A 72089-nucleotide genomic window follows, 5' to 3' on the forward strand; every position below is an offset into this window, starting at 1 on the left:
TACTTACGTTCGGATCCTCATCACATCTCTATTCGCAGAATAGCTTCTTCTGCCTCCAAAACTTCACTTGATCGCTGTGGTCGCCGGTTTTCTAGCCGTGGAACTGTATCGCGTACCCTCTGAGCCACCGCGGTAAAAGTTCTCGGGTTTGGAACATGTTTGATAGAAAATTTAGTCCTTTACACAGGTTGTGCTTTTCGCGAACTGCAATCAGCTTTCCCATAACAAAGTAACATATCAAGATACTCTTCATGTGAAAAGGCCATAATCTGAACCACTGACTATAATCTGTAATAATTATTACCGTCTCGTACTTGCACCACTTTTGTTCACGTTACTCACGTTACTGCTAGGGTTAAACTAATTCAGTGCACATCGGTTGCTGGTTAAACTGGTTCGGGGAGGAGAGGGTGGTAGAGGGGAATGCAACGTTGCTACGTACAATACTAATGGTTTAGTTACACGGAACGTACAGATAATGAAATTTGAGCCCTCGTTAGTGAATATGAAAAAAAGACAAAGACATAAACTGTTCATCTTTTTAATATCTATCACGACATTCATAGTAAACTTTTAAAATTTAAAGAGATATGAAAACATTGGCAACGAAATTTTTTATTGGTTGGAGTATGCGTTGTAGAAAAATATTTCATTAGACTTATTGGTTTTATTTCAGACAAAGAACAACGTGTTAAAATTTGTGCACTCATACCACTAACATCCTATAGATATATACTTAGTCTTTCAAACGTGATGGTAAAAAATTTAGGGATGAAAAGTAAAAACGTAGAGAAACAAAAACGTTCCAGTAAACATGGGTCCGAAAAGTAACGTTTACGAGATAATGCTATTTTGTGCTGGTTGGGACCCGCTGAATATTAAGTATTAATTCCAACAAAAGCAGTGACAATTTGATTTAATTTATCAATCACAGGATAGTACAATTCATAATTTTGACTTCAACACCGCATAAATCAGATAAAACATACAAAAAAAGAAACTTTTTGTTTGAACAACAGTAAAGTTTGTGGATAAACAAGGTACAATATAGTATGAATATGTTAACTGAAGAATTTTACAGCAGGTGTTCAAAATGCTGACCATGCACTTGAATGCATCTGTCTAGTCTTCTCCGCAAAGACCCAAGAATGCGCTCGAGCAATCCTGGGTTATTCTTCATTTTCTGGAAGGCATCTACAATCCGATTCTGTAATTATTCAGGTGTATTGCTGGTGGTAAGGTCTGTTGTGTAAAGTAGGCTTTTTGTATAATCCCATACACAACAATCCAAAGGATTTAAATCCGGTGATCTAGGTTATAAGTCCATATCGTCTCTTAGAAGAAATTGGGACAGAGATAGTGCGGCATACATACGAAGGATGAATGTTGCCGCTTTACCGTATCCAGGCTGGCGGTCGCCCTCCCCCCCCCCCCAAAAAAAACTTTATCTAGTAAACGGTTACTTTGCGAACCATGTTTACTGGAAACTTTTTGCTTCTTTTCGCTTTTACTTTTCATTCCTAAATTTTGTGACCATCACTTTTGAAACACCTTGTATATAGACACATGTAGCTATGTCCTTTACGGAGCTTATTTCCGAAGACGGTCTGAGCAAAAATGTCATATAAGCATGGGTCCTATTCTCAATATTTACAGAATTACGTTTCGTTATTGGAACGCATTGCTGTGAACGCGTCATCTTGGTCAGCGTGCAGTCAGCAGCCAGCGCGTGTCCTACGGAAATCAAAGATAGCCGTATGCAGTTACGTAGAGCGACGAGTGCCGTTCACAAGTGTGCGGCCAAGTGTACTCAAGCGGACGGCGACATTTTAAAAAATGTGTTGTAAACTCTCCAAGACTGTAAATTAGGATGCAAAGTTGAACTGCAAATAATTAAGTCGGTGGAAGTGTTGTGATTTGTAATAATTGTTGTGATAAATACATAAGAATAATGTAATTTTCTAGTTAAAATAGAAAAAGTTGTCTGTACGAAGCAACTAAGGAGTTCACAGGACATGTTTAGCTTCATAATATTTGCGAATTAAAGAAATGATACGTATGAGTGGTTCATTCTTTATTTGTATTAGTATTTTTCCTTCAAACTAAAGAAAAAAACGTATTTTACAAACAACTTTAAATTAGTGTAACTCTGAAAATATTGGGAATAGGAACTATGTTCATATGACATATTTTGCTCAAAATGTCTTCAGAAATAAGCTCCGTAAAGGACGGTACATCCTCGTGAATCACCTTGTTTAAACAGGCTGGGGTTCAAAACTTATTTTATAGAAGAATATGGTAGATAGAATCATGAAGATACTAAAACAAACATTTATTGGTGAGTAATGTGTGTTCTATCTCGAACCAGTACGGCGCTAGATTTGTTTTAGTATTGGACAGGCAATAATATTAATGAGGGCCAGTGACGTGCATTTCCAAATTATTCAAAATGACGTTTCCCTTGTTCTACAAAAAACTGGCATCGTCAAAGCATTGACTGCGGCACTCGTTCCAGGATGCCACATATAATATGAATGGTGTTACAGGCTGCGACAATCGTGGAATAAGATCACTGACATGGTCTATTGGTGTGGCGTGCGCGAGGATTCTTATGTCTACATATCCTCAAAATAAGAAGTAAACTGGATTAAGGTCCAGTGGTCTTGAGGCCATAGGACAGGAACGCGATCCGATAACCCAGCCATCACCAAATATTGCTCTATTATCTGTTCCAATGTTGACTCTCTGATGAGTGAGTTTTGAATTAATGTACGTGAACTATATAATAAATTCATTTCTCAGTACCCTGATTTAGAAAATATACTAAGTACGACGAAACTTAAACTTAAATTAAAGAAAATATTAAAGAAAATTAACATAAGGTTACATAATTAATTGCCAAGTATTAAACTAATTGGGATTTCCCGGTCTCTGATCGGGTCAAAAACCTTTACAGAATTGATATTTAACTCTTGCGGTGAATTTCGGTGAACTCTGGAAGGCCCAATTAGACAAATCCACTCTCCTCACCTTCACGCTGGGGCCCACTGGGATCATTTAAGATGCGAAAGAGAGGATGGTGTGCGGAAAGGAACGGGAAGCTACTGCATTTATCCTTTCCAAGGAAAACTGCAAATATGGCATGATGAGTCTTTCCACGGTAAAAGATTCCGGACGTAAACTATTCCCCATTCGGAGTCCGGGAGAGGGATGCTGGGGAAGGACACGTTATGAAGCAACCTATCAGAGAAAAGAAAAAAGATTGAGGATTGCAACGTGCAAGGACTCTTTTCCAAGCATGTAAGTTGGAAAACTTGAAGGAAGAAATGAGAAGAAACAGAGTGGATGTGATGGAAATATCAGAAATGAGGTGGGAAAAGAGTGGTAAGTTTGTGAGTGATGAATTTATTTTTTTATATATTTTTTTATTTTTTTATTATTTTTTTTATTTTATTTTTTTTTCAAATGGTGAGTGCAAAGGAAGTCATGATGTTGATGTAGCATTGGGACCTCGTGTGAAAGATGAAGTGATATCAGTGCGTTATGTAGATGACCGGATGATAATAGTGAGACTACTAGGGAAGAAAATAGACTTGGTGCTAGTGCAAATTTACATGGCACATAGTGGATTAGCAGACGAAGAAGTTAAAGAGAACTATGACAAGATAGAAGAGATAGTGAGAAGGAGAAGAAGGAAGCATGTGTAGTCTTAAAGGGCGACTGGAATGCAGTTGTAGGAGAAGGACAATATGGAATAACAGTTGGAAAATATGGATTGGGAAAAAGAAATGACAGGAGAGAATCTTGGGTGAATTTCTGCAAAAGAAGTTCAATGATTGTTGGAAATACATAATTCCAACAACATAAACGAAGAAGATATACACGGATATGTCCAAGGGGCTAAAATAGATATCAGATGGACTAGAGTGAATCGGGGGGAGATAACTATCGGGGGAAAATTCTTATTTCTTTGTAGTTTTACATTCTTCCAAGAGAGAACGCCACGCGCATGTCTTCATGATCACTGAGATAGTTGAATGTATGTAGAGTGGAAGCTAACTTATTTTGCCACGTGTTCTTGTTGTGAGAAGAAGAAAAGCAAGAAAACAGCTCATTCTACTGCTATAAAATAATTGGAAATGTATGTTAAAATTTTAATACATCCTTCAATTCGTAATAACTGTCAAACCTTTGTAATGGATATTGTAGTGAAGGTTCTAAAGTTTGTATTGTTAACAACCAACGACCTTGTTCCGTCATCTTAGGTTGCGTCACAGCACTAGGCATCTTACCTCGATACTTGTGGAAGATGATCACTTTTTTCAGGGTAAGATGTCAACTTGTTGCAAGAGTTTTATTTTTTGTTTTCTTGCAGGGAATGTGTAAACATTACGTAAGATCCTCTGATAGAAGTCAGTGGATTGAGGACAGTCTTCAACTTGCGATGGAACAGAGGGTATGAACTGTTTTAGAGCATCGCAAATATACGGGATTCCTTACCGTACCCTTAAACGCCGCCTAAAAAAGAATGATGATAAAAAATGTACTGGATTGAATTCATTGTGTGCAAGAAGTGATTTCACGAGTCTTGCACACGGCAATAAAATATGTGCAATGACTATGTTGCTAAGTATTGACAAACGATTGAGAAAGTGTCCATGAGCTTTAGATTAAGTCAATTTTGTTATATACAGGAATCAAACCAAGTTCAGGTAAAATACATATATCAGTAAATGTATTATTGCATTTGCCATCTTACCCGAATATCGGGGAAAGATGCCTACAGTGTAGGCAAGAAGAAAACCTGTATCTATAAACAAGGTAATTAATGTTTTCTGTTTTGTACCAAAAATATAGTTTCGAAATACCTTCCAGACTTCGATATTTCAATATGAAATTCAAAACTAAATGAACAGTACCTTAAATTTTCAATCAAAGAAAAAGTCAGGCATCTTCCCCCGATCCACACTCTATACTGGCACAGGAAATATTTCGAAATTGCTTTAAAAATGCGAAGACTCTACCAGAAGCTGATATTAACTCAGATCATGTTCTGCTGATAGGCAAGGTAGACATTCGTCTGAAGAAAATAACAGGAAGACAGGTGACGAAGAAATTTGACATGGAAAAAGGGAAGAACGAAGAGAAAAGAACATTTGAAACAAATTTTCAAGAGAAAGCCGCTACATTAGAATCCACACTTGAGAATAATAATGAGAATTTTAAAAGAAGGTGAACTAGCGCTTAGACAAATGGAGAATGGGAAAGTAACAGGAGTTGATGGAATCCCCACTGAGTTAGTAAAAAGCTTAGGTGAAGACAAGAAGGAAATTCTATCATTATGCAACGAAATATATGAGAAAGGCAAATGGACTGAAGATTTTACAAAGAAGGTATTGCTTCCAATATCGAAGAAAAATAATGCCAAGAAATGCAAGGAGTTCAGGACTTTCAGTCTGATATCGTACTTAGCGAAAATTCTCCTGCAAATAAGCTACTGAATCGACGTTTATATTCTAAGATGGAAGAACAGTTAGAAGAAGAGCAATTTGGCTTCAGGAAAGAAATAGATACAAAGCATGCAAATGGACTACTATAAACAATCGGCGAAAAGTACCTAGAGAATAATAAAGAAGTGTATATAGTATTTGTGAACTTAGAAAAGGCGTTTGACAGAGTGAATTGGAGGAACAAACTGCTGGACATCCTGAAGAAAATAGATGTGAATTGGAAAGACAGAATGCTGTTCAGTAACCTTTATATGAAACAAGGAGTCAAAGTCAGGAAGGAAAATAAATGTCTGAAGGAAGTGAAATAGGGAGAGGAGTATTACAAGTATACCTTTTATCATCTATCCTGTTCAACATTTACTTGGAGGATTTGGTGAAAAACTGTTTTCAGAACATGGGAGGGGTGAAAGTAGGAGGAAGAAGAATAAAGTGCATAAGGCGACGGAGCACTGAAATTTGTATTTTCCATAGTTTTTAACCAAATGATTTGAAATTTTTACTTCATAATTCATTTTGTAAGTGAAACACCTGTACCAAGTTTCATTAGATTATCTCGATTAGGTTTTGAGATATTAATTATTACATTAATTTATTCATTAAGGTATAAAAATTGCTATTTAAAAAAAAGTTTTTGGAGAAAATCAATAAAATTATTTTTGTATACTCCTAAGAGTTGCACTAACAAAGTGACATATGCTTTTTGTTTTATCATGTTTATTTCTTCTAAAAAAAAATATTATTTTTCATATTTAAGAAAAATAATGAATTTTATTATAATTATTATTTTCTTTTAATGATAGCACAGCTCCTGCATGCAGATTGGAAAAAAGCATATGTCACTATTTTTATTACACTTTCGTTTATATGTGTGGCAAATTTCAACTCTATTGAGTCACAACTTCTTTTGTAATAGGCATTTGAAGTTGTCAGTATATTAAAAATTTTAAATGGGAGAAAAATAACGTTGAAATAAAACATGCTTCTAACATGATATGTTACCTTAGAATTGCCCAGCTCCATATGTGGTTCCCTCTGCTCTCTTTTTCTGGTGTTGAGAAGCCATTTTAGAGAACTTCAACCTTTTCCTGATTGAACGGTGTCCAGTATTGTGTGTTACTTCACTCTGATTAATTCTTCGCTTGTCGCGTTGCACACTTAGTTTCACTCCACTCTCACTCATGTCCAAGCCAGTTGCAGATTCTTTTAGTTTTTCACTAACCTCACAACCCATGTTAAAAACACTAACAGCTGAAGTAACAGCAATGTCCACTTTCTTTTTTTGCCACAAAAACAGTCTTAGGGCAATAGTTCCATATGACACTATGTAGACATTCATTGGTGTTTTGTGTCTTGCCTTGCTTGCACCTTTCAAGAAGTTCATTACTGGCAAGCTTTTGGTACACAGGTATTATTTTAGCTACTACTGAGGAATCCAGTACTGTTGTCATCGTGGTCTTGTCATGTTTTGGTGGTATTTCACCTCTGGCTGTAGCACGATTGTAGAAGCACCATGATGATGCTCCGCCGGGACACTTTAAGTGTTGAGGCTCTTCATCTGTAGACATTGCATGGTACAGAGTGGCATATATTGCAGTCTTCATGTGTTGCACATTTGGAATATTGTTTTTAATTGCCTGCTGATAATACAGCTGCAGCTTTAGGATTGTTTCCTTTGTCAGTCTGCCTGTTTTAGTACCACCGACTGTCACACGCTTTGCTCTCCACTCACTCACTATATTGTTCAATCCTGTCACCAGTCTTTTAGATACATGATTGATACATTCATCTTTCTGTAACTTTACTTCGTTTCCATACACGTTCAGGGACTGTAGATGGTTGAAGGCTTTAGAGTCACCATCGGAGAGCATAGTAACATATCGCATGCCACATACATTTACTGAACGTTTCCACAGAACTTCAGCTATTGCCACCTCCATCGACCCTGCAGACCCACTATAATTAGCCTCACATTCACCACTTTCTTTATGGTTTTGCATCCATTCTTTATATGCCTCACTGTCTTTATTGAGAGTTTTTACCTTGTTACTGCATGTGGCACAATATGTGGAAAGTACCTCAAAATCTATGACAAGACCAGTCAGTACATCAATAACTATGCCTACACCATAGTGTGACATATGGCCTCTTTTGTGCCAGCTTCCATCATAAGACACAGTTATGTCTACAACATTTTCAGGACCCTGATCTTGATTCAGGCCTGTATATGCTTTTCGAACAGCATTATGTGCCATATCTAAAACATTATGACGCAATATTTTGTCATCTTCTGCCCTATCTTGTAAATGTGAATTGTAAGTTGACTTGCTCATGACATGCATCCCCATTGACATGCAAAATTTTTCAATGGCTGCATACCCCCTAGCAAAGTCTGAAAAAGCAGACACTACCCTTTTGTTTACCTCAAATGGTGGTCTAGATGATGATTCACAGGAGACACGAGGGCTTGTATATGTCTGTGCACAGCATGTCTGGCAGGCAGGACATTTCACAGTTACATTAGCAGCAAAACCTTGAAAATCTTCTACCACTGTATTCAGACCTGTGGCACCACACTTGACACATATCAAACTTTGAAATAAATTTTCCAACATACTTGTATGGAATAACACATAATTATTTGTCCTTTTACTCTCACTTATAAGAAGGCCTAAATTATCTTGCTCTACATTGAATGTTGATAATTTTCTCGAACTTGCTGAAGGACGTGAATCAGCTGTAGCTATAGGAATAACAGTAGGCCTATTTTCTTCAACTAAAGTAGAAGGCTGGGGTTCAATGTCTGGTGTAGGCCTATCATTCTTATTCCACCTCTTGTGCACCAATAATCTTGTTTTTAATTTCTTTTTTGACATTCTACCCATTTTAAATTATAATATATCACTCGAAATAAACCTAAGCTATGTAAAAATCTAATGAACACTATATAGAAAAAATTTCTAACCTACACGTGATTTTGTAAATTATATAACTTTATAACTTCACTATATACACTACTAAAATAACTGTAAAAACGAGTTCATATCAGAAACAAGCAAACAAAAATACTATAAACACTCTACAATCTAATATAACGACCAAATTAACCTGGAACAATGAAGGTACTGTGAAACACGTGTGAAAGTACGATCAACAACAAACAGCGTTTCTTTTTTATACAAAAACAAACTTGGAAGCTCTGCTCTTGCAGTGCTGACTCTCACAGAAATATCCCTCATTCTTGCAGGTTTACCACACACATTGTCACCTGACCTTTTTGCGGGAAACATGAATTAATAACAAACAAATTACATTACTTTCATGCTTCTCGCTTGGCAAGTAGCAGGGAGATGACACGCCCACGCCTGTGTTACGCACCAAGGCATTTAAACGGCCATTTAAAGGCCTTTAAATGGTCGGAGGGCAGAAGTGAAACCATTTTTAGAAAGCTGAAACATCAAGGTAATTTTATATGCATAAAACAAAAAATGCATTTTTTGGCCATTTTTTCACAAATCTGAGTACTCCCTCGCCATAAGATTTGCTGATGATATGGCATTGTTAGCAGAAGAGGAGGCGGTACTAAGGCATATGCTACTGGAACTAAATGACAGCTGTGAGTAGTATGGATTGAAGATAAATACAAAGAAGACGAAGATCATGGTCGTCGGAAGAAAAATAAAGAATGTAAACTTGCGAATTCTAAATGAGGCAATAGATCAGGTGGACGGCTTCAAATACTTGGGATGTACTATAAGCAGCAACATGAGCTGCAGCCAGGAAGTGAAAAGGAGGATAGCAATGGCAAAAGAAGCTTTTAATAGAAAAAGGATTATGTTCTGCGGATTTCTGCAAAAAGAAATAAGGAAGAGCCTAGTACAGTGCTTTGTGTGGAGTGTGGCATTGTATGGGGGCAGGAACATGGACATTACGACGAAGTGAAGAGAAGCGAGTAGAAGCATTTGAAATGTGGATATGGAGAATGGACCTTGTGAAATGTAGAGACAGAATAAGAAATGAAGGTGTGTTGGAAAGAATGAGTGAAGAAAGAATGATTCTGAAACTGATCAGAAAGAGAAAAAGAAATTGGCTAGGTCACTGGCTGAGAAGAAACTGGAAGGATGCACTGGAAGGAATGGTGAACGGGAGAAGAGTTCAGGGCAGAAGAAGATATCAAATGATAGACGACATTTAGGTATATGGATCATATGCAGAGATTAAGAGGAAGGCAGAAAATGGGAAAGATTTGGAGAATCCTGGGTTTGCAGTGAAAGATCTGCCCTTGGGCAGAACATTTATGTATGTATGTATGTATGTATGTATGTATGTATGTATGTATGTATGTATGTATGTATGTATGTATGCATGTACGTACGTATGTATGTATGTATGTATGTATGTATGTATGTATGTATGTACTTATGTATTAATCTTATTTACTTTGAATATTAGTTATAAACATTTTAAATTTAATTACTTGTTTTATCATATAGGCTATTCTTTGTAATCTATGCTATTTTTATTACTTAAATTTAGTGTTTATTTTCTTTTTATTCTTTCTGCATATCTACAGCGCAATATTGAATCGGAGACCACGGGTATTGCTCATATGGGAGTTAATTAACTTAATTTAATATTCTGTTTAATATTTAATATGTTCATTATTGTTTTAATGTATGTAATCATTTTTAAAGTATTTTAATATATTTAAAATGCATTTTTGTAATAAACTATAGACCAGTTGTTATCTCGTGAAACCAATCTGTGAGTTAGGGGTAGAAGAAAGTGGACTGAGAAGCTTCCCTCCCTCGCCACGCTTTTACTGGTTACTAGAGAGCTCACTTACCTCCACCATTAGGTTCTTACTATATGCTAAGGCGCAAACAAGCATTCGGTTCCACGAGATAACAAATGACCGATATATTGACTAATAATAATAATAATAATAATAATAATAATAATAATAATAATAATAATAATAATAATAATGATAATAATAACAATAACTTATTACTATTATTATTATTATTATTATTATTATTATTATTATTATTATTATTATTATTATTATTATTATTCTGACAGGTCAAGGAATTTTGTCAGTAATGATAAATAAACATTTTATTAAATTGTCCTATTCTGATGTATTTTTCGTCATTTATTTGCATCTAATGATAAATGATTAAAATCTCCTTTTTCATTATCATTATTATCAGGGAACGGATTTATATGGACTAAAAATATATGAAATATGTAAATATATATGTAGTTATTTTTACCAAAATATGGAATTAAATATGGATTTTTACCAAAATATGGAATTAAATATGGACTTAAAATTATAAAAAAATGACTATGTACGTTAAATATTGGTACATTTTAATCAAACTAAACAAAAAATATAATGGACGTACCTTATCTTCCAATGTAGTTTCAACAAAACACAATTTTTATTGTCTGTTACCATAACAATAGGTTACAAACATTTCTTTCAAGTGCTGAAAAGTGAATCTTCTTCTATTGTCTCTGAGGATAGATTTATACTGACTAAAAGAGCGTTCGACGTCACAAGAAGTAACTGGTACATAATTCAATTTCACAATGTCTGCTGGGGATAAGTCCAAGTTAATCTTCACTGTTGATTCACCACTCATCACAGCAACAACCTTTTGTAGTTCTTCATATCCAGGGTTTTTTGAAAGTACAGTGTCCACCTTAGCTCTTACTGCATCTGCAACTTTACCTCTACCACGATTCAGTTGTTCCACAGTACTATTTATAATTTCAAAACTTTCAGATAGTGAAAGGTGCCTATTTTGGAGACTTTTGAGCGTTTTTATGATGCATGAAAATGTATGCTGAATGTGAGCTAAGTCATTCTTCACACTTATGTCACAGGTAACTGTTTTCGCAGTATCAATTGAGACTGCATCTTCAGAGTCCAATGCAAGGAGAACATTGTTAATAGAGTCTATATGTTCGGCATAATATTCAACTGCTTCTAGCCATGTACCCCATCTAGTTAAAATTGGCTTTGGTGGCAATGGAATTTCAGGGTACATTTCTTTCAACACGTTAACTCTACTGGGAGCTTTGAGAAATACTTTTTTCACTGATGAAATCAACAAATCTACTTTAGGGAAATTGTCTCTGACCACTTCTGCCACACGATGAAATGCATGCGCCACACAAGTAAAATGAGTCAATTTAGGATATACAACAGATAATGCTTGTCCAGCTTTGACCATATAAGGGGCAGCATCGCTAATAAAGAATAACACATTATCGTACATAATACCCTTTGGCCACAGGATACCCATAGCTTCGTTGAACAGTTTAACTATAGTTTTGTTATTGCACTTTTCTAGAACATCACAATGTAAAAGAATTCGTTCAGAATATTGTTCACTTAACAAACCGATAACTACATTACCAACAAGTCTACCTTCTTTGTCGGGAGTCTCATCAATGGAAACCCAAATTGAACTATCTTTAATTTCATCTCTTATCTTCTGTATTTTCTCATCGTAGATGGATGGAGCATACGTCTTCCTAAGTGTTGACTCATCCGGGATTGTATGTTGAGTATATTTTTCAAGGAATTCCCTGAAGACCTTATTCTTTAGTTTGTAGAGAGGAATATCAGCAGAGATGAGAGAACGGCACAGGTCGATGTTAAACTCAGATCTTACATTCGATGTTGTTGGTTGTGTTAAAAACAATTGTCTCTGCTTGGAATTTAGTTGTTTGTTGGCCTGATGTTTACTAGTTGTAATGTGTTGTTGCACCAGGAACTTTTGTGTAGATGATACTGCACACTGACACAAATTACAAAATAATATTTTATTGTCAGTTGATAAACCATCTTCTTTAAATTCTGAAATGTAACTTGTTAGTTTTGATTTTAAATTGACTGAATGACGTACTTTTGGCATATTTACCGTCTTTATAGTATGATTTACAAAACTGAACCTATGTGTACTCTGACTGGCATTTAACTGTTGAGCTGCACAACTGAAGTCTGTTAAAAATTTTAAATTAAATTAATACAGTTTTGTAACTTACTTTCCCATTGTTGATAGGACTGCTAATTTTCAAATAACTCTGATGTTAAAGGGATTACTGAACATGTGTTTAAATCTCTATTGTTGAAATGTATTTTTAAAAGTTAATGGAATTTTGTTTTGTTTTATTGTTAAACCTAATATAATATGGACTGTTTTATATGAAATATGGAAAATATATGGAAATTAACGAAAATATGTACTAAACTCTAAAATATGGAAAAATATGGAAAATAAAAGTAGGATTTTTCAACCCTACACATTGTGCATAAAGATAATGCAAAATATAAATTATATTAGCTTTATAAGTAAATATGTATTTACATATAAATCCTTTCCCTGATTATTATCAATAGTAATCTCACTAGAGGAATTAGAAACATTAAGTCCAGACGTCTGATATGGGGAGGACATGTAGCAAATATGGGGGAATCCAGAAATGCATATAGAGTGTTAGTTCGAAGGTCGGAGGAAATAAGATCTTTGGGGAGACCGAGACGTAGATGGGAGAATAATACTCAACTGGATTTGAAGGAAGTGGGATATGATGATAGAGACTGGATTAATCTTGCACAGGATAGGGAGCGATGGCAGACTTATGTGAGGGCGGCAATGAACCTCCGGGTTATTTAAGCCATAAGTAAGTAAGTAATTAAGTAAGTAAGTAAATGAATCTCACTAGAGATTTTGATTTATCTAGAGAAAATAGAAACTCTAGTGGAATTTAACTGACTATTACACGATTAGAAGAAAGTATACAAAGATTAAAAGAAATGAAGTACTCTAATACAATAAAATATTTATTGACCTACTAAAATTTTATTTCACTAATATTAGCTTCACCAAATCGTTTGAATGGAGCCGCCATTTCCAGTTGACTATCTATGCTGTAAACAAATGACGATCGCAAAGCATGTTTTATAGTTCCGTAAAGAATTTGCAGTTTGAAATGTTGACAAACAAAAAACAAATGGTAGCGAGATGACAAAGACAGGAGAAAGTATATAAAGAGTAGAAGAAATAAAGTACTGTAATGCAATAAAATAGGTATTAACTGACTTACTGTAATTCTATTTCACTAATGTTACCTTCACCAAAACCTTTAAACGGAACTGACATTTGCACATGACTATCTATGCAGGAAACAAATGACGGTCGCAAAGCACTTTTTATAATACCCTAGATCAGTGGTTCCCAAACTTTTTCAGCCACGGAGCCCTTTTTGAAGCAAAAGTTTGTCTTGGAGCCCCAAGAAATGTTTAGTGTTTAGTTCTATCTGTATATGTTGTATGAAGCATAATACACATGATATGTATACGAAAGTATGAATAATAATAATAATAATAATAATAATAATAATAATAATAATAATAATAATAATAATAATAATATAAAGGAAATAATAGTAAAAAATAACTGGAGACAATATTATTCAAATGTACAAAATGATAATTATAAGTAGTACCGGTAGTTAAGATATGTAAAAAATGTTAAAATGTTACATTTACACCCGAATTAATGTGAAGAATGTGCCTGTTTCTTGCGACAGAGTTTGTCAATGTCCGATCTCACAGTTAGTTGGAGACGCATATCGTCTTCTGCACCCAAACGAGTTCGATATTATGTTTTTGTAGCCGTGTACTTCGAAAAGGCCGTTTCAGAGAGGTTTGTAGTACCAAAAGGCAGTAAAATCAATTTAGCTTTTGATCTTAATATCGAAAGATCCTCCCCTAACTGAACCCAAAATTCGGGAAGTGGTTTGCTTTTAAATTATGCCTGACAGGCTATTCGAAACCATGTCTATAAGGACCTCATATTCTGTCGCAGTGAGGGCTGATGGTTTTGACTTCACTGAAAATGGATCTACAATCCACTCATATTTGTTTCGAATCGATTCCTGAGTTTCACTTGGAAAGTATGAATTCATATTTTGAAGAAAATTTTCAAGTGCTCTTTTATTATTGCTATGAATGAGTTATTCATTGTTATGTTATTTTCTTCTGTAAAGTTTGAAGTCAATGAGAAACATGTCAAATTCTTATTCTAGACTCTTTCCATGTAGAACGTTATTTTATTCTTCAGTGCGGCAATTTTATCATTAGCATTGAATATAGTTTTCTATTTCCCGTGTATGGATGTGCTGAATTCGTTATTATTTTTTTTTTTACAAAATGTGTGCTAAGTAACATAATTTGCCCAACGATTCCTGATCATTCAAATAATCTGCTTGCAAACTCTTTTGGTCATTCAAAACTAAAGACAACGCTTATCAAAAACAACCATGTGTAATAAATAATTAATAACAATGACTTGTGTATACTTCCCTATCTTCACACAGAATTTTGAGTAGCCTACACTGCAAAGGTCGTGCCTTAACAAAGTTGATAATTTAGACGACGTTGTCTAGTAATGCCTTAATAACGCTGATATTTTTTTTCCTTGCGAGGACGTGTCGGTGTAGTACACAATAACTACTTGTGCAGTTTTTTAAACTTTCTTGATCCTTGTAGCACCGCCAGCAACAGGACCTACCATGGGCTTTGCACCATCTGTGCGTACAGTTACCCTTAAAAGGAATGAGACGACTCTTGGTCGTCGGAAGTTAAAGTTCTACAGCGCGGTTCACTCGATATCGACGTAACTCCAGGTGGCCCGGGTTCGAATCCCGGTCGGGACAAGTTATCTTGTTGAGGTTTTTTCCGGGGTTTTCCCTCAACCCAATACGAGCAAATGCTGGTTAACTTTCGGTGCTGGACCCCGGACTCATTTCACCGGCATTATCACCTTCATTTCATTCAAACGCTAAATAACCTAGATGTTGATACAGCGTCGTAAAATAACCCAATAAAATAAAATAAAATCGACGTAACTATAAGTATCATGACAAATATAACAAGAATTGTTACAAGGACCAGAATAAGTATCACGAAGAAGATAGCCATTTAAGGCCACGATTTCACAACATAGCTCGAGTCACAAAATATCATTGCGTCTCTGTACCGAATGGTAAATGCCTGCTATGGGATCTACATTCTGGACTGCTGCTGTCACTGTCTTATCTCGGTAGCTCATATAGTAGCGTGTCGGTTCCACTGTGTGAAAACGTCTCGTGTTCGATCCCAGGTAAAACTTTTTTTTTATTGAGGTGTAATTAATTTCTTCATAGTTCCTCGACTGTCTAATTTGTCGAAAAATATGGAATAATTTATGCCCAACTTCTTATCTGAACATGATAAACAAATCCTAAGTGTTTCCAGTGTCACTGAACAATTTCAAAATATTAATTTAAAATCTAAAAAAGGCCGTAAATGCTGTATCTAGTGATTATTTACATTTATGTCTATAAAATGAATCTTGGAAAAACGAATATGATACTGGTACTACTGATATTAAGAGTAAATGTATTGTATTTTTCACTTAATTTCAGAATCACTTCAGTGGATGTTCTCCACTCAATGTTGTGAAAAATTCAAAAGTAAGGAAATGTAGATAACGCAGGGACTTAAAAATCTCATGTATTAAAAAGAAGAATGTATATGTAATGAGTTGCAACGTAATGATCCTCATGTTCCTAAATACTACAAGAAGTACAGTGTAATTTATCAAAAATTATGAAAGAGGGAAATAGAATATATTTGAATAGAAAAGCACAAAATTCAAATAATGCAATTAAAGCTATTCCGAATATTATTAAAGTTAAACTTGTAGATATCCTAAGAAAGAAAATATTTTTTCATTAAAACCAGTGATTATAAAGTAGAGGATCCCAAATCTATTGCAAATTCTTTTAACGTCTTATAGTATATAGTACAGAAATATTATTGTGACAACTTAAACATTCAAGATTTTGCAAAAGATAAAGCAATTGGTTACTTAACAGACGCATTTAATGATTAGTATTAATATAATGTAATTAGTCAATAACTGCAACAGTGATTTTTCATTCAATCATAACATGAATAAAATTGAATGCACATTAAATTAAAGACTATTGCAAACACGTAGATAAAATAGTTAAAATCAACTGAAGGGATGAGAATGAAATAATCCAAAGCCACACTTTTAACAAAATTTGTTTTGTGCGAGTGCATTTCTTACACATATGGGAAAGCTACTAATAAAATATTGTAATAATTACTCAGCAAATGACATAACCTAAGGACTCTAAACCTTTGTAAAAGTTTGTCTGTGTGGCTTAGGAATATTTTTTAATTTAATTTTAATTGTTAGTTTTTAATATATATGTATTTACATTGTGTGTGTGTGTGTGTGTGTATAAATGCATTCATTAGATTAACGTTTATAATATTATAACTTGTAATTTTGTATCGTCTCTGATCATTAACACTTAATCCGAGGAATTTGTAAAACTCTATTTCAACGTTACTTAGCTATTTCAACGTTATTTAGACAAAAAAATCGTTAATGTAGACTAAGAATCGAATTCGCTCTCTTCTACACAACACGCAGAAGTCTTAGCGTCTGAGCTATTGCAACGACACGAAAGCTTTCCTTTCTGTGCGGAGTGTCGATCTAGTCATGAAGGTCCATTGTCGATTTAACTACACGATTTATGTATATATTTATCTTTTATTTACATAATATTATAATATTTTTTGGAGTTTTTGAAGTTAATTTCGGAACGATGCTAGTAACAAACCAAATAGCCTGAATTTAAGTAACTTAATATTCGTTATCTTGTGTATCAGTGCTCTGGTCTCCGATCATGCGCAGTGTCTTACATTTGAGCCTTAGGAAACTGTACATTAATGCAATTGCTCCATGGTATCGATGAAGGATGGATAGAACAGAGAAAAATTCTCTTCGGCACCAGGACTCGAACCCGGGTATTCAGCTCTATGTGCTGACACTTTATCCACTAAGCCACACCGGATTCCAGTTCCGATGCAAGATCGAATCCCCTCAGTATAAGTTCTATCTTTCATTTTTCCCTTTGGTGGCCTACCCTCATGTACTGTGTCACAATGTCCAATGCACTATGTACAGACGTGCACTCATTACGAGTGACTAAGTGGCCGGGATCCGACGGTATGAGCGCCGTCTTGAATCACTAGGTGATTACTTACGCATATTATAATATTATTATGATATACTTCGGTACATCGTAATAATACCATGGTACCGGAATCGAGTTTTCAATGAAGACATCTAACAGGGAAAAAAAAATTCAGAACCTCTTGTGGAGGATGGCAATGGCTTGCAGAACAAAATATCTTCATGAAAGGAATCTGAAAATTCGTACTGCACAAACGTCATTAGCACAGCTAATCCGGCAACGTCCGTGGATTCGTCAAGTTGTAGCAAAAATTTCGTTTCACTGATACGGGAAATTATGGTATTTTTAACATCATTTGATAGATCCTGGATCCCATTACGCACAGTGTTATTTGATAAGGGCACACTGGAGATCAAGTTTGCAGTTCTTTCGTCCACCATTCACTTCACTACCTTCACTAATAGTGGTTTTATAAGAATTACGGCAAGGGTGTGAGGTTTACCAGTAAAACCCTGGTCATGGCTAACCAAGTACGACGTTCCCAGTGTTTTATAGTTATTTGTCTTTACACGAGATAATTTTTTTTTCTAAACTGCATGGAGTTCGTCATATTATTCTCTTTTGATGTAGTCTGCAGTTTTATTTGTGAAGTCAGGATGAGATTCGAAATGCTGCCTAAGCTTGGCAGGGAACATAGAACTATTGGGCAAAACTTTGTTACATATCACACACTGTGGACGTCCATCAGCAAACTCAGTGAATCCCATATTCAAATATGAATCACAATATTTTCGTTTTTTACTTCCTTTTCTGTACTTCTACACTAGGCATCGTAAACTCTGAAGCAGGATCATGTGTAGTATATTCTGTATTCAATCCCAAAGAATTCGCACTATTTTCTTCAAAAGTAAGGTTACAGTTGTTATTATCCCCCTTTGACTGAGCACTGGTTGATGACTAATGGCTATAGTAGAACTATTATTATTTCTGCTTCTATCTAGCAAGAAGAAATCAAACTAATTTCTGAGAAAGTACTTTTCGCTTGATGGAAGTAGTTTACGTTTTTCGCACTAGAGGCTAGATGGAAGCAGAAATTCTTGTCATCCGCGGTCGGAGCCCCTGAGACTTACTTGCGGAGCCCCAAGGGCTCCGCGGAGCACACTTTGGGAACCGCTGCCCTAGATCATATATACCCAGATTGCTCGGCCTTACAGGCTTTGACGGTAACAAGTTTTGTCAGGTTTACTACGCTGCCATCTAGTTATTACATAAGGACTCACGTCATAACTCCCATTTGAATTGCATTAGCGACTGTATTGCCATCTCGTGTTCGTTTACGGCGGACAGGTGGCGATCCTGGCGGTTGTTCTCTTCAAAGTGCTGCCGATTTTAACATAGGGATGAGCAATCTGTTACATATATGATCTAGGATAATACCGTAAAGAATTTGCAGTTTGAAATGTTGGCCAAAAAAAAAGAAACAAATACTAGGGAAGTGATAAAAACAAACAAATGCTAGGGAAGAGATCAAAACAAACAAATGCTAGGGGAATTATAAAATTGTAGTGATAAACAGCCATGATTAGTCTAAACACGTCCTTTCGTACCGTTTTATTGGTCAAAAGTAGTATGACGTAGTAAAAGTGTAATAGTTATTATAATCACTAAAGAACAAGTTATTGTAAGTTTTGTTTACAGAGAGAAAGAGAGGGCGAAGAAAGTTTATAATCACTAAAGAACAAGTTATTTTAAGTTTTGTTTACAGAGAGAAAGAGAGGACGAAGAAAGTTTATAATCACTAAAGAACAAGTTATTGTAAGTTTTGTTTACAGAGAAAAAGAGAGGGCGAAGAAAGTTTAGAGCATGTCATTAGGGATGAAGTATCATGTTAATCCATGTAATAGTCAAATCAATACAAATACAAGACACACAATATATATATAAATTTATGAGGGAACAAAAACAACTAATGTTGATCATAACATTAAAATCCATAAACTTACATATTTCCACACCCTGAAAGCATTTTTAATTGTATTGCAACACTCATACTAATCATTTAAAACTACTTGCGTGACAAAAAATACTTCAAATACTTGAATCCAATTATGTCACATGTTTTGAATGGTACTTAAATAGCCTACTTGCGGAAAAATTCATGGATACCTAGTTTAACCTTGCCCTTTATGTAAAAATAGCGTCAACATTAAATCAGGTACTTTGATTATATTTACTGTTGAAGTTCTTCCCACCAATTAGTAATGCAAAACAAACAAGGATTGAAATTTTCAGATAAATAATAAAGTAAAACAGGTTTGTACCTAAGAATTCATGGCATAATCATCACCATCATCATCATCATCATCATCATCTTCATAAGAATTATGTATAAATAATGTTAATATTAATGATACATTATCAATGTATTTCAATAGGTTAATTGTCTTTTGCTGCGGTGGTCTCAGATTGAGTCCAATTCATTTATGTAAGTGAGTTTGATATGCAGAGCATAAGAATAAGCATATACAGTAAATAGGTAAGAAAGTATAATCATGACATGTACGCGGAATTAGATGTTCAAAAATGTAATTATAATCTCTCAAACATTTCAAACTCCTTTACGTTCATAAATGTTCACGTTTTCTGCACCACGTGACGGCCGTTTCATATTTCATCCAAGTCTGGCTTCACGTCTCTCAATATTGAAGGTGATTCTTATCCCCTTTGTGCAACACATCTTACATTCCTGTACAATGGGCCTCTGGCCCACTTGCTTGCAAGAATCCAATCTCCTGCCACTTACGTGTCTCCTTCGATTTAATGGAGCGCTTTGCCCAAGCGACACCCATCGTTTCTCTCCTTATTAGTTCAGTGCAGTCCAGTCGTATCTCAGTAAGCTGAAAACATTTCACAAAAAGAGGTCCGGGATTCGATATCGGGAAGATTCTATTCACATAATTTTATAAAACGGAAGCGGATGAGAGGCGATTTTTTTTTCGAAGCACTTGGTTACCGTCATCACAATAATCATCATAATCGTTACCATTTATGTCATTATCACATTCTTCTAAGCCACCAGTGTCGCGTTGACGATAGGCACGAGTGCCTGCTGATCCGAAGCTGCTGTTAGGCCCGTTACACAGTCATCCGTATGCTACGCGCTACGGACTACGGATCCGTAGCAAAATACCTTACATATATGGGAGCTTACACAGTTCTGCATACTGTACGCATCCGTAGGATCCATACGGACGTCCCGCTACGCGCTACGGACTACGGAGAAGAGATGAATACCTTGGACAAGTGTGGGCTTACACAGTCATGCGTACTACGCATAACGTAGCGGCATAATAAGCAGTAAAATTCATGTTTGAAAGCTTTATGATTTTGGATGCGCAGCTGTTATCAGTCAATTAGGTAGGAGACAATGTTTCTGGGATCCTTTTTGAGAATAATACAAAAATAGAGGCATCAGGTAGAAGTTGTGGTGTGATATGTGTGACATTATATTGAAAAATTTGGCAGAAATGGACAATAACACACAATGAAATGCAGGTGAGTGATGAAGATGAGAGAAGACATGGTAGAAGTTCCAGAAAAAAAAATCTTCCGTTAATTTAGTTAGCTGTTAGGACATTTTTCAGAAGTAGAAACTACTTTAATGTATGGAAACACAGTCTTGCGAATACAAAACATGAACCACCCCCTTTTATTACGTCCTTCCCATTCACATCACTTACTTAGTCTGTTCATTTGCCATTTTTCGGTGGGCTAATAGTCAGAAAAATCGTACATCAGAATACACAAATGTCAGTTCACATTGTCACACTGGAAACATTTCCCAAACAGAACAATAGTCTTCCTTGATGTCAATTCTCCAATCTCCATCAACCTCCAAAGATACTCTTTCACTCACAGGAATTTACCTATTATGGGCAACACACTACTGTATATAATATATCTATATAAAACCTCTTATCTACAAAATAAGTTAAGGAATATTTAATTAGTCAATATAAATATTCCCTCAGTGTATTTAAAACAGATTTAATCTAAATCAATGATTCTCAACCGGGAAGGGGGGCTGTAGCCCTGAGGGTGACCGACCAACTGGTAGTGGGAAAAAAAAAAGAAAAAAAAATAATATAACAATACAACAGTTTTAAAAGTTGCTCTTTGAAAATTTTATTATCTGACAATTTTATATTAAATTAAAATAAGCTAATTAAGTTTTTTCTTTTTGAATTGATACCAAATTTCATATTACTACTTTGTATGTTCTACATTCTACTCTACACCTCAGGCCAGGGAGCCCCACTAAAGTAATGTGAGGAAAAAAGGAGCCTCAAAATAAAAATGTTGAATAACACTACAGTAGTCCACAGCTGTGGAGTAATGGTCAGCACGTCTGGCTATGAAACGAGCGGGCCCGGGTTCAAATTCTGGTTGGGAAAATTTATCTGGTTGGGGTTTTTGCGGGGTTTTCCCCCAACAAATTGAAGCAGAATTGCTAGGTACCGGTAACTTTCAGCGTTGGATCTCGGACTCATTTCGCCATTATTAATTCACATATCATCATCATCCATACACGGTGCAGCGTGCTGTACTTGTACAAGAGCGCGGCAGTTCGGCTACCCAATCATTCACAAGAATAGGGTGGTAAGCTCAATAAGCCTCAGGCTGCAGTGCAAGCCTTCGGGTCCCTCCCCCGTACAAGAGAAAGGAAAAACATTACAGTACATTCTACACAATCTACACCTTAGATTCGATTCCCGGTCGGGACAAGTTACCTGGTTGAGGTTTTTACCGGGGTTTTCCCTCAACCCAATATGAGCAAATGCTGGGTAACTTTCGGTGTTGGACCCCGGACTCATTTCACCGGCATTATCTCATTCAGACGCTAAATAACCTAAGATGTTGATACAGCGTCGTAAAATAACCTACTAAAAAAATACACCTTAGACTTAGAGGCCCACACTAAAATAAAGTGAGGAAATGAGAAAGGATGAGAAACTCTGATCTATATAGACCATAACAAAAATAACTGATGGTTTTGCAATTTGTTATAATGAACAAGAAATAATAAAATGTCGATTACAAATAATTTATTCATCTGAGTAAATTTATCACCTTATGTTAACAGCAAAGCGCTCGGTAGGACATAATTACTGTATGTAGATCCAGTTGAAGCTGCATTTATTGTAATTTTTCCAATTGTTCATCAAACGATTGAATAAACATGCGAAATTAGTTAAAGGAACTTTCTTTCGGTCTCGCGCAAGTCACTATGTAGATTTATAAAAGCTTCCTTTAGGATTTTTAGAATTAGTAGCAGGTGAACACAATATTGTCTATTATGCACTCTTTTTAATACAAATAATGTACAGCCAAAAGCTTTCCTTGAAACACGCTCATTTTGAAACAAACAAGCCAACTGATATAATTAATCTGCTACGGATTTGCTACGCGTGACTGTGAAAGCAAACTGCCTACGGATCCGTAGTGCGTACTGCGTAGCATATAGATGACTGTGTAACGGGCCTTAGGCGCTGAGTTCGATTTCGCTTGAGTTAATTATCTGGTTGAATTTTTCAGAGATTTTCCCAACCGTAAGGCGAATTTCAGGTTATCGATGCTGAATCCTCAGCCTCATCTCGCCAAATACCCTCTCGCTATCACCAATTCCATCGACGCTAAATAATCTAGTAATTGATACAGCGTCGTTAAAAAGCAGTTTAAAACATCTTAACCAACATTTCTACATCACCTACATCAATATCAACATCATCTTTATAATCGTTATAATCGTCATCAGCTATTATTAAATCATGTGGAAAAGGACAAAGATTAAAAGGGTATTAAAATATAGCAGTATAAAATAAAGCCAGAACACACTGCAGACCTTGCGAAATTGTAAGTAATAGAGAAGAAGAAAAAAGAAGCCTAATTATGTTCAATATATTTATCAATCTGCTATGGTATCCAACTTTTTCGTTTTTTCTGTCTCCTTATTGTCAAGACTTCGATGGGGGTAGACGTGGGTAAATTTTCGGGGTTGAGGGGACAGCTAGAATGTGTCTCGCCCGATTTTTGTTCTTTATACATACGAATGTCCATCGCCTCCTTTTTACATTGTCACTTTTTTATACTGTGTTAAGGGGTTAGGTACAGCTTAGAGCAGTAAAATTTTGGAAATATTCAATATTTTTTTCCTCCATTACTGTATCTTGTACAATAATAAAAATTGGTATGTGTAAAACACTGTCCTTCTGCTATATGAAAAAATATATATATATATATTTTTACGAATAAAAAATTATTTACCTTTTGTTTTCAAAATTAATTTTACTGTGAAGTGATGATGCATTTCCCACATAACTTAAAAACTATCCAACATTCTGTAATGAAATTTTTGTGTGTATTTATGCATGTTATATCTACAATATGATGCAATGTCACTTCCCTACGTTTGATAGATTGTCTGTTAAAAATAAATGTACCTATTTAAAAATAGTCAAGTATCAGTACTTTCTTCTAACACAAAAAAAATATTTATTAAGGAATAGAGTTAAAAGAGCATGATATTGTAAACATGAGTTTCAGTAAATAAATAAAAGGGAGAGAACATGAAAAAGTTAAAAGTTTATGAATTATGAGGGAAACGCTTCATCATTAGTGAACTGCCACCATTTTGAATATGTAGAAAAAAATATATATATAACTATTTTTTTTAAATCGTAAAAATATTTTTTTAATATAGGCCCAGCAGAAGAACAGTGCTTTACACATACCAATTTTCATTATCGTAATGCAGGAAAAAATGTTGAATATTTCCAAAATTTTACTGCTGTAATCTGTATCTAACCCCTTAAGTAAAAGGAGGCAGTTTTAATGTTGCTGCAAGGATTTCAGATTTTTATCGAAAAAAATAATTTTGGTATATTTACCTCTCTATCCGTCAGTTCGTGTACAGCGATTTTTTTTCAATAATTTTAGACTCTTTTTCATATTCAGTATAAAATAATGAATTTTTTCGGGAATGATACACATGAGATATAGTTAATCTTGTCTAGTAAGCAATGAACATGGCTTTACTTACTTACTTACTTACTTACTGGCTTTTAAGGAACACGGAGGTTCATTGCCGCCCTCACATAAGCCCGCCATTGGTCCCTATCCTGAGCAAGACCAATCCAGTCTCTACCATCATATCCCACCTCCCTCAAATCCATTTTAATATTATCCTCCCACCTACGTCTCGGCCTCCCCAAAGGTCTTTTTCCCTCCGGCCTCCCAACTAACACTCTATATGCATATCTGGATTCGCCCATACGTGCTACATGTCCTGCCCATCTCAAACGTCTGGATTTTATGTTCCTAATTATGTCAGGTGAAGAATACAATGCGTGCAGTTCTGCGTTGTGTAACTTTCTCCATTCTCCTGTAACTTCATTCCTCTTAGCCCCAAATATTTTCCTAAGAACCTTATTCTCAAACACCCTAAATCTCTGTTCCTCTCTCAAAGTGAGAGTCCAAGTTTCACAACCATACAGAACAACCGGTAATATAACTGTTTTATAAATTCTAACTTTCAGATTTTTTGACAGCAGACTGGATGATAAAACCTTCTCAACCGAATAATAACACGCATTTCCCATATTTATTCTGCGTTTAATTTCCTCCCGAATGTCATTTATATTTGTTACTGTTGCTGCAAGATATTTGAATTTTTCCACCTCTTCGAAAGATAAATCTCCAATTTGTATAGTTCCATTTCGTACAATATTCTGGTCACGAGACATAATCATATACTTAGTCTTTTCGGGATTTAATTCCAACCCTATCGCTTTACTTGCTTCAACTAGAATTTCCGCGTTTTCCCTAAACGTTTGTGGATTTTCTTGTAGCATATTCACGTCATCCGCATAGACAAGAAGCTGATGTAACCCATTCAACTCCAAACCCTGTCTATTATCCTGAACTTTCCTAATGGCATATTCTAGAGCGAAGTTAAAAAGTAAAGGTGATAGTGCATCTCCCTGCTTTAGCCAGCAGTGAATTGGAAAAGCATCAGATAGAAACTGGCCTATACGGACTCTGCTGTAAGTTTCACTAAGGCACATTTTAATTAATCGAACTAGTTTCTTGGGAATACCAAATTCAATAAGAATATTATATAAAACTTCTCTCTTAACCGAGTCATACGCCTTCTTGAAATCTATGAATAATTGATGTACTGTACCCTTATACTCCCATTTTTTCTCCAATATGTGTCGAATACAAAAAATCTGATCAATAGTCGATTTATTACGCCTAAAACCACACTGATGATCCCCAATAATTTCATCTATATATGGAGTAAATCTTCTCAAAAGGATATTCGACAAAATTTGTACGACGTCAAGAAAGGGATATTTCTCGAAAGTTATTACAGTTAGTCTTGTCCCCCTTCTTAAAAATAGGTACGATTATGGACTCCTTTCATTGTTCTGGTACAATTTCCTTTTCCCAAATTGCAAGTACAAGTTTATAAATTTCGCTAGATAATGCCCTTCCACCCTCTTGTATTAATTCTGCTGGAATTTGATCAATACCTGGAGACTTGTAATTTTTCAGATTTTCTATCGCAATTTGGACTTCAGAAAGTGTAGGTTCCGGTATGAATGGCTCAGCAGTTTGTATTTGAATTTCGTCCTGATCATTTCTATTTGGCCTATGTATATTTAGTAGTTGCACAAAATAGTTTTTCCATCTGTTCAGGATTGAATAAGAGTCTGCAAGTAAGTCACCATTCCCATCCTTGATCACATTTACCCTTGGCTGATATCCGTTCTTAAATTCCTTTATACCCTTATATAAATCTCGAACGTTTTTATTCTTACTATTTGTTTCTACCTCACTCAGTGTTTCTTCAAGTAATCTCTCTTTTTAATCCTAAGTGTACGACTTGCTTCCCGTCTTTCATTGAAATAATTATCTCTATTCTCCACAATTGGTTCCTGTAAGAATTTCAATTTTGCCTTCTATCTACTACATTGGAACATTCTTCATCAAACCATGGTTTCTTTTTCTTAGTTTCATGATAACTAGACATCGGATTTTTAGGCACTAAAAATTGCAGTTTTAGGCGCCTAAAATAAGCTCAAAATTTTAAAATTAGGCTCTATTTTAATGAAAATAGGCATTTTAGGCACATCAAGGTATCATACTTATTTCTTTCACTGAAATTTTTAGTTATACACTAAACTACGCACAAAAAAGTATGTTTAAACATAAAAAAGAATACTATATTGTATTTATAAACAGAGCTGCACAAATTTAATATATTGAAACTAATGAGATAATGATTATTGATATCAAGATTACTCATTTTAAGTTATTGAAATTCAGTTCCATGCTCAGACTTTATTATAATTATCTGCACAGTACACCACCAGAATTTTTTCTAAATTCTCCACAGTTAACCTTTGCCTTTTGTTACTGAGAATCATTTTGAAAGCAGAAAAACTTCTTTCAACCGAAACTGATGTGAGAGGCGCAAATTTTAAATTAGGTACAATAGAAACATCAATACTTACTGGAACATTTACACTTTCCCCCGATATCACTCTTGATACTTTTTCCAACAATGAAAATCCTACATTCTTATTTAATACGTTGTCCCACTTATTTTTAACTTTTTTCCCAGTTTCGCCCAAAGCAGAATGTATGTTCACTTGAGCTTCCTTTACTATTGATATTTGGCTACAAAGAGATTGTTTTTCACGTTCTAATTGTTCAATGCTTGCAGGTATGAAAGAAAAGTTTGATGTTATGTAGGCAATATCGTTTTTCACTCGTGAGTCATTCAGACAATCTTTCACTGCTTTCACACACGCTGCACTATCAGTTTCAGGTAATTAATCAATAACTGTGACCACTTCTTTAAAATACTTAGAATAACACACCACTGACTGAATCCAGGTTCCCCATCGTGTAACAACCGGCTGAGGTGGGAGTGGGATATCTGGAAAGTTCTCTCTGAATATTGAAATCCTGGATGGGGCTTTACAAAAACATTTTTTTGTGTTAGAAATAAACGAATTGACAAGAGGAACTTCATTCCGGATTGTTTCAGAAACCCTGTGAAGGCCATGTGCTAGACAGGTTACATGCGTGAGGTTAGGATAAAATGTTTTAAGAAGTGGAGCTGCAGCAACCATGTATGAGGCAGCATCAGTACAAAACAACAGAACTTTAGAAACGTCTATATTACCTGAGTATAAAGACTGTAGGCCTTTATTTACAAAATAAGCAATGGCTTGGCTATTCACTTTCGAAAGTTCCTTAACACATACGAGGTGTGGAATCGAAGGTCCATCAGGACTAAGTTTTCCTACTACCATATTTGCTATATACCTATTCATAGGATCTGAGGTTTCATTTACAGAGACCCATATGTAAGAATCACCTATATCCTCCCGAATGGAAGCTAAAGTTTCATTGTATATTCTGTCTAAGTAATTTTTTCTTAGGGTCGACTCAGATGGGATATTTTGTTTGCAGTATTTTTGTAAAAACTGTCTTAAAACCGGATTTTCAATTGCATTCCCTTAAATCAGCATAGAAATTGCTGCTGAGATTGGATGAAGTAGGCTGTGTTAGTAAAGTTTGTTGCAGTTGATTTTTCTGCTGAGCTTTAGCCTTATGAGCCGCTCCTTGCACATGCTGCTTTAGGTGGCACTTCTTTTCTTGCGAAATCTAAAAATGTAAAGTAAACTGAATTAAAATAAAATCCTAATTGTTGTATTGCCGTATTTCTATCACAAAGTTAGTGGGTTCGAACAATCAAAATTTTAATGACCTGCAAATACTGTAACTATCGGAATTTAAAAGGTTAAAGTGTAGTGGTCTTAAAAAGAATTATACCTCAGGATAGCTCAGTCAATGTATAAATATTATAGGCCTACTCATTAAAATTAATAGAATTTATATATTTCAACTATTGTTACATACCTGTTTGCTACAAATCTTGCAGAATGTTATTTTTCCATCATAAGTGAATTCTGAATATTCTGTTAGCCATTGCCGGATCAATGTAGATTTTGCACTTATATTTTTCGGCATTATCGCGTTAAACTTCACAGGAAAACGTCCTACCGCTCAAAACTTCTCAACACAAATAAGGTGAGGGAAAGGGCAACTGTTAACGAGCATTCAAATGAACCGTTGTTATTGAGATTCAATTGGACAAAAATACAAAGTTCCACTTATTGTTGCATTTCCTGGTAGTGTTAACACTAGGAGGGCCATTCGTTTAAATATTTTGTAACGGTTTACCCTACTAATTCGCAGTTTTACGACTTTTCATAAATATTTCAAAAACACTCTTTCTCCAAAAATTGTGATTTTATGACACTCTGAAGGGCAGTACAGCTAATCGGTTTCAGACCGAAAACAGTCATTTTTATAGTATAGTATATCTCTGAATCGGTAGCAGCACATGTTGTGATTGTTGCCTGCTTCAAACCTAAGGTTGGTTCTTTGTCGGCATTTATGCCTCCAAACATGTTAAATTCGGTGAAATCTATTGCGAGTGTCGTGAGATTCAAAACATTTTGTTTCCTTTATCAATGGTTTCATGGCCGGTGTGAAGCAAACTTTCCACTTTTTAAATGCCTTAAATTTCGCAGTGAATGCATGTATAAATTATAAAAAGTAAGAGTAAAATGCGAAACTTTACAGTGAGTTAGGCATTTTTAGGCGAATATTAACAAATAGGCTCTAATAACCGTTTTAGGGCATTTTAGGGCACTATAAAACTCTTTGAATACCTTTCAATTTCCATAAAACACAAATATTAATAATTATTTTTACTTTTCTCCTAAAGAAAAAAAATAGGCATTTGCCTTAGAATCCGATGTCTGATGATAACCTATGCTCTGCTCAGCTGCAATTTTGATATTATCTCGGATATTGTCCCACACTCTATTAACATCTAACTCTTCCTCAGCTTCGTCATCAGTTGCTAAAGCAGGAAACCTATTTGACATTTCAACCTGATAACGTTGCTTAGTTTCCTTGTCCTTTAATTTCAAAATATTGAATCTACTAATATTAGCTTGTTGCTCTACTCGCTTTGCTACTGATAGTCTTTCTCTTAATTCTCCAATTACCAAATAATGGTCAGAATTACAGGTTGCCCCCCTGAAAGTTCGAATGCCTACTATACTAGTGTGCCTTCTTTTATCTATCAAGATGTGATCTATCTGGTTATGTGTCATTCCGTCTGGAGAAGTCCACGTATATTTATGTATATCCTTATGGGGGAATGTTGTACTCTTGACAATTAAATTTTTTGATGTGCCAAAGTTGACTAACCTAACTCCATTGTCATTACTACTTACGTGTAGGCTCTCTTTTCCAATTGTTGGTTTAAAAATATCCTCCCGTCCTACTTTAGCATTGAAATACCCCAATAAAACTTTCATGTGATATCTAGGTAACTGATCAAAAATGTGTTCCAATTCCTCATAGAAGCTATCCTTTATATGGTCATCTTTCTCTTCTGTAGGGGCGTGAGCATTTATAACTACGATATCGCACCATCTACCCTTAAGTACTAAATACGATAACCTGTCACTGATAAATTCGACCTTTTTCACTGCTGATTTTATTCTTTTATGTACAAAGAATCCTGTTCCTAATTGGTCGCCTACTTGTGATATGCCATTCCCATCTAACCTAACCTCTTGTACTTCCACAAAGTCTATTCTATATCTAGCTAGTTCTTTTGCTACTAATGTTACCCCTCCTGTTCTATAAAGACTAGTTACGTTCCATGTACCAAATCTCAAAACCTTATTTCTTTGCTGTGGTCGTGCCAGAGAATCAGTCCCATTCCGAGGCTTATTTGAAGGATTCGTAACAAGCTGTTTTTTACGGTGATGGGTTGTTAGCCCTTCGCCAAACCCCAAGCTGGAGGACCACCCCTTATCGGCTGTCCACGACTGCTTATTCAATATATTCGCAGCTACCCTCCATATCTGGAGGCCGTCTCCTCTATCCGCAACCTGAGGACGCGCCATGCCCTGGTGATAGGGACCCATAATACATGGAACATGGTTTTACTTAAAATTAATAATAGAGAATGGCGATTAAATCGAAATGTATTGAATTTGTTTCCTTCTTGAATTTCTTCTCCTCACATAATGCCAGATGAAGTGGTGTCACGATGTAGCCTGTGTCAGCAGAAATCTTTGTTTCGGAATTATGATTACTTATAAAATTATTTCCCCTACTAGATAGGTTTCTTAATCCTTGGTTGCAGTCCGTACTCCGTAGTTGGAAGCCCTTGTTGAATTTTGAGGTGTGTTATGGATCTCTGCCGTAGGGGTTTAAGGTTGTAGATAATTCAGGCAATGGATATTTGACACTTCGGAAAAGAAAGGCATGTGTACTGATGTGAACGTGAATAAACTGACAGCTCTTCATTTAATAACAGTGATAATTATGAAACCTTCATGAGATTTATAATCGAAAAATAGAATATAAAGTTATTCCTGTTCCTGTACGGTATCTCTTGAATTTAAATCTATTTAGTATTGCGAATTATATATTACATAATTGCATTGCAGTTGTAATTTTAATTTTAGTTCCTATTTTATTTTAATTTCTATATTCCTCTTATATTAATATATTATATTACATAATTTCACTGTAGCTATAATTTTAATTTCAGTTCCTATTTTATTTTATTTTGTATATTCTCTTATAGGCCTATCAATAATATAGCTGAACACCGACCGAACACGAGCGCAGCTCATTCGGTTCTCATATTTTGTTATATTACTGTATCTTCTTTTTCATATTGAGTGTATTATTTTATTTCTATTTCTATTGTTTTAATTATATTCTGTATTCTGTATATTTAAATTTAAATGCTAAATAATAAAATAATAACATTTATTATTGTTATTTTAATAGGTAGTTGGTTCTTGGCTGGTAGGGAGGCAGCACTGCTTTCAATGTCGGTTGGTGTCAAGAATGGGGGCATATGACCGACAACACACAGGGCAGACAATGAGACAAAAAATGCACGCGTTCCAGGAATAATTTAATAAGGTCCGTATCGTAAGGTAAAAAATCCCTGACTCGAATAAGCCTACATTTGCTTCAGGCAGTGTTAAATGCAGTCCGCGAACTTGCTTTGTTAGCAGTTCCTAAATGAAGTGTCGCGCGTAAAAGTACTGTTTTATGATTAATTTGCGACTAATCGACGTTCACACGCCAGAAATGTTTCCTCTTCTATTAAGATCATCGCAAGCGTGAGTTAAACAGAAACTTACCGCACGGTCATGCTCCAGAATATGGCAAGAAGGACGTGGAGTCGTTTGGATTTCTGTGCACAGCATGATTGCGAACACAGAAACCAATTTATAAGTTGTAATTAAAAATCTTTGGTCGGCGGAAAAAGGTACATATGTAAAAAAATAATAATTCTTCAGGAAAGACTTTCTTTTTAATTTACTCTTAACTGAATATAATAATGAAATTCATGTATGTTAAAGTAAGATCCTTTTCAATTTAAAATACAAGAAAATTTATTATTTAAAAAATTAAAAAAAATATTGGACTTACGTGATTAGGTACAACAGAAAAATCGAGTTTTTTTATTTATGTGCCTTTTCCCGCCGACCAAAGAAATAATATTATCAATAATTTATTATTGCATAAATATAAGGAATACGAGAATTTCTCGGGTATTCAGTACAGTTCAAGTATCCCCAATACGATAAAGTAATTTTGTAAATGTCTTCTGCCTTTCTGTTCACGTGTAAACAGCAATTTCTCCCGAAGTGTTGGTCGAATTTAATCTATGTTCAGTCTTGTTGTTGTTTAGTCAACTGTCTGAAGACAGGTCTGAACCTCATAGGTAACATCAATAAAGCATCACTCATAAGCCAACTAATTCAGGAGATGCAAATTTAGTTTTCAGATAAAGCTCCTTGTGAATCCTATTTGAATAATTTCAAGGAAAAATTATTCCGGGGCCAGGAATCGATCCTGGGACCCTTCGTTACGAACGCTCTTACCAACTGAGCTGCCCAGGAACTCTACCCGTTACCGACCCAATTTCTCCCTTTATATCCACAGACCTCAAAGTGGGCTGATAACCGTCAAGCAACCAACAATGATTGCACACAAACTCTCTGTGACTTACATTGAGGCTTTCTGTTAACGAACAGTGACGTGTATTATGCAAATCTAGCTTCCAGGTAAAGCTCCATGTGAAGATGATTAGAATAATTTCAAGGGAAAAATTGTTCCAGGGCCGAGCGAGATGGGGCGAAGGATTCGCCATAGATTACCTAACATTCGCTTTATGGTTGGGGAAAACCTCGGAAAAAAATAAACAGGGAATGGGCCCAAGAGGGAATTGAATCCGCGCCCGAATGCAACACCGGATCGGCAGGTCAGTGTCTTAGCCGACTGATCTACGTCGGTTACTGCTTGAATTTTAATATTGTGTAGAATACTCGTAAGTTTACAAATGAGACGAATAGGTTAGATCTACAGAAAAAGGTCTTGCTGGTAAAAATTAATTGATAGTTACATAACTTCGACTTTTCGTTGCGTATGTAGTCGAAGTAATGAGGTCGAAAGCTAAAACACAGCAGGACGTAGGCTTAGTATAGTCACAGTCTAGTATACAGTCACGAAGCTCACTACATAGGGAATATGCATTCATAGATAGTTGCTAACCACTAGGATCGCTACTATCGTCTCATTACAGACAATGCGGGACAGTCTATTGTTCCTACTACCCTCAACAACTCAAGCTTCGTGACTTTATATACTAGACTGTGGTATAGTGGTGAACAGAGTAGAGCGAGCTCAATGTCAAGAATAACATGAAATTTTGCAACCTCTTTGGAAACCATTTGTTATGCGTGGGTGAACAGTGAAGGAAAGTTTTGAAGATTGGAATTAAAAGTAAGGAGTCCCAATATGCCACTCTAATTTTGTTTACATGATGAGATAAAGCAGTACAGTATTTTGTAGTATTTACAGGGCGGAAATACGATTTGAAGTAGGTCTACTTTAATTTTGAGTCGCGTTGTATGACGTAGACATCAAACGATTCTTGGTTTATGAAAGAATTTCAAGTTAATATTGTAATTGAGATACTGTTATAGTTTGCATTTTATATACATACAAGTTTTGTCTTCCATTTTTATGAAGTTTACTTTTGACGAAATTCATGGCAATTTTCCTCCCATCATCTTTCGTAATAAGTCTAATCTAACCAACATCTGGATTTTCCCAACCCCATCTTTAAAACCTTCGGATACCAAAAGTTGCACGATGTATAGGGTATAATACATTTATATTACCACTATAGATAGAAATTAATAAGCTTGTCGCTTAATGATAAGATATAATTTCATCAATAATTGAGTTAGACCATACGTTTATCTGATATGTCTTACCTAAGTAGTAGATCTAATAATTTCAGTAGGCCTACTTAATTCTCATCATTATGTTTTACCTGAAAACTCAGATGATGAAGGATCCGTGACGCAGAGAAAAATTCTCTTCGGCACCGGGATTCGAACACGGGTTTTCAGCTCTACGTGCTGACGCTCTATCCACTAAGCCACACCAGATTCCAATTTCGATGCCGGATTGAATCCTCTTAGTTTAAGCTCCAACTCTTAGTTTCCCTTTGGTGGCCAATCCACATGCCCTGCGTCACAGTTGTGGCACAATGTCCAAGACACTAATGTGCAGAGGTGCACTCATTACGAGTGACTAAGTGGCCGTCTTAAATCACTAAGTGATTATATACGCATATCACATTATTGCGATGTACCGAAATACATATGATATTTCCGTGCAGGAATTCTGCGTTATCATATGATGAAGGATCGGGTTCGAATCCCGGTGCCGGAGAGAATTTTTCTCCGCTCCACCGATTCTTCATCATGATAACGCACGGAAATATCATGTACTTCGGTACATCGCAATAATATGAAAACTCAGAGCCAACTGCAATACATTTTACGACGGCTTACTACTTATAAGGCGTACCGCTGCTAGTCGGAGGGTCGCTGGTTCGAATCCTGATGGAGTTATGAATTTTCTCTATTGCCCTAACCCTTCCAGCCGCACTATGGTCCTTGGATTTACTCAGACTCTGACAGAAATGAGTACCAGGGGCATTTCCTTGGGGGTAAAGGCGGCTAGCACGTAGGACAGACATCTCTACTACCATTAGTGCCAATAAATTGTCTATACCAGTGGAAGTCCCTCCCTCTATCCTGTGGGTCTTCATGGCCTGTTCTGTGGTTGACTTTTTGTACTGCTTGAAACATTCGTCTTTTGAAATTAATTGAGACTGTCACTTGAGAAAGTGATACAGGATCACAATATACTGTTACTGCTATTTAGTGACGAGATGAGAGTGAATTGCGGAGGAACGGTGGAATAATAACAGGGGCAACGGGAATGTCCCGAGAAAATACTGCTAACACCGTCTATGTCTAGTAATGATCCCACTTGGACTTCCGACGATTTCAGTCGGAATCTCTGAGTTGTTTAAAGTTATACCACATTATAAGTTATTGTGTAACATTCAGCAGGGTAGCTCAGTTGGTAGAGGAACTGGCTACGATCTCCTTTTTTTTTATATAACTTCCAGAACGGCTACTTGGTCTACACAGTCTCCTGTCAGATTGAGTTTTGTCTTTTCCGCTCGTTAAAAGGCGGTGAGAGGTGAATACCGAAGTCAAGAAACCATGGACCTCTATCACTCTTCTGCTTTCATGCCACATAAATAGGTCTATTATACATCTTTAGATTATGATTATATTGTATTATATTATTTTACATCATGCTATGTTACACCACACCACACCACATATCATATCATATCATATCATATCATATCATATCATATCATATCATATCATATCATATCATATCATATCATATCATATCATATCATATCATATCATATGTATTACATTATACTATACCATAACGAAGGTATCATACTGGAAGGGCGTATCAGCAAAAGTGTAAATTTACACAAGTTTACATTAAAACCATATAAATATGGAATGATTTTTCCTATCCTTGTCTACAAAACAAGGTAGGCTACTTTTCTTGATTCTTTCTCGTGCCCATTGTAACTCTCAAATGATTGATTTCCAACAAAAATGGATTCCACTAAAATATTTCAATAACACTACATTTGTTAATACGCCGTTCTGGCATGATGTCCTCGATATGTTACATACTGATACTATACGATATGATAATATGGTAGGCCTATACCGTATGATGTGATATTATATTGCATTATGTAATAGGCATAATAATAATAATAATAATAATAATAATAATAATAATAATAAATAATAATAATAATACTTTAAATCATTCCATTGTTAAATAAAATGCAACAGATTAGTTTACTCTGAGTCATTAGATAACGAATTATGTACAAACACGACCTACTTGTTCCAATGGCATTTTTTGGTGTTGACATAATTACAGTCCATGTGTTGTAGCTAGATTGTACGCTCCACACAAGTTAACTCAGCGACCTTGACTTTTTTGATCTTGTATTGAAAGAGAAATCGGTGCTGAACTAAATTTGTTTTATTGTCTTAATGATATTTTTAACGTAACCTCAACCTAACACGTGTTCTTAACCATGCTTTAAAAAAATCTGCCTCTCAAATTCCCGAATTTCCTATAGGCTTATAGTTATATTTTCCAGAAATCGGTAATTCGGAATTCTCGATGAAAAAAGTCACCGTTACTTGTTTTATATTTTCATTGTTTGAATTTTCAAATGTAAACTTTCAATTGCCGGCCGGCCATAATAGATTCAATGGTAAGGGCGCAATGTTGAAGTTGCGTGAAGGTTGTGGTCATGGATATTGTTCATTGTCAACGTGATGTTCTCTTGAAAACTTTGAGAGGAGATAATCTCATGGTCCTAAGTGCCGCTATGTATGCTCAGAGCGTAATTAAAATCGCCTAAAACGATGACAAGAATAAAAGTCTAAGAGTAAAGCAGTATAATATTTTAAATATACATTCGATTTCCAATCCGATTATACTGTTGAAATTTCTTTACAAACTGCACTCTCAAGACATTTAAAATATACTATTTTATTAAACCAATATTATAAAAATCTCAGAGAAATTTTATTTTTATTAACTCATTTTCAATTAAATACGGTTCCTTTAAAGCATGAAAGTAGGCCAATATGTAGTGAACATATTCTTTTCTTCAAATGTATCAGATTACAGACTCATGAAAAGTTTAGATTTCTTAACCCGTATAGTATCAAAATGCCCTTCTCGAATTTTAAAAAGAAAAAAAATTGGTTCTACATCGAGCGAATTTTTTAAAATTTATTTCAGAGATTCCATTTTTCCGAAATTCTCTACTCAAAATAATGTTACTTACTTCTTATACTAAATTTCTCTACCCAGAATTATGTTCTATTCGTAGAAACTATCGTCAGAAATTTTATTCCTCTCCATAGCATATCTTTATTTATCTGGAAGAGAAATACCACATACCCGTTTGTCGCTGGGAAGTAATTGGCTTGCTCTTTGGTGCAAGGGAAACTATTTCCAGATTTTGTGTCAATTTCTTTCATCGCTTCATCGACTATATACATTGTTGGGGCTCCTGTCACAACTCCAGCTACTCTGCTTTTGGGCTCCTGTCCTTGGGGATGAAAAGGCTGTACTTGCCCCCTTCCCCGCTTTCTGGTCGGTGGGGCTTGAACCCTTTCCTTTACCATGTTCGTAGTCTGCCTGTCCACTACATTCATAGTGCGTGGCATCAGAACCGTCCAGCTCAGTCAATAGATCTATTGTTTCCCCGAAGTCTCTGGGCCCTGCTACGATCAGATTATATCTGATGTTCTCTGGATACTGCGAAATCACAGTTTGGATCAGCTCTGAATCCGGTATTGGCGGATTGAGGCTTTTCCCTTTCTTAACCAGTTCAAGAAAATAATCTATCATAGAGATGCCTCTTCCCGCGTCAAACCTGCTCTGATTAATTTCCTTCCTAATTCTTTGTTGTTGTCTTTGTCCCCAGTATCTCTCCGAAAATTTTTCTCTGAATTCCTCATATGTGACATTATCCCCTAGGGCCACTAGCGCCCAGTTGAGTGGTCGGCTCTTTAGGCTCTTTCGTACAACAGTCATTTTTAGGTCATCCGGCACCCCTCTTACTCTAAAGTAGACTACGTTTCCAGCTCACTTATGTAATTATGTGGGTTTGAAAATTCAACCTCGTCAAAAATAGGGTAACCAATCTCATTCATAATGTGGGTGGGGTACTGAGGACGGCCTATATATGCCTTGTCGTTTACATTTATCAACTCACTATGCACATCATTCTGTGAGGTCTGACATTCCTCACCAACACTATTGTTGACATGTCTTACATTTATGTTACTACCTGATGCCGGGCTCTCACTTGTGCCCTCTTGTCTAGAAACTGCACGGTCCGAGCTGCTATGTCCGCTTAAATTTGCGGGACTACCCCCATTTAGTACGTAGTTTATTGAGTTTAATTTACTTCTTAATTCTTCCAAACATTCGTTATCCGCCCTTTCTTTATTCTTTATGGCTCGCTTTGAGACCGTCCACTTCCTGATCCATCTCGCCTATCTTCTCTTCCACCGAATTCTGAATTTCCCGAACCTTCTCCACTATCGTTTCCTCAACAGCTGATTTTAGATCGCTATTCTCTTTCATAGCGCTATCTCTAACTCTGACTTCTAAATCCTTCATACTTTCTGACATCCTATCCATAGCTATCTTCAATTGGTTCTCAATTCCGATCCCATTCTCGGCTAATTTCCCCTCTAGCTTCTCTATTTTATCTTCCATCTTGTTTCCTCTTTCCGCTAATTTTGCAATATGATCTCTAATCTCTCTCGAACTTTCCCCCAATCTGTTTTCCATTTGTTTTATTTGTTCTCTACTTTCCCTCTCAATCTGCTGTCTACTTTCCCTTTAGTTATTTTCTAATTTAGTTTCCATTTGTTTTATTTGATCTCTACTTTCTCTTGAGTTGTTGTCTAATTTAGTTTCCATTTGTTTTATTTGTTCTCTACTTTCCCTTGAATTGTTGTCTAATTTATTTTCCATTTGCTTTATTTGTTCTTTACTTTCCCTCAGAATCTGCTCTCTACTTTCCCTAGAGTTATTTTCCATGAATTGTCTCATCTGCTCCCATAACTGTCCTAGCGTCATTTCCCCTTTGCCACTTTCTCTCCTCCGTTCGCTCTCCCTCCAATTCCTGTCCTACGTTATTCTCGACCTCCTCCCTGATTTCCATAATTTCCTCGTCCTTCCTTTGCTCCATGGTTTCCTTGTTTCTATTTCCTCTTCTTTCTCGTATTTTCCTAACTACCTTGCTCCTATGGCTACGTAGTATCATCTATATGCTACTCTGTCATCTATCCGACGCTTGCTTTCCCAATAATAGTCTAACTAGGCAGGTATTTACACTCTACTCACTTCCAACAAATTACGCAATACACTTATTTCACTCTTTCCCCCAAAATATCACACACAATAGTATAATATATATATATATATATATATATATATATATATATATATATATATATATATATATATACCCAAAATATCACACCAGAAATTGAAACATATACACTTTATACTTGTTCCCCCAAAATATTATATACATATATACACTTTCATACATCCTCCCTTCATACTTGCCACCGCCTCTCCGAGTTGCCTTCTCTGGTGGTCTCCGTGTTGCCTTCTCTGGTGTTGTCGTGATGTCGCGATGGCCTGGTTCTATTCCCGCCTTCCAGCGTCGTTCCTCGGCTATTCAGGGCTGAACTGCTCCGTCCGGTCCTCCGCGTTGTTTGGTGCTGTGTTCGCACCCGGGGACGGTCACTGGAACAGCTGTCTTCCTTCGAGCCCCACGTTGGGCGCCATTTGCGGGTGGTTTGTTATTGAGGCCCCACGTTGGAGACCATTTGTGGGTGGTTCGTCTCGGTTGTGGTCCTCGATCACTCAATCGATGCGATGGATGATGCCCTCGCTCGCATCAGCCTGCTGGTCCACGGCTGTCAGCACTCGTACTTCGAGAAGCGCAAATAGGGTAGGCGAATTTATTATTGTTCTAAGTAGTGGGCGCCAGCCCACCCTATTTCGACGCTCGGTGTGGCGTGAGGTCCACTCAGGGTAGCCGAGGTACAGTTGTGGTGTAGGATGATGTCGGGAATAATACCAAGCCGGCTACTTATATAAAAGACAGTGTTTATTCCAAAACTATAAGTTTATTGTCGTATTCACTTGGTAAACCCTTGAGTATGTATTTCCGGCTGAACTTGTAATTCAATCGTTGGTCGAACTTCGGTATCGACTCTATGGAAGCGCTGAATATGCTCTGTCCAATGCTATAACTTCAATCCTTTGATCAATACACTACGATCGAAGCTCCTAAACGTTGACGAGTAGTCTCGTCGATGACAAAGTTCTATCTATCGAGTCTTCGCCGGAAGAAAGACTATTAAGTTGGGCCGCCGACACCAAAAAGCTCAGTGTGTGGGGCCGTCGACACGATAAGAAGTAGTTGTCGTCCCGTCGACACGAAAAGAAGTCGTTGTTGTGCCCTGTATGTAGGGCCGTCGACACGATAAGAAGTAGTGATGCTCTCCGCGCCCCGTCACCCTTATTTATAAAAACCTATCCTACGCTAAAACTAACTATCCTATTGGTTAAAAACTACGTCATTTAACCTGCCTAAAATCTATTCTCTATTGGTCCAAAGTGACCTCATAAGCTGAACCAAGATCTCTTCTCATTGGGCGCGAAATACGTCATCTCTAAATTTAGACTTTGGACTTCCCACAACATCAAATTAGTTAGTAGATCTTTCGAGAATCCCCGTCCTTTTGGAAAATCTGGGCTTTGCAATAGCTTTCCCACGGGTCCAGTCCGACTTTAGGATTTTACGCCTCAACGAGTCTCTGTGCAAAACCCTACCTAAGGTGGCCGTAAATCTGTCCGATTCTGACAAGTGACTGAAGGAGATGAAACCTGCGTGGGAAACTAATTATAACCAAGTCACCAGAACATCCCCGCGAATACAAGTAACTAAAATATGGAGATATCACTTCGCTATTAAATCGGTCTCTCCCTCTCCTAATTATTGCTTGATATTCTACCAAATGGAATTATAAAAATTGGAGATTTATTTTTCGAAGAGGTGGAAAAATTCAAATATTTTGGTGCAACAGCAAAAAATATAAATGATACTCGGGAGGATATTAAACTGAGAATAAATATGGGAAATGCTTATTATTATTCAGTTGAGAAGTTTTTTTGTCATCTAATCTTCTGTCAAACAATCTGAAAGTTAGAATTTATAAAACAGTTATATTACCGGTTGTTCTGTATGGTTGTGAAACTTGGACTCTCACTTTGAGAGAGGAGCAGAGATTAAGGGTGTTTGAGAATAAGGTTCTTAGGAAAATATTTGGGGCTAAAAGGGATGAAGTTACAGGAGTATTGAGTAAGTTACACAACGCAGAACTGCACACATTGTATTCTTCACCTGACATAATTAGGAACATTAAATCCAGACGTTTGAGATGAGCAGGACATGTAGCACGTATGGGCGAATCCAGAAATGCATATAGAGTGTTAGTTGGGAGGCCGGAGGGAAAAAGACCTTTAGGGAGGCCGAGACGTAGATGGGAGGATAATATTAAAATGGATTTGAGGGAGGTGGGATAAGATGGTAGGGACTGGATTAATCTTACACACAATAGGGACCGATAGCGGGCTTATGTGAGGGCGGCAATGAACCTGCGGGTCCTTCAAAGCCATTTGTAAGTAAGTTGTATTATTATTATTATTATTATTATTATTATTATTATTATTAAATACATTATTCCATTGCTTTCTGTTGCTATGTATTCTTATACTGGTTGAGTGAAAGAGAAGGCCTTATGGTCTTAACTCTGCCACTACCAGTAAAAATAAATGAAACAAATACATGAACGAATAGCTTAAATTATACTGTAGGAAAAGTCATGGTAGTATCAATCTTTATCATTGAAATACATTTTCAACGGTCTTCGAGGTCTAGTTTTGAATCATGAATAGAAGGTCAGTTGCAGCACAAACAAGATGCAAGTGTTCCCTCACTGTACCTGTGCCACGTGTCAAATAATGACATCACGCAAATATAGTCTATGAACAACTAACCTTATCTCCGTGAGGCAAGGGAAAGAATACGGTCCCTAGTGATAAGAAAACTAATGTTTCGTAGCTTCACTTCTCACTTTATCAAGGACGAATGGTGTTCCAGAACTTTTCTACTAAACTTTCCTACGAACAAAGATCTTCCGGAACTTTTCTACTAACTTGGTGTAGGAATAATGATATTCTAGAACTATTCTATTGAACTTTCGTACGAAATTCCAAAGAAGTGTATTAGATGTTGATCTACATTGAATGATGTTCTGTATCGTAGTTTTAGAAATTTTTGTTACTAGGATACTGTGTCATGACTCATGAATTATTTTTTATTTCAAAATGTCTCTACGTAAACCAGTGATGTCAAAGCAAGCGCATTTTTCTGACCTTGACGTCGTGCACGGGCATCAAGCGCTAGGTATGGAAGGAGGAAAGCAGCCTGTTGGATTAAGAAAACAATGGTCCACAAACTTCAAACGGAACGTGAAATTTTATATCGTTATTTTTATATGGCGTCTTTCTGTTTGATATGATCTATATTGTCTGTAAAATAAAAGAACTAACACCAATTTCTTAATATTGCAATTGTGTTTTAATCGTTAATAACATAATAAAGAGTTAAGAAGAAATATTCACATAAATTCCATAGTAGTACAACTGTACTGTACTAAGTGGATGAAACACATCATTCATAAAGAAAGTGATAGGCCTATCCCAAAGAAAGAGATTGAGTATGATATGATAAGTTGGATTTGATATTGATGGTATCTTTAGCTTTATAAAAGTAATCAATGAACTAATCAAAACAATATTATAGTGCAAAGCAAAATTACCTAGGTACTGTATATGTTGTAAGTGTAACTAATATTCCGTAACAAAACTCTTATCGCATTATGCTTTTAAAGTGATATTGGTGAGCAATTTCCTATCATCAGAATATTAAATTATTTTCTCGAAACCTGCTAAAGCTTTAGGCTAGAGCTGACATTTTGCGAAATATGGGCACATAGGTTTTGTTTATGATGTAACAATAGTTGCTTTTTTACTTCATTTCCTTACAAACATTTTCCATGCGAATATTTTCAAAATTTGTAATACACTATCTTCAGTAATACGTATTTACGGTATATTAGATTTACGAAAACATTGTTTCAGTACCTGTGAGGCTACTAAATAAATAGGCCTATACCTGTAAATTTCACTTTTATATAAAAAAAAATTGGAAAAATATTCCTTTTGAATAAAAAAAACTAACTTGTGAAAAATGAGCATTAAAATTAAAACTTACATTCTTATAATGCACTTCCAGAATAGTATACTGGAAAATCTTACCTGAAATTATTTCATCCATAATGATGTTCCATAATTATAATCGATTTTGTAATAGATATAGTGGGCGTAGAACGGGTAAGCTCTGGAAGTATCATACTATGGAAACAGTCCTTACGGGGTTAAATCAGACATTGTGTGAAGATGCAATCGGTTGGTCCGGTCGTGTATCCGCTGTAATAAGAGCGATGAAGCGCGGCACGAACCCGCAGATTCGTGTTGCAGCTGTCTCCATTTATTTATGCTCATCGCGGCGAAGTATTAATTACATCCACGCAAGGTGAAGGGATCCATAACACGTCCGTTACAAACTCGATTTCTATAGAAGGTGACAGGCACGAGTAAAATTAGCCACTTTTGACTTTCAAAAACAAATATTTGTAATTTTTTATTCCAAGTGTTTTAATTTCGATTGTGCCTTTACTAAATCTACTAAATCAGTATTTTTGTGTACATTTAGATCTAAATAACTTACCTTTTTGTGTATAGTGACTTCATGGACTGAATTAAATAAATTTTAAGTGTGTCTGAAGCAGGACAATTTTTAATACAAATCTGAGACAAGTGGAGAATGATTGAAACTACTTATAGCTGACTGTATTAGTTGCTTTAAAACTACATCCAAAAAACTAATTTTTTTCATATCGGCAAATAATTATTATATCTCTACGTATTCATGAAAAAATGGTAATTTTTATGACCTTTTAGTACAATTTAGTATTTATTTTTTATCTAGCCACCGGCGTAGCTCAGTCTGCAGGTGACATTCGCTTGCTGATATGGAGTTGAGCGTGACTTTGATTTTCGCTTAGGCTATTGGTTGCCTTCTTTCCGAGGGTTTCTCTAACAGAAAGGTGAAAGTCAGGTAATCTATGGCGAATCCTCGACCTCATCTCGTGAAATATTGTCACCTATTCCGTAGACGCTAAATAACTTAGTAGCTGATACAGCGTCGTAAATAACCAACTAAGAAAAACTCTAAATTGAACAGAATTTCCTACGTATACCTACCTGTCCAGAAACTCTATCGAACAAGTCAATATTTTGTTGGAAAAGATGTTTTTTAAATACGAATATTTTGGTCTGATTGGAAATGCACAAAATCTCAGCAATTTCCACTTACACAAAATCCCACTTACAAAAAATCACAATAAGACTCAGACTGCAGTGTACTGTAAGCCTTCGGATCCCTCCTCCGTCAAAAAATGTATTAAAGAACTATTTGCAACATTTATTAAACACATCCTGCTCGTTAACTGAATTAGTAGTTTTCTTAGACCTATATATTCAGAAAATTTCCAATTTCTATATTTTCATTTCGAACTATGTTCTGGTCACTAGTCATAATCATACAGGTTCTGCTTTGCTTTGACAAAATTTACTTCCAAAGCTATCTCATTACTTACTTCAAGTAAAATTTCTATGTTTTCCTTAATAATTTGTGGATTTTCTTCTAACATATTCACGCCATCCGCATAAACAAGCAGTTGCTGTAACCCGTTCAATTCTAAACCCTTTCAGTTTTCCTGAACTTTCCTAATGGAATATTCTATACAGCAAAATTAGAAAGTAAAAGTGATAATGCATCTCCTTGCTTTAGCCGAAGTGAATTGGAAAAGCTTTAGACAGAACTGGCATACGGACTCTGCTGTACGTTTCACTGAGACATATTTTAATTAATCGAACTAGTTTCTCGGGAATACCAAATTCAATAAGAATATTATATAAAACTTTTCTCTTAACCGAGTCATATGCCTTTTTGAAATCTATGAATAACTGATGTACTGTGCCCTTATACTTCCATTTTACTCCAATATCTGTCGAATACAAAAATCTGATGAATAATCGATCTCTTACGCCTAAAACCACACTGATGATCCCCAATAATTTCATCTACATATGGAGTTAATCTTCTCAAAAGAATATTGGACAAAATTTTGTATGAAGTTACTACAGTTAGTCTTTTCCCCTTGTTAAAGATAGGTATAATTATGGACTCCTTGCATTGTTCTGGTACAATTTCCTTTTCCCAAATAGCAAGTACAATTTCACTAGATAATGCATTTCCACCTTCTTGTATTAATTCTGCTGGAATTTGATCGATACCTGGAGACTTGTACTTTTCAGCTTTCTATCATAATTGAAGACCTGCCTCGAAAAAGAGTGTAACATCAAATTAATTAAATATGTGACTTTGGTGTAAAAAGTAATTTTGAAGCATTCATTTATGACAGTAAATGAATGTATACAATAGCTGAATAAACTTGTATCCTTGATTAATCAAATGGTTCTGCTAGTAAATAGAGGCCTAATTAAATATGCCCCTGAAATTATTTTCTTTTGTCCTGAAGCATGTATTATACTCGTAGCTTTGTTGGATACGCCCTTATTCGAGGAAAGTTTTCAATTTCAATGCAGAAAGCGTGGCTTCAGGCATAAATGACACAGAAGGTTGCATTTCAATATCGTTCCAATCATTTCTATTTGTCGCATGTAGAGTTAGTAGTTGTCCAAAATAGTTTTCCTATCTGTTCAAGTTGGAATGAGAGTCTGCAAGCAAGTCACCATTCTCATCCATGGTTGCGTTTACCCTTGCCTGATATCCTTTCTTAAATTTCTTTTTATCCTTATATAAATCTATAATTTTTTTTCAAGAATAAGGTGCTTAGGAAAATATTTGATGCTAAGAAGGATTAAGTTACATGAGAATGGAGAAAGTTATACAAAGCAGAACTGCATGCATTGTATTCTTCACCTGACATAAATAGAAACATTAAATCCAGACGTTTGAGATGGGCAGGGCATGTAGCACGTAGGCCTGAATCCAGAAATGGAGATAGAATGTTAGTTGGAGGATCTGGGGGGAAAAAGACTTTTGGGGAGGCCAAGGCGTAAATGGGAGGATGATATAAAAATGGATTTGAGGGAGGTGGAATATGAATCTAGGAACTGGATTAATCTTGCTCCGTATAGGGACCGATGGCGGGGATTATATGAGGACGGAAATAAACCTCTGGGTTTTTTAAAAGCCATTTTGAAGTAAGTAAATATTCAGGAAATAAATAATTCTTATTTAAAATTTAAAAATCTTTTACTTCACTGTTTTACGAAACGATATCGAAGGAATCAATCTTTTAATAAAGTCAGTCATTTTTATTCTATTTCATAAAATTCATGGTTTAAGAAAAATATACTTTGTGTAAATTGCAAAAATGTTATTAAAACTGATATATCTATATGTAAACATGATGACGCCACATAACTTTTTCGCTTCAAATGACGGACTTGTGAATTTTCAAGATGATAAAAATACGGAGCTTTTGTGCTTACGACGGTAGACACGGATAGAGTAGCTATAAGAATTAGTGTTCTATTTTGTGAATTTCGTAATCTTGAGGATAATTAAATTATGAACGGATAAACAGCTAATTTCACATTGCGTGGAAAATAAAATCCAGTATCATCCAAGTACGATTCTGAAGTATTCAAAAACGACAACTGCACGCAAGTTTTAAATCATCATTGGCGAGAATATAATGTAAATTCCATTCAACAAAATTTCAACAAATCCACAGTTCCTCAATAAATGTTGATGTAATTTGGTTGGTCTCTTATAATAGTTTTTACTAAAAATGGTATTTTATCTTGCAAGTTGGAATGTTTGTAGAAAAGGGGCCGTAGGCCGAGTTTAGTAAATCTACGAATAAAATAAAATTATTAACATATATTGTATACTTTTTAGACAGTCCTTCGTCCTTGCTAGTAGAGAGAAAATTCTCCCGACTTCTCCACTGTTTTATTCCCTCTCATTGTAATAGTGAATCTTTGTCACAGTAGGCGGTGGTAGAGCAATCGACTGTAGACCGAGAGATCCACGATTCAAACTCATTTGCCCTCTATTTTTTTATAATTAGGCCTACTCTTAATTCTTTAATACAGTCATCACTCAGTAGAGTAGTTGCGGAAACAAATTATTTAATCCTTGTAAATTTCTTAACCGAAGGTAGTCAGTTTTAAAAGTAGGCCTGGCATAGTTTGAACCGCTTTATTGATAAGTTTGCATTGTTGTCTTGTGACATTTGGTAGGTAACAATTCACAATCGGCAGAAACACTTGACAGTGTTAAAATACGTTTCGCAATTCGCACTCTACCGTAAAACACTCCAATTTTAACACACTTGTCTAACGTTAAAACATCTACTTGAGGAATTACTGTCTAAAATAGTTATATTGAAACTTTACAAAGCTAAACCACAGTCTAGTATATACAGTCACGAAGCTCAATACGTAGGGAATATATTATATCCATATATAGTTGCTAACCACTAGGATCGCTACTATCGCCTCATCACAGACAATGCGAAATAGTACCGGCACAGTCTATTGTTCAACAACTCAAGCTTCGTGACTGTATATACTGGACTGTGGCTAAACTGGAGCTGAGTCGTCGAGATTATGACTCTGACAATTTTCTGAACCTAGGGGAAACCATCGGAATGTTAAAAATTGAATTGGTACAATAATTGTCGTTAATATTTCTATTTCAACTTCTAATATTCCACAAGAGTGGAAAGATAAAATGTGATCACTGTAGTATTGCTGCATTTTTAAATTTGAAAGTTTTACGCTCTACAGAAATTTGAAGTTCTTGTATTGATCATATATGTTATTAATTATATTTTCACTTAGGTTAAAATTTATCTGTCAGCTTTCTGTGGTCTGTTGGGTCCTTAAGTTTTCGAATGTTTTATAAGACAGGACTCTGTTAAACTTAGCCTGGAGTCATTCCTTACGCTCTTTCCAATAGTTTCATATTTTACCATGATTTCTGTGGTATTTTTACATTATTTTGTTTATATTTTTGCTTATTTGATGATTTAGAACTTTTTGTGTGAGTGAGAGAGAGAGAGAGAGCGGGGGAGAAGGAGTGGGAGGGACTTATATAAGAATGAGTCAATGTTAATATTATTTTTATTATTCTTCTTATTAAGTGTTACAAGTGCTTAGCTTCTGAAAATTGTTGCCAAGTCTCATTATAAACCGTAAGTAGCAGATCTCATTTTCCATCCTATCAGCATGATTCAAGGTTACAGTTTAGGACAGAGCATTTAGTGCACTATAACCTTATCTGCTTTAAATGCATGATAAAATGCACTGAATACTGCTGAAATTTTGGTTTCGTTTTCATTCTATAGATAGAAGGCAGACACTTATGGATACCGTTAAATTAGTAGGCTAGCATGGAGGCACCAACATTTCAAGACATTGAATGAGCAGAGAATTTCAGGCTACCGATATAGATTCTTTATTTGAAAGAAACATTGTATGTTACACACGACATTGCCAGAAAGGGTTGGGGTGATAGAGTTGCTCGTGTTGTCTTGGTGCACCTGCGTCACGCGGGAAAAGAATAATGAAATTGCACGCCGGCGGACGTGAAGGATGGGTTCTTTGTACAGGATGATCCATATAAACTTTTACCACCTTAATGAGTTATAATTTCTCTTTGAGAGTTTTTTTTCTCTTGTAAGGAGGAGGGACCCGACGGTTACACATGGCTTATTGTGCTTACCACTCTTATTCTTGTGAATGACTAGGTAGCCGATCGGCCGCGCTCTTGTATAAGTACAGCACGCTGCACCGTGAACTTCACCCGGACTATTGTATGGATGATGATGATATGTGAATTAATGATGGCGAAATGAGTCCGAAGTCCAGCGCCGAAAGTTATCCAGCAATTCTGCTTCAATTGGTTGAGGGAAAACCTCGGAAAAAACCCCAACCAGGTAACTTGTCCCAAGCAGGATTTGAACCGGGGCCCGCTCGTTTCATAGCCAGACGTGCTGACCATTACTCCACAGCGGTGGACTTGAGAGTTAGTATAATCTTAAAATTGAATATTATGATTTCTGTGATTTTGGGAGAATTTATATTGGTACCCCGACATGATTGTCGTCCACAGTTGGTATTAATATAACTATTATTGCAGAAAGTATATACAGTAGAGCATCGATTATCCAAATACCGATCAACCTAAACATCGGTTAACCGAAAGCTTTCCAGTCGGCAAATTCAAATTTGCGCGCGCGCCATTTAGAAGTTTTGCTAGCGCTATTTGCGAGTCTCAGCCCTGAAAAAAAAAGGTTTTTTTTTTCCCTAAACTGTAGGCCTACTTTCATGATCATTTTGAACTTGTCAAAGTAGGCTAGTCAGTTCTCTTTGTTATTTATAAGACGTGTGATACAAAATATGTACTGTATGAACAGTTTTTTTTTATTTAAGTAGGTTATTTTACGACGCTGTACCAACATCTTGGGTTATTTAGCGTCTGAATGAGGGAAGGTGATAATGCCGGTGGAATGAGTCCGGGGTCCAGCACCAAAAGTTACCCAGCATTTGCTCATATGTATGTATGTATGTATGTATGTATGTATGTATGTATGTATGTATGTATGTATGTATGTATGTATGTATGTATGTATGTATGTATGTATGTATGTATGTATGTATGTACAGTAAAACCCCTATTATCCGTCACTCTATTAACCGATTGGTGGATTATCCGACTGTCTTTCTCGCCCGCAGAAAAAAAAAACATGAAGTATTGTACATTATATTAGTACGAATTTTTTCTACAGAGTGTTTCTTACAAACCTTTACCCTTACGTATTATGGCCTACACTTCGAGTGGTCGTACTGTTTAACTCCTATGCAAAATATCTTCTACAAGTGGCATGAGAAAACATGTTGTGCAAGTAAATTGAGTGGTTTGGGAAAAGAGAAAATGTGGTTCATCTCACATGACAATACGAGATAAGAATTACAACTGTACGCGATTTAGGCTAATGAAAAATAAAATATAAACTGTATAAAATTTGTAAATCTACAACATGAGACCTCTAGTATTCCTATCTTTCCACAGACAGTCGTCATAAGGAGTTTCCTTGGCCATTAAAAACCCGTCGTTGAAAACCAGACTTAAGTACAATAAATAATGTTTTAATAACTGACTTATCGGAAAATCAAACATGAATAATTGTAAAAAAAAAACAGACATACATTATTGAAATTCTGATCACTACCTATCGTATTAAAAGAAAATCCCATGGAGGAAATTACGAAAATATTATGTACTTAGTTTATGAAAACTTTTTATGGATTATCCGATTTTTTCGATTAACCGTTCACTCCACCCCCTTCATTACCACGGATAATAGAGGTTCTACTGTATGTATGTATGTCTGTATGTAGTCCACACCTGTGGAGTAACGATTAACGCGTCTGTCCGCGAAACCAGGTGGCCCGAGTTCGATTCCCGGTCGGGACAAGTTACCTGGTTGAAGTTTTTTGCGGGGTTTTCCCTCAACCCAATAAGAGCAAGTGCTGGGTAACTATTGGTGCTAGACTCCGAACTCATTTCACCGACATTATCACCTTCATCACCTTCAACCTTAGATCTTGATAAAACGTCGTAAAATAACCTACTAAAATGTATGTATGTATGTAACTTATATAGAATTGAAGCTAGATGGTGACGATGATGATGGTGGTTGTGGTGGTGATGGACGGAATGGACATAAGTAGCTCATGTTAAGCATAGAAAAAAATATATAGTCATTATTTCTGATGTGATTTTCGCTTTTCCCCTTTTGATGGAATAGTCATATCTATGCTATTTATTGCTAAGTAATGGACTCAATCGTTTAAGCCACATTTTTATACTATGAACAAAAATTAAACGCTACCTTTATCTACCTTTTTTTAATAATTTTATCTACATCTACAATCCTTCAACATGCCATAAAAGTAACCCGCATAGCTTAGTCGGTAGTGCATTTGCCTGCTTATCTGGAGTTGCGCTCGGTTGTGGGTTCGATTGCTGCTTGGACTACATGGTTTTGTTCAATCCGAAGTTTCCTCAACTCTAGAGCGAATGTCAGATAATCCTATGACGAATCCTCTGTACAATCTCGTCAAATACCATCTCGCTATCACCAATTCTATCGACGCTAAATAAGTTAGTGCTTGATACAGCATCGTTAAATAACCGCCGAAAAAATATAAGTCATGAAAAGGAACTTTGAAGTGTAAACAGAGGCCTATTTAGGCCTAGGCAGACTAGGCAGCAGCTAGGGCGGCAGATTTGTTGAGGGGGCGGTTTTTAAGCTATTACTGTCAATTTTTATATTTTTTAAATTTTATTCATAACTCTTTAAAAGAGTACATGAACTTTAACGCACAATGAATATGAGTAACACTGGCAACAATTAGTTGAAATTTAATCAACGGTCTGCCAACTTTTGAGTAATAATGTCACAACGCGACATTAACACTTTTTTCAATGTTATGCCCTCTCACCGTGTGAGTCTCACGTGATAACATTAAAGACTTACTGGTATTATATTACGGTACGTTAGGAAGTCAAATCTCGTTACTCGCAATCATAAGCTTTGTGATGAGAGACGCCGCTATCCCTATCATAAGGGTATCTCTTTCATAATAATGCCAATTCAGACTTCAATTAAAAAAAAAAATACCGCCAGCCATTGTAGCAGCCGGACGCTTGGCAGTTCAGTTTAATTCGAATCGGTAAAGAGTGCAGTTGTTTTGTACCTAGGTGATTTATATTTTAATATGCATTACAATGAGTGACAGTCGGAAAAAGCTAAGTAGTTATCAATACCGGAAATACCTCTGATTGAGGTTCTGGCTGATATGTAAAACTATTATCAGTCAGTACATCTCATTTGACAATATGTGTCCGAGGAAGAACAATTGTTTGTGTGCATCTGATGTCTGATTAGTGGAATATATAGTTAGTCAGCGATGTATGCAAAGAAAGAGGAAAGAAACTGGACATCCTACCCCATTATCTCCTGGCCTAGTTGCCTCATTAGTGATGATTTGTTGGTGTGAGGTCCAGACCTATCTTTGGACAATTGACTAAACAACAATACCGGAAACTCGCGAAAGACAAGGCAATAAAAAAAGAGGAAATGTGAGAAAAATGCAAAAATAGATGTGCTATTTAAAAAACCAAACACAGCCAGCTTGTTCCAGCTCGAGTCCAGATACATCAGAGTGTAATATAATGTGGCGAACAGTACCGAAAAAAAGTTGAGTGTGTAGTTTATCTGAATCAGGCATTTCCGATATTAGAAACAGTAATAATGATGCGGAATCAGTTATTTGAGTTGATCCAAATGATGCACATGGGGCGAAATAAGGGGCGGAAATATTTTTCTCTGCCTAGAGTTGCCAAGTAGCTAGATTCGCCCCTGAATGTACACTTACATATAATAGGCCTACTTACCTTTCTGGATAGGCATAGTTCAGTCAAGCTAGAAGCGTCTCGTTAGTTGGCGGCATCTAATAACTGGTAGTCCTTATGTTATTAGTGACAGAAAAATGGGTTTTATATCAGATTTTCCCACAATTATAATTCCACGATTATCATACTATTAATTCACTGTTAATCGAGTGTAAGTTGTCCATACTAAATGCCCCAAATACGTCCTACAAAATGTGTAGTGAAGCTGATGTGGGGGGGGGGGGCAGGTTTCCTCGAGTTCTTTCTTTCTAGTGCCGTCATTGGAGCTCGTCTCTATTTTCCGAAATCATGTTGATCACCAGTGCAGTTGTATTGTACAGTATATTTCTAAGATCACTTCCTTTCGACTTCGACGGCGAACATATTAGCTACTGAACAAATCAGCACTTGAATTTCTGAAGTTGGCACCAGCGAGAGGATTTTAGAGATATAAGCATCATCATCATCATCATCATCATCATCATCATCATCATCATCATCATCATCATCATCGCGGTATAACCTCTGTATTTTAAAATGGACGTTATAGCCTACATTAATTAAAAATGTGTTTGAATTAAAGATATGTGGAAAGAATTTAATTTTTAAGTTACAATTGTCAGTTTTATTAACCAACTAGTTAAACCAAGACCGACTAATACAATTATGCAAATGCATTCTTTATGAATGGAGACAGAAAACAGAAAAAACTAACGCTTTAAATTTAATTCCGAGTAGCCTACTACATGACTTTTCATATCGTATTTGCATGGTCTTCAAGTAATCATGTGTAAAAATTATGACAGTTTAATTATAAAGGGTTTCATATAATTTTAAATAAGCTTATGTGAATGTTTAATTAGTATCTCAAGATTCATATTATAACAACAGTTATATGCAGTGATATGTAAATCGCAAGCAAGAAAATATAAAACTGTGTAGTAGAATAAATACGTAGTCAATATGTCCTTTGTTTTTACTGATACGAACTTCCAGTCCTTGATTATGTAATATTCAAAATAATGACGCAGAAAATATGTTCGTCTGTTGACAACATGAGCTTCGCGTGGCTCTCGAGACAAGTGTTTATTTGTTTTCGGCAATATCTTACGCAATAACTAGCAAGCAGCAAGCAAGCAGGAAAACAGTGCTTCATGTGTGTAATGCTAATATTCTTTAATTAGTTTGAAATTTAAAATGTCACCGTCCCATCCATATTTCAGAATGGTTTCTAATATTCAAATCTGACATCTTCTTGTTACTTCAATAACATGAATTCCTGTACTTTTGGTTTTTTAAAATTGAATTTACAGTTGAACTTGGTTGTAGCGATCGCGGTTAGTGCGACACCTCGGCTATAGCAACAGTCACTAAATGGTGCGACTTTTATTTGTAGTAAATTGATTTATTATTTCGTAACGACATATTTGTATAGGCAGCTTATTTACAGCGTCATTTAGCAACAATGTAAATTCTTTATTATTTTTACGTGCATTAAACAGAGACTTTAACTGAGAGAAAATCGCAGATAATCGGTAATAATACAGTTTACCACTTAGGGCTGATCCACAATAAACCGGGAACGGAAATGAAACTGGAAATATTGTTAAAATAAATTTATTTAAATGTGATCATTCACAATTAACGAGAAACTTGCCGGAGCCCGGGAACAGGAACGTGAAGGTTGGCCAAGTTTAACTTTGCTTTTCTCGTTTCCGATCACAACCTACTAGATTTATTCTGTTGCCATCAAAAAGCTAATTGGTCGTCGTATATTTTGTAGCAAGGAGATTGTCACATAATTTCTTATTCATGTATAGCTTGTAACTAACCCAGAAATTCAGTAGAATCACTTTCAATATGTGCTACATATATGTGATCAGACTATCACCTGAATTGAATTTTTAAATATATAATGCTATAAATTTTGAAGTTGTTTAACCTGTGTTCCTGTTGGCTGGCTTGTACTCATGAGAGAACGTCATTGGTCAAGTATACACAAATGGCATCAGAATGCGTAATATCGACTTTATAATGACTAGACATCGGATTTTTAGGCACTAAAAATTGCAGTTTTAGGCGCCTAAAATAAGCTCAAAATTTGTAAAATTAGGCTCTATTTTAATGAAAATAGGCATTTTAGGCACATCAAGGTATCATACTTATTTCTTTCACTGAAATTTTTAGTTATACACTAAAATACGCACAAAAAAGTATGTTTAAACATTAAAAAAGAATACTATATTATATTTATAAACAGAGCTGCACAAATTTAATATATTGAAACTAATGAAATAATGATTATTGATATCAAGATTACTCATTTTATGTTATTGAAATTCAGTTCCATGCTCAGACTTTATTATAATTATCTGCACAGTACACCACCAGAATTTTTTCTAAATTCTCCACAGTTAACCTTTGCCTTTTGTCACTGAGAATCATTTTGAAAGCAGAAAAACTTCTTTCAACCGAAACTGATGTGAGAGGCGCAAATTTTAAATTAGGTACAATAGAAACATCAATACTTACTGGAACATTTACACTTTCCCCCGATATCACTCTTGATACTTTTTCCAACAATGAAAATCCTACATTCTTATTTAATACGTTGTCCCACTTATTTTTAACTTTTTTTCCCAGTTTCGCCCAAAGCAGAATGTATGTTCACTTGAGCTTCCTTTACTATTGCTATTTGGCTACAAAGAGATTGTTTTTCACGTTCTAATTGTTCAATGCTTGCAGGTATGAAAGAAAAGTTTGATGTTATGTAGGCAATATCGTTTTTCACTCGTGAGTCATTCAGACAATCTTTCACTGCTTTCACACACGCTGCACTATCAGTTTCAGGTAATTAATCAATAACTGTGACCACTTCTTTAAAATACTTAGAATAACACACCACTGACTGAATCCAGGTTCCCCATCGTGTAACAACCGGCTGAGGTGGGAGTGGGATATCTGGAAAGTTCTCTCTGAATATTGAAATCCTGGATGGGGCTTTACAAAAACATTTTTTTGTGTTAGAAATAAACGAATTGACAAGAGGAACTTCATTCCGGATTGTTTCAGAAACCCTGTGAAGGCCATGTGCTAGACAGGTTACATGCGTGAGGTTAGGATAAAATGTTTTAAGAAGTGGAGCTGCAGCAACCATGTATGAGGCAGCATCAGTACAAAACAACAGAACTTTAGAAACGTCTATATTACCTGAGTATAAAGACTGTAGGCCTTTATTTACAAAATAAGCAATGGCTTGGCTATTCACTTTCGAAAGTTCCTTAACACATACGAGGTGTGGAATCGAAGGTCCATCAGGACTAAGTTTTCCTACTACCATATTTGCTATATACCTATTCATAGGATCTGAGGTTTCATTCACAAAGACCCATATGTAAGAATCACCTATATCCTCCCGAATGGAAGCTAAAGTTTCATTGTATATTCTGTCTAAGTAATTTTTTCTTAGGGTCGACTCAGATGGGATATTTTGTTTGCAGTATTTTTGTAAAAACTGTCTTAAAACCGGATTTTCAATTGCATTCCAGGGAATGTTAGCAGCAACAAACGCTCTGGTTAAATCAGCATAGAAATTGCTGCTGAGATTGGATGAAGTAGGCTGTGTTAGTAAAGTTTGTTGCAGTTGATTTTTCTGCTGAGCTTTAGCCTTATGAGCCGCTCCTTGCACATGCTGCTTTAGGTGGCACTTCTTTTCTTGCGAAATCTAAAAATGTAAAGTAAACTGAATTAAAATAAAATCCTAATTGTTGTATTGCCGTATTTCTATCACAAAGTTAGTAGGTTCGAACAATCAAAATTTTAATGACCTGCAAATACTGTAACTATCGGAATTTAAAAGGTTAAAGTGTAGTGGTCTTAAAAAGAATTATACCTCAGGATAGCTCAGTCAATGTATAAATATTATAGGCCTACTCATTAAAATTAATAGAATTTATATATTTCAACTATTGTTACATACCTGTTTGCTACAAATCTTGCAGAATATTATTTTTCCATCATAAGCGAATTCTGAATATTCTGTTAGCCATTGCCGGATCAATGTAGATTTTGCACTTATATTTTTCGGCATTATCGCGTTAAACTTCACAGGAAAACGTCCTACCGCTCAAAACTTCTCAACACAAATAAGGTGAGGGAAAGGGCAACTGTTAACGAGCATTCAAATGAACCGTTGTTATTGAGATTCAATTGGACAAAAATACAAAGTTCCACTTATTGTTGCATTTCCTGGTAGTGTTAACACTAGGAGGGCCATTCGTTTAAATATTTTGTAACGGTTTACCCTACTAATTCGCAGTTTTACGACTTTTCATAAATATTTCAAAAACACCCTTTCTCCAAAAATTGTGATTTTATGACACTCTGAAGGGCAGTACAGCTAATCGGTTTCAGACCGAAAACAGTCATTTTTATAGTATAGTATATCTCTGAATCGGTAGCAGCACATGTTGTGATTGTTGCCTGCTTCAAACCTAAGGTTGGTTCTTTGTCGGCATTTATGCCTCCAAACATGTTAAATTCGGTGAAATCTATTGCGAGTGTCGTGAGATTCAAAACATTTTGTTTCCTTTATCAATGGTTTCATGGCCGGTGTGAAGCAAACTTTCCACTTTTTAAATGCCTTAAATTTCGCAGTGAATGCATGTATAAATTATAAAAAGTAAGAGTAAAATGCGAAACTTTACAGTGAGTTAGGCATTTTTAGGCGAATATTAACAAATAGGCTCTAATAACCGTTTTAGGGCATTTTAGGGCACTATAAAACTCTTTGAATACCTTTCAATTTCCATGAAACACAAATATTAATAATTATTTTTACTTTTCTCCTAAAGAAACAAAATAGGCATTTGCCCTAGAATCCGATGTCTGATAATGACATACATATCAATATGCACAATCGTTTTCGTTCTGCTTATTGTGAATAAAAAATCTTCACGTTCACGTCCACCACTTCCCGTTTTCGTTCGTTTTGGTTCTCTTTCCCGATTTATTGTGGACCAGCCCTTACATTGTAATAAGATAAAAACTTCTTACAAGCTAAGAACTGTAATTTTATGAACAGGAGGTAATCCTGCATTAAACAGAGACGGTCGGTGCGAAGAATTCACAAGTAGTGGTAATGTTATTACTCATTAGTGACCAGTACCGTTTTCAGTTACTGTGACAAGAACATTTTATAGGTCGAGAACTGTAATTCTATAAAAAAAGTGATGGACTGTGGGGTAGGCCAAATTCTTTCTTCCACCACGTCAACAAATCTTTACTATAGCAGGCCAAGTTGTCAGCTGTACTGTCATCCTGATGTTCAGTTCAGACTGTAACTTGAGACATTTTATTTTCAAATAGATGTTACATACAGTGCAATAGAGCAAGATGCATAGAAACTTTTTAAGTGCGGAAGATATAGTTAGTGCCGTAAAACAAATCAAGAATGGTAAAAAGGAAGCTGATAAGTGCCGTGAATTTGATTTGATTAAGGAAGAATGGGGAATGATTAGTAATGTGGTAAGCAGAAAATAATATTATAGCCTAGGTTTCTTCAATTCACATTCTCAATTATGAGAACTGTATGTATTTTAATTACTGTCTATTAAAATATTTTAGTTTGTATGTCACTATTTTCAACAATCCAGTACAACGTTCATTTATTTTCCAAAGCAGCTAAGGAAGAAAGAACAACGTTGTAAAGTAAAAGAAATACTGTATGCGCCAAAACAAAAAGTACTGAAATTATCGCCCATCTGCTGTCCACGTTTCCCTATCAACGAAGTGTTTATTTATTATATATAATAGTTCGACAAATTGTTAATTCAGTGTTGTGATGATTTCTGCAATTATGATTCTCACAACAAACAAGAAGGTGTTTATTGTTGAGCATTATTTCCGGTCATACGGAGTACTGAAGTTACAGACATACTCTGAAAATCAAGGTAAGTCATTATAACATGCAAGCTGACATAAGACTGATCGCGTACGACGAAACTTCTCGACAACTGCTAACATTGTTGTGTTATTTGGTACCGCGTTGTTAAATCTCTCCTGGTACTGCTATTTTATTTTATTTGACGACGCTCGCAACTGCCAAGGTTATATCAGCGTCGCCGGTGTGTCGGAATTTTGTCCCGCAGGATTTCTTTTATAAATGCTAGTAAATATACTGACATGAGCCTGTCGCATTTAAACACACTTAAATATCATCGATCTGGCCCGAGATAGAACCCGCAACCTCGGGCATAGAAGGCCAGCGTTATACCAACTCCGCCAATCAGGCCGACCCTATAGTAGTATATATTTAGTATATGTTTATTTAACCTGGTAGAGATAAGGCCATCAAGCCTTCTCTCCCTCTACCACGGGATTACAACTACAATATCAAGGATACAATTTTAATATAATAGATTCTGACGCCCCACTCCGTATGACCGGAAATAATTCTCGATGATAAACACCTATTCCTCTTCTGTTGTGAGAACCATAATTTTAGCACGAACGAAAACACTGAATATAAAATATGTTAAACTATCATATAACATAAATAAACATTTGGTCGCTAGGAAAACATGGACATTAGATGAGCGATATTCAGTACCGGTATTGTTTGTTTTGGCGCATAATTATCTTGCACTTTATATATATATATATCATGTATATATATGTAGTATATAAATACGTATAAGTACTGTTAACGTGCATTTTTAAATTACATGTTATATATATATATATATATATATATATATATATATATATATATATATATATATATATATATATATTTGTTTTTTTTCTTATAGTGGCATGTTTTCTTTAGTGTCTTTAATGACGCTGTAACTAAGTTCAACTCTTTATACTCATAATCAACACTGCTGTAATAGTAACATTTTCTGAGGCTAGGTTACCTGAGCCCTATCAAAGTTATAGTGCTTCTCGATAGTGTCTTAGTTGTGTTGTGACCCAGGGCATAACTACCCTGTAGTACTTTCTCTATTGGTCTATGATCATCTTAGGAAATATTTGAGAAATATTGTAAAGCGTTATAAAAGCCTTGATAAGGAAGTTAAATTGTGAAAAATGAATTGTCTGGCAAAAAGGAAATTACCTGACATAGCTATGGACTTTGGTCAGACGTCAGAAGACATTGACACGCACGAGGATACGAATCACAGCTTATAAGTGTATTCATTCACGCCACATGAAAGTAAAGTGGACACATTATGGTCGTGTTTAATTATAATTGACTATCGATGATAGAATGTTAACAGAACTATTTTCCTGAGCGGAATTGCATTATTTTCTCTTCTAAAGTTATTGCTGTTAATGATAATCCGACGTGCTAATTTGTATTCTGTCTAAATTATGATGACACTATGGTTTTTCTTAATGCATAAACGTCTTTAAGAGTACTTTTTTCGAATCAAGGTGAGATGCGGTTGTCGAGAATACAAAACCCATTGCTTCAAGTCGCGTAGAGGATCAGATCATTATTATTGGAGGATTGGATCATTATTATTAGATTTTTGACAGACATGGATTGCAGAAGATATTTCAAGAAAGTTGGGAAGAAATTATGGCATCAGGTGTCGTACACAAGAAAGAAGATAACAGATACTTTTTGTAAGTAATTCATCATGTTAGTAAATTCAGTAAATCAAATATAGTTTTGTTTGTAATTAATTTAATCTTGAATCTGAATTGACAAACCGATTAGATTTCTCATATATCCTGATAAAACCTAGCATAATAAGTAAAATAAGTGATATTAGCTAAATTAAGTATAATGAGTGAAATTAGCAAAACAAGTAAAATATTAAGATAAGTGGAAACAAAGTACAGTCAATCTTCTTTTTCATTATATTATAATGCTGATAAGTTTTAGTATGATCTTTGGCGGGAATATCATCATAACACAGTAGCCAACCGTTCTGCAAGCCATCCGACTTAAGTTGTCGCGCATAACAAAATGGGTGTTCAGAAGTACGACATCACAACAATTTAGTGTCAAAGAAGCAACGCGACACAACAGTTGTATCGTTTCAATGATATTCTGTGTGCTATTGATTAATGGTGGAAGGCATTTAGGCCCCTGGTATAAGACCACTGTAGCACCTCCACGTGGGCGACAAAACCCTATATCAGGGACAGGGTTGTTTTACGTTCCGTAAATCTACGACTCGGGCCTCGCAGCTTTACTTGCTTCCCAGAAGGATGCTAAGGGTTTTTCATCACACTATGAAATTCATCGCGCTCGGCCGGGTTTGGATCCTCGAACTTCGGATTCATTGGCCAGCATTTTGATCGCTAGAGCGCCGAGGCATCTCCATCACATTACTGAGTAAAACTGAGCCCCTTGATATTTTGCCCGCTCAGGCCTCCACCTAAGACAGTACAACACTTCCCACTGAAGACATATAAACATCATTTCTAAGCGGCATCGAAGGTACGACAGTCGTTCGACTTGACTTTTTGAGGGCAGGTCCGAAACTGATCCTTGCACTTAGCTAGGGTGATCAGATTGACATCGATAAAAAAAAGGACACAAAGCTTAAAAAAGGAGGACATTGTTCGAAAAAAGAGGACAGAAAATATGTATTTAGATTTAGGCTTATTATATTTTAAATTACGTCAATATCTATTTTATTACGAAATATTTACAGTACAGATTTAGGCTTATATGAGTCGGTTAGAGTCATAACTCACTTGTTCCAAAAATAAAATTTTCACAAATGAGGACAACATATTTATAATACTTGGAGCCAATTTTCTTCACAATGAAGGTTAATAAATGAAAGAGCAATGATTAAAAATTACTATTCACATTTGTAACCGTATTTATTTATACAGGAGTAAAAGTTATTTAGTTTTAAATGATGGATCATACGAGTTTTGACAATGACCTTTGGATCATGAGTGATCTGAGATGCTCCGTTTGGAACATGTGAGTTTAGAAAGTGACCAGTTGGGTTCATGTGGGATTTGACAGTAACAAATTAAAATATTACACAAGAACATTAACTCAAGTATATTTTAAAATTCAATGTAAAAGAATAGGTGTCCGATTATTAAATTCTTCAGATGAGTACATTTTACAAAATAATATAACACGGTATAAATTGAGGGGTCCAGTCAGAGAGAAGGATAAGTCACAAATCTTGGAATAGGGAAATTAGGTATTCTCAAAACAATCTGAGAATTTATTGTGGAAATTTAAATTCTAGTGGGCTAAGCTATTGCCAGAGTTATTGCAATTATGACACTACATTCTAGAGACGAGAAAAAAACTAAATGTTCTTAGAAAAGCGGGTTCTCCCCTTATTTGAGTCGAACCTTGCAATTTACAACCTACAAAAGAAATGCTTATAAATTTGATCAAAACTCAAATTTTCGTTACTACGTTCCTTTATACCACAAAATTAATATCTGCTTCCATCAATTCGCACATATGTTCAGTATTGTCCAATTGATTATTATTCACGACACCATCAAAGACATACTTTTAGTATTAGTCGTATTTATTTATTTAACCTGGTAGAGATAAGCCGTCAGGTAGAACTTGAAAATATTATAATTGTGATAAAACACTCGATCCTGCTTAATTTACCAATACATCAGTAGGAGCCAAGCAGAATCAGAAAAGAATATTAACCTTACTAATTTGGCCTAGTTTCTTTTCGTTATTTCTGGAGCTGCTATACATTTCCGTGGTCCTCCTCTCACTCCAATCGGTAATACGTTCTCTTCCATAATATTACGCTTACGAAATGCTCAATTACAGCCGCTAAATTTACTGATATTTATAAAAATAACAAGACACATGTAAGATACTCATCCACAACCCTATTCTACACAACAAGAAGTAGAGAAGCGTGAGGGAAATACTGATCGGTGATTGGCCGAGAAGCGCTATACAACAGAACTCACAAGATCCAGTGGATCATAAGACTTTTGACAGAAACCGGGAAGTTTGTCGCCTATTTACACAAGCATCATTTACGAAATGTGAAAAATTAACTTCTGAATTATGTTCTATGCAGATAACCGCATGGGAATATAACGGTATCGAAAGTCAACGGAACTATAATTGAATCTGTTATTTCAAAAACGTAACTCGTGACATTTTCGCGCATACAACTTTTCTAACCAGAGTGCTCTTTACTCTTTCCTATAACATATTATTGTTAAAGATCACAAAATAAGTCACAAATTTCATCTATAGAAATGGATAAGAAATGGACTTGTAGTTTGAGTATTGTAATAAATGTTACTGAAATAGTTTTTGCAGAACAGTACATGTTACGTAAAGAGAACAGATGATATCTATTTAGATTTAGGCATAGGCCTACCTATATTATACTGAAAATTATGTCAAGATCTATTTTATTACAGGATACTTAGAACAAAACTTAATACAAAATGATTTTACAGTTAGCTACATATGAAAGCAACGACCATAACAAATAGGAGCAAAAAGAGTTATGATCGTTGCTGCTGCCACCTATAGGGAAATTACTTGAGAAAGGCGTCAAATCAGATAATTTCAAAATATCAGGCATACAAGTTACAAAAAGGAGGACATTTCTTGATTTTTTAAAAATCCACCCGGAACCCGGACAAAGGCCTAAAAAGGAGAATATGTCCGGACAAAAGAGGACGTATGGTCATCCTACACTAGCTATGCTTTCGCCCATCATGTGACGACTACACCTCGGACTTTATCATCATTATCACAATTTATTACAACCAGTGAGGGAAGTGAGACGGTATGCAACGGTATGGAATACCGCCACTGGTTTCTATGGCCAGAAAACATACAGTTAGTAAAAAAAGACATACAGTTACTGAAAAAATGTGATCGTAAAAATCTGTTTATACATTTCTTCACAGCAAAGAGTACTATCTGTTTGCTTCGTAAATCTAAACCACAGCTTTCTGGAACTGTATTCAGTGTGTATTTAGACGCGCTTATTTGATAAGCTCAACCCCTGGAATGCTTACAACTGTAGTATTTCAAATAAAGAAGGCTGTGGTCTGTACCTTGTGATAGTCAATGTTCCAATTTATTGACTGTGTCATTTTTGTTGCATTTTTTATTAATAATTAAGTAAGGCACTTTGAAGCTTTAACATTATTTTAAATGATTAAGCCTCAAAGGACATTGTAAAATAATCTAGTAAATAGCTGAAGTAACTTGAAATTATTTTATTAAGAAACTTAATGTGTTGCGTAAGTTTCAAAGATTCGCGTTACTGACTGCACGAAATAATATTTACTGTATACATCATTTATGTCTATGCTGTAAGAGAGGGGTTATGCCTTTCTTTTAAATCGAGGTATGCCAGAGGAAAATCTTGGGGTAGCATACCGCCTCTGGTTTTTTCCCCACTTCCCACACTGATTACAACTAATCTAATTTTATACCAAATTTCACAAAAATAATAAAAATAAAATTAATGTAAGATATGAAGAAAATAAAGTAAATGTAATATACGAAGAAAATAAACAGACACACACAGTGAAACACACAAACACACAACATATATATATATGTATATATATATGTATATATATATATATAGGCCTATATATATACTTACTTACAAATGGCTTTTAAGGAACCCGAAGGTTCATTGCCGCCCTCACATAAGCCCGCCATCGGTCCCTATCCTGTGCAAGATTAATCCAGTCTCTAGCATCATATCCCACCTCCCTCAAATCCATTTTAATATTATCCTCCCATCTACGTCTCGGCCTCCCCAAAGGCCTTTTTCCCTCCGGTCTCCCAACTAACACTCTATATGCATTTCTGGATTCGCCCATACGTACTACATGCCCTGCCCATCCCAAACGTCTGGATTTAATGTTCCTAATTATGTCAGGTGAAGAATACAATGCGTGCAGTTCTGCGTTGTGTAACTTTCTCCATTCTCCTGTAACTTCATCCCGCTTAGCCCCAAATATTTTCCTAAGCACCTTGTTCTCAAACACCCTTAACCTATGTTCCTCTCTCAGAGTGAGAGTCCAAGTTTCACAACCATACAGAACAACCGGTAATATAACTTTCAGATTTTTTGACAGCAGACCAGATGATAAAAGCTTCTCAACCGAATAATAACACGCATTTCCCATATTTATTCTGCGTTTAATTTCCTCCCGAGTGTCATTTATATTTGTTACTGTTGCTTCAAGATATTTGAATTTTTCCACCCCTTCGAAGGATAAATCTCCAATTTTTAATACTTCCATTTCGTACAATATTGTCGTCACGAGACATAATCATATACTTTCTCTTTTCGGGATTTACTTCCAAACCGATCGCTTTACTTGCTTCCAGTAAAATTCCCGTGTTTTCCCTAATCGTTTGTGGATTTTCTCCTAACATATTCACGTCATCCGCATAGGCAAGAAGCTGATGTAACCCATTCAATTCCAAACCCTGCCTGTTATTCTGAACTTTCCTAATGACATATTCTAAAGCATAATTCAATTCAATTGCTTATTAAACTTGCAATAAATAATCCAAATAATAAATGTAAATGTAAGACATAAAGAACAAATAATATGAACACTCATAAGTACGAAAAAATATCGCAAGTTCTGCCTGAAATTGGGCCGCGGACCTTTGCGCTATAAACCGTTCTAACGTATGACTGAGTTCTATTTGTTTATCCCTTCTACAGCTTTCTCTTTCCATCCTCTTAAGCGCCATCAATATAAGAATAAATACTATAGAATGTGATTACTAGGACACTATCGCAGTAACCCCGATACCTTTAAATTGTAACAGCAACAAATAGCTACAGCAATTGCCGCTTGAGAATAAAGTGAGGGACAGGAGTGAACGTGGACTACAAACGCAATTACAAGCAATAATACCAATAGGCCTACACTCACTTGACTCGCTTTCCAGTTGACTGCTTCCATTTCTTGCTGGACGGAATCTCCTATTGTTTGCAAATGTAGTACTTGCGAGGTGGAGACACAAACGAGTCATACCAGAGTGAAACAAGTTCGCAGGGTAGCCAGTAGATCGGAAACTCTTCCCTACAGCTAGATTAGTTTTTTTTTCTGAAAAAAAAAAAAGCAGAAAACTGAACGTAGTATATCAACAGTATATCAACAGTGAAGCGAAGTTAAGCTTCATTATATTATACTTATTTCTGCTAATCGAGGTTGTCAACTACGGTAAGCAAATATTCTGAAATATGGGAATAAAATATCCATTAAGAGAAAATATGGAACAAACATTATATAGAAATTTGAAATATTCAGATAGGCCTACAACATCCTACATATCACTTTTATTCCTACTAATTTTCGTTTGATATGCCGGGATCAAATTCCAGTCCCTATGCGGGATTCTGACATTATTATTATTATTATTATTATTATTGTTATTGTTATTATTATTATTATTATTGTTATTATTATTAAAATGCAGAGGATATTTAAACATAATTAAATGATGGTAAGAGGGGATTATGCGAAATCGCATAGACCCAACCTAGAAATCCTAAACAAGGACCAACTACACACTGAACTAAAGGAACAAATATCAAAAGCAATTGTCACATCGGAACTAACAGTACAAGAGCAATACAAGGCACTAGAACAAGTCATACAACGGGCGAGCGAAATGACTATAAAAACACAGCGACAACTACAAAGAAGAACAAATTAAGCGCAGACACCATCAAACTAATCGAAAGAAGAGCAAAACTACAAGCTTCCAGAGACCACTCAGAACGCAAAAGAACCGAATACGCGGAATTAGACAAACTGACAAAGAGAAGAATCAGAACAGACATTAGAGCCTACCGCTCACTCACAACGAAACAAATCCTGGAAACTTCCGGTTCAGTTAAGAAAGTAAGGAGAAGCATGCAAAGAGGGAAGCAATGGATACTCGGAGCGAAGAGTCCTACAGGAAAAGCATAACAGCAAGGAGGGACATAAATAAAACAGCTACCGACTTCTACAAAAACTTATACAAGTCCTCCCTCCAAGATGACGACCCGTATCAAACTACACACAAGTCATCAAACACACAGACCACCCCACCAATCCTGCAAAGCGAGGTCAGAGCCGCAATAAAAGAGATGAAAAACGGAAAAACCCCAGGCGAAGACGGAATTTATAACGAGAAACAGAACAACTAACACCCATCATATGTACCATATTCAACAGAATCATAGAAACGGAGACTATCCCGGAACAATGGAAGACAAACACAATTATCCTCCTACACAAAAAAGGCTCGAGGGATGACATAGGCAACTATAGACCTATAAGCTTGATGTCAAACTTTTACAAACTGTTTTCACAGATAATAACAAAACGGATAACAAAAACCCTGGACGAAAGTCAACCTCCCGAGCAAGCAGGATTCCGCACAAGTTTCAGCACGACAGATCATCTGCAAACCATAAACCAGCTGATAGAGAAGTCAGAGGAATTTAACTTACCTTTGTACCTAGGCTTTGTAGACTACAGCAAAGCTTTTGACTCAATCGAACACAGAAGCATTCTGCAGGCCTTGTCGACACAGGGAGTGGTAGGCAAATACATTCGTCTATTGAGCAATATTTATAGACAAAACTTTGCTAAGGTAAGAACAGAAAAAGAAGGTCAATCATTTCGTCTAGAACGTGGAGTACGACAAGGTGACCCAATCTCTCCCAAACTCTTTACAAGCGTTTTGGAAAATGTATTCAGAAAAATGAACTGGAACAAGCAACAGGGAATAAACATAAACGGAAGACACCTAACAGACCTAAGATTCGCGGACGACGTAGTCCTGTTCGCAAAAACACCAGAAGAACTACAGTCAATGCTCCAACAACTCTGTACACAAAGCAAAACCGCAGGTCTATCAATGAACATGACAAAAACACAGCTGATGACAAACAGACAAGAAATCCCCATCTCAATTGACGGAACAACGCTACCATATGCAACGGAATACACATACCTAGGCCAACTAATTTCCTTTAAAGACAAGACTGGAAAAGAAATAAGAAGAAGAATATCCTTAGCTTGGAAATCCTTCTGGTGCCTCCAGTTCATACTTCTGGACAAGTCAATCAGCAGAAGACTCAAATTCGAAGTACTACAAACCTGCGTCTACCCAACACTACTTTATGGATGCCAAACATGGTCGACAACAAACAGACAGATGAATGCGCTAGAAATATGCCAAAGGAAAATGGAACGAAAGATATTGGGAATAACTATGAGAGACAGAATTTCCAATGATTCGCTGTCCCAAATGGCATCAACAACAAACGTCACACAAAGAGCAAACAAATTGAAGTGGAAGTGGGGAGGCCACATCGCGCGGATGGAAGACGAAAGATGGACATACAGAGCCACCATGTGGGACCCGCGCACAGGAGACCGGCACAGAGGCAGACCAAGGAAGAGGTGGGCAGACTTCTACACAACACAAGCAGGCCAGCAATGGTCCAGAATAGCAAGAAGCAGGGGAACATGGAGAACAATTGGAAGTCGAATACAAACGAAGACAGTGCCAACCACAAACAACATCCCAAGTTGACTCAGTGAAAGTGCATTCAGTATAATAGAAGTGTTAGCGAAATCAAATTAATCAAAGTGACAGCGAAATCAACTCCAACCAGACAAAGAAACACTAGACACAACCTAACGCGGAGTAGCTCACCGCGTTAGTGAAACAGAGCTACCCTCTAGCAGGAGGCCTTTGCCCTTCAAGGGACACATTAGGCTATTATTATTATTATTATTATTATTATTATTATTATTATTATTATTATTATTACCAAAGTCTAGTATACAGTCACGAAGCACAATACGTAGGGAATATTCATCCATAATAGTTGCTAACCACTAGGATCGCTACTATCGCCTCATCATAGACAATGCGAAATAGTACCGGCACAGTCTATTGTTCCTAGTACTCTCATCACCTCTTGCATTTTGTCAAGACACTCGCGATGTGCAGTAGGGGAATAACGTTTCTTTGGAGGGGTTAGGAGTAGAAGGAAGGTCGGGCGTGTGTCTACCGAGTTCAAGGCAAATACTAACCTATTCCCCTGTAATTCGTAAGTAGACTCATCTGATCTGTGCGCAGCTCTGTAGGAAGAGTGGGGGAGTGTCTGGATATAATGCATGAGCTGTAGACTGTGATATTACAATCAACGGTAGAGAGAAAAACCAATATGAGAATAGCTGCCCTCAAAGTGTTACCAAAATGATACAGCCTACTATTTAGTTCATCATAAAGGATAATAATAAAAATACGCTAAGAATAACTAACATTTATAAATAAAAATAAGCAATTACTCGTACTAGTTTTAACATGTACTCGTAAATGAAGATGGCAACTATCCTCATTTAAACATGTGTTTTATTTTACATTTAAAACGGATTATACAAATGATTATGCAGAATAAGCAATGAATCAAATATAATTTTGAAGACAAATGTCTTTTAGCACACTAAGTTTGAGTCCAAATCTTTTAATCACATTCACTGTAAATCTTTTAATTGCGCCTCGAGCACCAAAAAAGAGACCCAAGACTTCTCAGTTATCAATAGTATATTTTTTCTTCATATAATCACAACATGGTGCATAGTGTTGCTTCTTTTATTTATCAGCCTGTAGAATTTGATCTGGAGACTTTTCAAAACATATTGTGGAATCTAAAATATAACCTTTATTATTTCCTCTTTCGATGACCACAATGTCTGCTCTTTTAGTTGATCCAGTGGTAGAACTGCAGGTGAGTTAGAGAATGATAGAGAAAATGCATGAGATGTCAGATTCCAAAATTCTTCTTAGCCAGTTTCTTTGGTTTTCCATAAACCACAAAGAACATTATTGTAAGTTATTTTCTGATAGCCATCTTAAACCTATGTGCTAAAATTAATGAAAAAGAAAAAAAAATCATTTTGCAAAATTTCATTCAACTTCAATTAGGCATAATGTTTTGGAGATGTTGATTGGAACAGTGTGGAGTGGGTTCTGGAACTGCAACTCGGGGGGGATATGAGGGTATATGGAACCAAAACAAATAATTGGCCTTCTTTCTTCAAAAGAAACTACATTTATGTCTGCTTCTTTATGATTCGTATAAAATATTAAGCTGAAAAGTAATAGATACATTACTGAAAATAACAATCAAATTTCATTACTTCGAAAATACAGAATGTTAAGAAAAAAGTATCTAATATTTTAGGAGGTGATAGTATGCATCAAAACAAGAAAATAATGTCTAATAAACATGGGTCCTACAACACATATTTTCTGAGATCTGAACACTTGTTCATAGGAGGTGCTCAATGTGACGTCCATTCACGGCAATGCATTTCTCTGCCATATAATACAGCAGACTATCAGATAATCATACAGTAGTTGACACCTCTGGCATGGGATATTGATACGTTGCAAGGAATACTGAAAACAAAAGTCTGGTCGCGGATATGAGCGGGGTTCATCAGAGATGGTGTTGTGAATTTTGGTAATCAGCATGCGTAGGCAGATGAAAAGCCCCATGCAGTTGAAGAAACAAGGCATCAGCACCGATTCTCAGTTAACTTATGGGCAGTCGTTCTTGGTGATAGATTAATAGGGGTCATACATGCTACCACAGAGATTAGCTGGGGATCGTTATCAGGACTTTCTTATCAGTGTATTAAAACAAATTTCAAAGAGTGAGTGATTCCTTACGCCGAAGGGCAGAGGTATACATTACCATGAATGGACGTCACATTGAGCACCTCCTATGACCAAGTGTTAAGATCTCAGAAAGTATGTGTTGTAGGACCCATGTTTATTAGACATTATTTTCTTGTTTTGATGCATACTAGCATCTCCTAAAATATTGGATACATTTTTTTAACACTCTGTATAAAGCAAATAATACGAGTATATTATCATAGGCCAAAGTTATTAGCATGATGATGAAAATAGTATAATATGATTAAATGCAAGGAAAAATGATTCTTGAGCTGAATGTAAAGTGTAAAATGTAAAATATGAATAGAAAATAGGAAATTTATGTACTGGTATTTAAAATTGTAATTACTGAACTACAATTCAGTAGTCTACCAACAAAACTTACTATGCCAGCCAGATATAACCTTGTATAACAAGGAACCCAAGCTCTATGTTGTAAATGTTGCAGTGCTACGTACAAAATAAAATACCTTCTATGCTGTTTTATTTCAACATCGGATTAGTCACCGGCATAACTCAGTAGGTTGAGTGCTTACCTGCCGATCCGGAGTTGCGTCGGGCGTGGGTTCGATTCTTGCTAGGGCTGATTACCTGGTTGGGTTTTTCTGAGGTTTTCTCCAACCGTAAGGCAAATGCCAGGTAATCTATGGCGAATTCTTGGCCTCATCTCGCTATCACCAATTCCATCGACGTCAAATAACCCAGTAGTGGATACAGCGTTGTAAAATAACCAACTAAAAAGTAATCAATTGTCCACACCTGTAAAGTAACGGTTAGCTCGTCTGACCACGAAATCAGGTGGCCCGGATTGGAATCCTGGTCGGGGCAAGTTACCTGATTGAGATTTTTCCGGGGCTTTCCCTCAACCCAATGTGAGTAAATGCTGGATAACTGTCGGTGCTGAGCCCCAGACTTATTTCACCTGCATTCTCATTATCACCTTCATTTCATTCAGACGCTAAATAACCTCGATATTGATACAGCGTCGTAAAATAACCCACTAAAAGTAACATTTGATTACGTTAATGAACTTTTAAATACTAAACAAGAGTATTACGCAACCATAATCATCTAAATCTAATACGCTTACATGAGAATGAGTCGGTCAATGAAAACAACATGATTTTGGAACCGACACACTGGTGGACGAGAAATCTTTAGGAACATTGGCACATTTTTTATGTTTGAAATAAAATAAATAAAACGCAATTTGGAACATATGCCAACAGAATATTAGAGAAAGGAGAGTAGATTCGGAAACTACCACTAACACAATTTCGTCCAAAAGTGGGTAAGACGAATTTTGGAACCTGATGCCTCATATACTTGCTCATAGGAAATCTGTCATACAACCATTTTATCTACAGTAATCTCACTAGAAGCTTTGAATTATCTAGAGAAAATCAAAACTCAGTGGGATTTTATTGACTATTATACGATTACAAGAAAGTATATAAAGTTTAGAAGAAATAAAGTTTTTTATTTTTATTTTATTGGGTTATTTTACGACGTTGTATCAATATCTAGGTTATTTAGCGTCTGAATGATAAGAAGGTGATAATGCCGGTGAAATGAGTCCGGGGTCCAGCACCGAAAGTTACCCAGCATTTGCTCGTATTGGGTTGAGGGAAAACCCCGGAAAAAACCTCAACCAGGTAACTTGCCCCGACCGGGATTCGAACCCGGGCCACCTGGTTTCGCAGCCAGACGCGCTGATCGTTACTCCACAGATGTAAACAAGAAATAAAGTACCGGTACTCTAATACAATTTGACTTACTAAAATATGTACTAAACTGTCTTGAAAATGTATTATTGTACCATCTCATCATTACAAATATTGCGCTAGATGGCAATAGTGTGTTA

The sequence above is a fragment of the Periplaneta americana genome, chromosome 11, assembly GCF_040183065.1.
Source record: "Periplaneta americana isolate PAMFEO1 chromosome 11, P.americana_PAMFEO1_priV1, whole genome shotgun sequence".
Lineage (NCBI taxonomy): Eukaryota > Metazoa > Arthropoda > Insecta > Blattodea > Blattidae > Periplaneta > Periplaneta americana.